At 38.6% G+C, this 72,089-nt stretch overlaps 4 protein-coding genes across 5 annotated transcripts; 2 read left to right on the forward strand and 2 right to left on the reverse strand.

Annotated features, from left to right (window-relative positions):
• Positions 1–4,505: 4,505 nt before the first annotated feature.
• On the forward strand, positions 4,506–16,243 carry LOC128469452 (lysosomal acid lipase/cholesteryl ester hydrolase-like). The gene is made up of 10 exons (XM_053451273.1): positions 4,506–4,591; positions 4,818–4,953; positions 8,016–8,130; positions 10,157–10,355; positions 11,862–11,971; positions 12,278–12,414; positions 13,264–13,410; positions 15,368–15,439; positions 15,599–15,667; positions 15,853–16,243. Exons 2-10 carry the CDS (start codon positions 4,825–4,827, stop codon positions 16,084–16,086), a joined length of 1,212 nt encoding a protein of 403 aa, XP_053307248.1. The 5' UTR covers positions 4,506–4,591; positions 4,818–4,824; the 3' UTR covers positions 16,087–16,243.
• A 2,221-nt stretch (positions 16,244–18,464) lies between these two features.
• Positions 18,465–27,170, reverse strand: ANKRD22 (ankyrin repeat domain 22). Its single transcript, XM_053451277.1, has 6 exons — positions 27,020–27,170; positions 23,974–24,165; positions 22,626–22,733; positions 21,993–22,070; positions 19,639–19,737; positions 18,465–18,940 (listed from the first exon to the last, which is right to left on the reverse strand). The coding sequence occupies exons 1-6, from the start codon at positions 27,038–27,040 to the stop codon at positions 18,863–18,865; spliced, it is 576 nt and encodes a 191-aa protein (XP_053307252.1). The 5' UTR covers positions 27,041–27,170; the 3' UTR covers positions 18,465–18,862.
• Positions 27,171–32,500: 5,330 nt separating this feature from the next.
• Positions 32,501–47,631, forward strand: STAMBPL1 (STAM binding protein like 1). Of its 2 annotated transcripts, none has more exons than XM_053451118.1 (11): positions 32,501–32,749; positions 41,000–41,084; positions 41,347–41,564; positions 41,646–41,721; positions 42,120–42,215; positions 43,257–43,614; positions 44,103–44,227; positions 44,525–44,662; positions 45,355–45,467; positions 45,637–45,736; positions 47,017–47,631. In XM_053451118.1, exons 2-11 carry the CDS (start codon positions 41,055–41,057, stop codon positions 47,071–47,073), a joined length of 1,311 nt encoding a protein of 436 aa, XP_053307093.1. In that variant the 5' UTR covers positions 32,501–32,749; positions 41,000–41,054; the 3' UTR covers positions 47,074–47,631. The 2 variants fall into 2 exon arrangements, with proteins under 2 accessions (XP_053307093.1, XP_053307094.1); XM_053451119.1 differs by lacking the exon at positions 32,501–32,749 and adding an exon at positions 32,760–32,898.
• Positions 47,632–51,806: 4,175 nt separating this feature from the next.
• ACTA2 (actin alpha 2, smooth muscle) lies at positions 51,807–57,921 on the reverse strand. The gene is made up of 9 exons (XM_053450082.1): positions 57,817–57,921; positions 55,495–55,661; positions 54,879–55,007; positions 54,472–54,582; positions 53,583–53,667; positions 53,334–53,495; positions 53,059–53,250; positions 52,523–52,704; positions 51,807–52,125 (listed from the first exon to the last, which is right to left on the reverse strand). Exons 2-9 carry the CDS (start codon positions 55,621–55,623, stop codon positions 51,982–51,984), a joined length of 1,134 nt encoding a protein of 377 aa, XP_053306057.1. The 5' UTR covers positions 55,624–55,661; positions 57,817–57,921; the 3' UTR covers positions 51,807–51,981.
• Positions 57,922–72,089: the final 14,168 nt, after the last annotated feature.

A 72,089-nucleotide genomic window follows, 5' to 3' on the forward strand; every position in this document is an offset into this window, starting at 1 on the left:
TACCTCTCAAGCTCCGCCCTCCCGGGGTCCTGATTCACTTACTGCGCATGTGCACAATCATGTAGGGTCACCTGCATGCGTAGTATACATCCTCAGGTGTCCCCGAAACAGCAGAATGCTATCAGGACCGCTGCCCTGTCGAGCTCTACCTCTGCCCTAAAAAGCAGGAGGAGAAAAATTTGGGCTGACCCGCACAAAGCGGGACAGTTGGGAGGCATGCTACATACACCAATGTGCCTTCATCTTGTGATGGAGCAATCTAGAGGACCATTCCATTGGTTTCTGTAGCGATTGCTCCACATTAATAACTTAATCCAGAATTCATAAATACATGTGATACAACGTGATTATTTTTCCTTTGGTAAAATACCAAGTAGGGCACAGCAGGACAGCTGTCAGAAATTATTAAACTCGCCTACCACACCCTTCTATCAACCATAGAAAACCATAGTCTACCTTTCCTGGACTAGGCCGACTAGGCACAATGGGACGGTTAAAAGGGAGATCTTTGTTCTCCCCAACCGGCCTATTTATGCTATGGAAGATGAAGCGGGTCAGCACAGCCGCCGTAGACTTCATTAAAAGAGAACGTATCCCGGCGCTCCGTTTCTTTAAGGCATGCAGCTCAATCATTGTACCTGGATGCTGACCATGGGGGAGAAGAAGACCGGGGGCCGATGATCCAAACGTGAGCACTTCACTGCTTGTGGGTGCGAGTTAGCATGCTTGCGATGTTTTCTTCCCTAGGGGCAGGTTCACAACAGAAGCCTGTTGGCTGCTATCCGATACTGGGGCACATAGCCATAGCTGTGTTCCCTGCCATAAACCCAAAAAAGTGGGGCAGCACCATCTGGAAAGGACTTCACTGATTTCATAGAAAAGAAATGCCAAGCTGAAAAAACAGTTTAATATTAAAAAAAATGTTAAACCACCAGCGTTTCAGTACTTTATTAATGACAGCATTAGTGTAGGGGTATTTAAAATTCCAGTTTAAACCCATCATAAGCTTAATAAAATCTTAGCAAAGGCAAATTATTTTGAATGATTGGTAAGGAAAAAATGCTGCTCAAGGAGTTTGTCACTTGTGATTTATAATGTAGCAGTTTCCATGGTGATGATAAGGATGTATAATACTACCTTTATATTTTTATTATAATAATATTCATTGTTGCAACATTCCATGGAAACAGTCAGATTACAAACTAACATCTACCCATACGATTATACATGAGCATGATATTAAACATTCAGACTATTAATGGCCATTATAATTCTTCTTGACATTTGGGCATTCAAAGTCATGCCTTTTAGGAACTGATTAATATTTTTAGGCATTAGCTTGGCTCTGCTTTACAACCAAAGATATTACAAGGAATTCAGAGGCAGACCTAGTTTTACAGAGGAATGACTTAATGGGACAGGCGCAGGCACTCTCCTAGACGAAGAATGTACGTTTAATACACATTCTTTAATGTTGTGTAAAATAAATAAAGAACTTGCAGTAAGAAGAAGTTGCAACACGCATTGGCTCCTCTGTGGTCTGATGTTTAGCACCATTGAATGTCGGCATCAAGTGGCACTCACACATAATCAACTGGTGGGGGGTGGTCATGTTAGGTCCCCGAAATGCTCTGACTGGAAGGGAGAAAACAGGCTGAGTATCTCTTATCCGAAATGCTTGGAAGCAGAAGTATTTTGGATGAGGGATAACTTCAGATAATGGATCCGTGTCGGAGTATGGTGGGGATATATTGACCCCTGTACTCTCTGGCCATTCTCGGCGCACAGCGTCTCAGCAGAGAAGTCGAGGAGGCAGGGAATGGCTCTGTGGGACTACAGGAAAGGTCAGGTAACAGCAACAGGAGCTTTCCACCCACCCCTGGCATTAGTAACCCTAATCTGAACTGCACTTATGTGGACAGAAATTCAGATTTTGGATAAGGGATCTTCGTATAAGGGATGCTCAACTTGTGTGTACATGGGGGGAGGCAAAGGCATAAAGTAGGGTTCTATGTTAAAATTTAAAGAGTCCACCCAGCTTCCATAACAGAGGATGACCAGAATATCCCTTTAAATGTGTCCAGGCTGCCACCATTTGGTCCAATTACGCAACAGAGAAATCAAAATGACTCATTGCTTCTAAAAACACTTCAGTCCTATTCTTTGTCTTGTGGTTATCTGATGGCATTAAATACTCGCATTTACAGGTTGCTCATATGCATGGGATAATTATATTAAGCCTTGAACTTTGGGTAGTGGTGTTTTTATCTAATTAAAAACCCACCTTTTAAAATGAAAGTACAGAAAACAACAAAGTCCTAACTAACTTTTTACTAACACAACTTATGGTAACTATGGAATAAAACATTTCGAGTGGTGAGAAAAGATAAAGCGATATAGTTACAGTATACGGCCATCCTTCTGTATCACTAAACTAAATTTAAAAAATGGGAAAATAATAATAAAACCACGAGACACATTAATTTAATTAAATGCAATTATTTTAATATTTTAAATAAAAAAAGAACCAAAGAGCTCCTATGTACTACAACTCCCACCATCATTGGCCAGGATGACGAGGGAGTAGTAGCCCTGCAGGTGTATTTTCTACCAAACTCGTTCCTCTAGCACGGTGTACCCACCCTGCTTATCCATTCCATACTGTCACCTACATGGACTGCATGTGGATGCGATCTTTTATACGCCAGGGAAGGTGGGGTGTCCCGGGCGACTGTTTCCATATCTGCCTTTTTAGCATTAAGAAAAGAGAAGAAAAGGGTTACAAAATAACAAAGAGGAACTAAAAGTTATAAGAAACTAAATATAGAAAACAAAACAAGAAGCAGAACAAATGACTAACTTTATATCGTAAAATATGTGGCTTTGTAACAGTAAAAGGGGACTTTAAATTATTGTAACATTACTCAGTTTGCCCTGACGTTCAATGCTTCACACAAGCAGGATCTGCTTGCCTATCTCTGCCATACTTCAGCCTTAATCAAGGTGATTCATTTATTTACCGCATCATCATATTCCACATCATCAGCTTATTAAACTTTACCTGCAGTTGGATAAATTATTCATTTGTTAATTGGGGCAAAAGGAGACAGCATTCACAAAACATTTCCTGCCATTGCCATTATCAGTGATCAGAAACTGCACCCCAATCATGATGCTGCAGGGCAGGGACTCTGATTAGCACGGCCGGGGAGTGTGTGTTATGTATACACTGAGGCCACTAACAACACGATGAATACTTTTGTTTCTAAAAACCTTTTGGACCAAAATACAAGAGTATCTTCCGGGCTGTCCTGTAACATGTTGAATTTGTAGGTGAAGTCTCCAGTCTCCGGGTAATAACCCCAAATAAGTAAATATGGATGAGGATATTGAGTTTAAAAACCCGGGATTTTGATACTAAAAGGTTATGGATACAGGGAAGATGCAGATCTCATTGAGGTCCATCTGAAACCATCGATACTCAACTGTTAAGATCAGTCCTATTTAAACTATCATTGGTGGAAAGATAATGCCGCTTTACACGCCGCTCTTATTTGTAAGAAGTATCAACTAATCTCTTACAGCAACTTCATCTAAATAAAGGTTTCAGTTTTGGTCATTCATGATGGAGGTTGTCCCCTTGCAAATACATGGAAGAATCCCACTATATGCAATTGCCTCTTCCACCGTTTAATTTCGGGGGGAACGCTGCGGGTGAGGTGTCTGTGTGGATGTGCGTAAAGAATTCCTGTTGCAATTAAGCAGCCAATCAGGGCCCAGAATTGTGATCCCCCAGAGGAGTAGGGTGACTGCGGATTGGGCATCTTTCTTTGCAAGGGCTGTCAGGGGCAGTTTAATGTCCCTTTAAAACTTTAAACTTTCTGCAAAGTCAGCTCACCAATTGAACTACACATCATGCAGAAGCACCTATTGCTTTTTAACATTTAATAATAATAACATATGGACTTGGGCACAAAATAAATACAACTCAACCTTACAATGAAAGGCAATGTATTACCTGCAGAGACTTCCCAAATAGCTAAGTTTACTAAGAACCACACAGCAGGAAACCTTACAGCCGGCATGTATTGTGTTAATAGAGTGTAAGCTCTGTGGGACGTAATAGAAGCCCCTCCCGTGTATATTGCTCCATTGTTCTCATGTTACAGTAAGTTACACAACCATTAACTGCTGTGTAAACGGACTCTGACGAGCATCCTTTACGGAAACAGTCAGCCTCGGTTACAGTGCAGTCACGTGATGAAAGTTTCATTCTCAACCCGAAGTGCCTCTCAAACATGGTCACATATGATTGGATGCTGTGCCTACTAGGTGAGGTAGTTCAGAAGCAAACATACACCTCTCCCATTGGTGAAATCTGCATATTCATCGAGTAAGAGGACAACTGATTGGACGTGTAACCTGTCGCCGTCAGGAGAACGAGCCCGCCCCTTTAGTCATGTGCTGGTGGTGCGACACTTGTCTGAGTGAGCTGATAGGCTAATAGGCTTGTGCGCTTCCTGGTTCTGGACTGTCACAGAGAAGTCTGTGTGCTGCTGCGGGAGAGGGTGTGTACAGCTGTGTGTCTGCGGTATGTGTTTAGTAATCACTTTAATAGAGTATTTTGGTGGGATAAGTCCTAGTGAGTGTAGTTACTAATGACACTGTGTAAGCTGTGTGTGAGTACGTTTACTTATGGCAGGGTGTCGGCGTAGAGTGTTGTCAGTCTAGTAAAGATGTATGAGAAGGCTCTTGCACCGTATGCTCTGTATATGTACATTTATTTATAAAGTTATTCCTGTCTATGTGAATAACAGTTACAAGATGTGGCTGCTGGTAGCTGTTCTGGTTCTGGCCCAAGGCGTTGTGCATTCGGTGGATGTGTCAAGCAAAGTCCGAAGAGGAGCCGGAGACTTTATCTATAGAGCAGATCCTGAAGCATCAATGAATATCGTAAGTCACAGATATATATACGGTAAATATACATATCGGTGTGTGTGTGTATATATATAGATTCATACATATACACTATGTTTGGGGTCACTAGGCTGTTTTCATAGAAAACAAGGAAGTTTCTAGCTGTAACATAATTGCAACGCTGTTTTCCAATGATTGCTATTAAAGGACCACTGAACGTCTATGAAGATATTCCATAAAAAATCAGCCATTTCCAGCTACACTAGTCATTTACAACATTAACGCCGCCTGCTCTGGATTTCTGGTGAATTTCTTGTTGTTTTTAATGGTAAAAATTTGCTTTCCTTAAAAACCAAGGACCGTTAAAAGTGACCCCAAACTTTTGCATCATTGTGTATATGAAGTCCAAAAATAGTTACCGGCACTCCAGGGACTTTCCAAATAACCACACAAACAACTTCGGTTTTCAAGTCAACGTTTCAGTCTTGTTTATTACAGACTTTCATCAGGACATGACATTGTGTATATGAATATATAGATACAGGTATATCGATATACATACAATTTCTAACATAATAAAGCACTGCTTTTAAACAAGGCTGGGGTGTAAGACAGATCTAGCACATGTTTTGCACATCGATACAGATATATTGGTAGATAACACACCCAAGGTAAAATAAATTGACTCTGCATATTGCTATTTTAAAATTGTTGGCTTTCCCTTTTTTTGGGAATGTACAAGACTTAATTAGATTATAATATTTTAATGATATTTAGCTGTTGCCGTTAGCAGTTGTTGGACTCCAACTCCTATTGAATTGCTGGCCAAAGGACAAGGAGCATGAATGAACGAGTCCGGTTGTCCAAACAGACTACATTGTATAACAAGTTATAAACTAAAGCAGCACGGTACTGCAATAAATATTTACCAGTGAGATTTATTTGCCGTTCATCAGATCCTTTATGTGTAAACGCCTTACGGCATGATAAATATTTTTAAAATGAATCTTGAACTGTCTTTTTGCAGTATAAAGCGTAGTTACATCAGAGAGACTTAACTTCGAGTCTCCCTGCATTAGCTGTACATCTTGCATGTCGAGCTCCACACTCCTTGTAAGAGAAGCTCGCTATGGTTGGCCCTTCATAATGCAGAATGAAATTCTTTCGTTAAAATTAGAACCTTTCCTGCCAACTGCCACTTAGTCAATCAGCCCTTTTTATTTACTTTACATACTTTTAACGCGTTGCCGGCTCATATTTTCATGTCTGATTTTAGAAGAGTTTTGATCAGTTGTGAAAATGAAAAACAATTACGACGAACCATTTGCGGTTCCTGTTATTGACATCATGTTCACTGTAGGATTTTTGCAAAATACTCTGAGTTGAAGAGCACACGAATGCCATGTGAGATCTCGTCTTGTGACTAGAAAGATAATTCTCTTTTATTCCTGTAATGAGAATTTCCACTCCCCCCACTACACATTTTTGTGTAAATATATACCTTTTTGCTAGGATCTGTCTCATGAACCTTGAGGATATAAGTTACTGGTAGGTGCCTAGTAGGGAACATGTTATTTTCTTTAATGAAAGACTTCAGTTTAGGAAAACACAATAAAGTGAGGTTTCCAGCGCTAGGTGACTTCTAAAATATGTTGACTTCCTGGGAATTTCTGTTGAGTGTGGTATGACTTTGACCTACACGGTCTAATAGGAAGAGCCCCCAAAGTCCCGGGTCAACCTAGCAGTAAAATGAACACGATGTCCAGAGATCTGACTCCCAAGTGTTCCTCCTGCCAAAGAAGAGCGTGAGCATTCTGTCTAAACTCAAATACAAAAGAATTGCTCTCGTACATATTGGTGTCTGGGAATGATGTAGCAGCCACTGGATATCAAAGCTTGATGATGCCTGCCGTACATGAGTATAAGAGCAAGGCTGTTGGGTAGAACCGGGTAAGTGTACGCTGTTTCCCCAGCTGTTGTTGGACCTCTCAAACTGGGGCATGTTGGCAGAGGATCGTGACTGTTGTGGTTCAGTAGCAGCTGGAGGATAGTAGGTTCTCATGGCTTATATTGTAACAGCTATAGGATTCCAGTGAGTCATAGTGATACGAAGTGCCAGTTGTCTTTAATTCTTGTTTTATTTTAGTGTAAGGCAATTATTGAAGGGGGAGTCCCACCAAGTATATTATTTATTTATACATTTTCTAGTTGTTACCTTGGCCTAATCTATTCGACAAACACCCTGACTCATTTTCATGCTGCCTTGTGATAAACATTAGAAGGGCTCATTCTGAAACTCTAATGAAACTAAGGCGGAAAGGGTTTCATTGGACGAGCAGGTTTATATTAACTTTGCCAAAAACAGGTTCCTTAGTGTGACGTTTGATCAGGGAAAGTCGAAAAATAACTGCATAACTGTGTCATAGCAGCATCCAGGTCTGCCGATAAGTGAAATGAAACCGTTTTCTTCAGTGCTAATCTACGTTACTGGATACATCACAGCAACCAATGCCCAACAAAAAGTATTTTATCTTGATGGGAATTCATATGGGCCTAAATAAATAAATACATATAAAAAAATGTAGATTTAAAGATACGTGATTTATGACATCACTAAGCACTTTAGACTTTTCATGATGTCATCCGGAACTGTTACAATTTTTGCTTCAAAGGTCAAAATCGGCTATATTGTGAAATGTGTTGTGGAATTTGTCCTGCGTGGAGGATTATGATGATACCGAGTATTACAGCCAGGTAAACTTTGCACTTTGTGTCAGCTGTAGTGGGATGATCTCGCTTTGTTCTATGACCTAAGGGAATACGTTGTCAAATTTGTTGTTTATAAGGATTGTCCTAGTTTCTCTTCCAAGCAGGAAGGGGCCGGTGGGCTCCACAGCCTTAACAATGTGTTTCTCTGTACTCTCGGTTATTTTACAGATTGGGGTAACAGAAGTACCCTAGTATGCCACAGATACCTCCAGTGGCGCCACAGATTAATAGCTGTGATGGCTTAGATTGTCTCATTTCTTCGGTGATAAAAATAAACATTTCTTTTGTCCTCCACATGACATTTCCATTTTGAATTTATTGTCCTTTAGAGTGAGTTGATCACATTTTGGGGATATCCGAGTGAAGAATATGAAGTGATTACTGAAGATTCCTATATCCTCAGTATCAACCGAATACCTCATGGGATCAAACGTTCATCTCCAGGTATGTTTTTTTTTTTTTGTTTTTTTTGTTTTTTTTTGTTTTTTAGATGAGCGTATAAAATTGCTACAAACGATTGCTGCTTATAGCCATTAAAGTTTTAAAATGGTTACATTATTTAACACTCAACAAGTGGAGATTAGGGCTTTTTGGGGTTAAAGTACTTTGTATGAAGCACCTGGAAGAAGCTGCAACGAATTGCACCATCCACTTGCCAGTTTGGTGCCAGTTTTGGCTCCTTGAAGCAACCCGTCACTGGCAGGAATGCACTCCCGTTGTTTTAAAGTGCAGATGGAATCCGGAGTGTCCCTTTAACACTAATTACAGAAGATTAAATATAGGGTTGGCGTTGGAACACCCATCACGGCGATCGGCTTTCATCTGTATACTTAGAACAATATGACTGTCAATATTGCAAATAAACTTGAACCAGACGAGGAACCAAGTCAGGAAACAGCTGTCTCTCTTTTTTAAGGAAATCTTGGCTCATTTTCATAAACACAGTAGCCTGCTGAAACAGGTCCGTGGCGGACATCAATGTCTCCCTTTTCATTTGGAATGAGACAATTTCTTCATTACGTACATTCCGCTCTTTGTGGAAATGAAGTGTGAAATGTTCTGCATGGTTTTAATGGAGTGACACCATCTGCTTTCATAGATTTGCTGGGCAGGCTTTGCACAGATGCTTAGGTTGGGTTGTAATTATACAACAACGGAACTTCAGCTGTGCCGTTTCCTTACTGACTTGGCCTGCAATCATCTGCTGGAGAACCGTCTTTGGTCAAAGTGCCAAGACCTAACATGAGGTTTCCTTGTGGCTGGGACAATATGTCCATGTGAGATTGAACATGTTCTTGGAAAAAACGCGGAGTTAAGAAGAAGCATATTTATGTTTATCGTAATTTGTCAATCTGAAATCAAATACACGCCTTATTCAGGAATGATGAGGGAGCGTAAGATTATGTGAAGGCCTCGTGTTGGATGCCAAGTCCTACTTCATGGAAATGTGTAGCCCAGTTAATCCCTTTCTTGTTGGATGCAGCAGTATTGAATAACGGTGATTGCTGGGACTGTTTTTTTCACCACACCTTAACTGTTTATTAAAAACAGAACATTAAACATGTTTTCACTTGGGAAACTTTTATGTCCTCCAAACATGAGCTTGTTTGTACATATTTCTTAAAAAAATTTAAATATCTATAATTCTATGCAACAGGTTTTTGTATGGAACTGCAGTGAATAATCTTTGTTACAAAAAAGTTCTCTGATTTGTTTATTTTATGAATGTATAATATAATCTATAACACTAAGTGTATGGATTGCGACCAATATAAATAATGTTCTCTAGAAATGCCAGGTGCATTTATTACATTACGATACAGTAAATTTACTATGGTTTTGTAAATTATATGCGTTTTCCATTGCGTGGATATGCATCTGTAATTTTATGCCTTGTCCCAAGTTGATGCCAGATTTGTTTTTTTTGTTTTTTTCTTAACTACCCTTATGTTAAGCATGATCATTACATAGTACAGTGGAATAGTACTTTACAAACTATAAGTAAGATTAAAACGCAAACATAACAATTTAGGTGATATTGTACCTGTATATTTCGCGAACCTGGGTAAAAGTACGGTTGATAAACCCCAAAAAAACCACACCTTTCACTTGTCCCTTATAGATTACTGTGCTGCAGGGTAGCGTAATAAAATACATTTGATTTGCGGTCTCTGCAAAATAAATATTAGTGCGTGTTCAGTAAAGTGCCTGACTTTATTTCATTTTCTAAGTAACACTGAGAGGCATTTTTTCTAGGAATTTAGCTAGATTACAAACTTCCTTCCTTTTTGTTTAAAAAACAAAACAAAAAATTCTTCCATGTACTGTTGTTGCCTGAAATGACTTGAGCTCCCCCTAGTGGAATGGATTCAATTGCTTTATTTATATATAATTGTATCACAGTTCGCAATCTGTGCCAAATTGATGGCGATCGGATTTGTTTATATTTTGCTCTTGTTTTCTCTTTTAGTCCCTAAGCCTGTAGTATACTTGCAGCATGGCTTGCTTGCTGATGGAAGTAATTGGGTTACCAACCTTGCAAACAATAGCCTGGGATTCATCCTGGCTGATGCCGGCTATGATGTTTGGATTGGAAACAGTAGAGGAAACACTTGGTCAAGGAAACACAGGACGTTGTCGCCCGAACAGGCTGAATTCTGGGCTTTCAGGTATTCCGCTATCTGTATGATTGTACTCATGGGCAGCATTCGAGTTTAAATGTCGCATATAAAAGTATGTGAAATTATAAAATACCTCAAAGTGTTTGCTGAATTTGCAATACTGTAGACATTGCTTAAATTTTTAAGCAATGATTTAGGAAAATGAAAGCGACAATTGTGTGGTCGTTGGAGTTTAATTAGTCTCACACATTCAATGAAACTTGTCAATTTCAAATGTCTGAAAACAAGGAGGGACCCTCCAATAAAACAAACAAAAAAATGAGGCAAAGAGCTCTAAACTTATGTTTGCATTTGTAGATATTTTCATAGATTCTCTCTATATCCTACCTTCTCCACGGCCGCACCCCTGTTTCGTTTCCCACAGCTCTGCATCTTCTCTTGCCTCTTCTTGATGTTTTTTCTTCTTGGTTGGTGCACTTCTGCAAAAGGCAGAGCCATGGGGACAGCCTCTACCCCGTGTTCCTCTAATCAGGGGACTGGATGTGCCCGGGAGGCTCTGTGCTTTTGCGGAATTTACTAGAAGGTCATGTTCTCTGAGGAGTGTGCGAAGAAAGAGGACACGGGGAGAAGCAGACTAAGAACAAGAACAAGCAGAGCTGTGGGAAAAGAGATGGGTACACAGAAGATGTCGGAGGAGAAGTTAGGGAAAAGGTGAGTGAATGAGGGTGGCAATGAATTTCCCTTCCGACTGGAAAAAGCTCTCCAAGTTACGACAAAAATGAAAGTCATCTGAAAATGAACGGTCCAAAATGGAGCAAAACAAAAAATTTCATTTTATTAACAAAATCAGTTATGGTTCATTTGTGCAAGTCTAATTGTAATAGTCCAAAGGCAGTGTAAAGTAAGAGTACTGAATTGACAGCAGTGCAGGAATGACTTTGAACTTAGTGGTGTCCAAAAAGTTAGTATGGCAATGAGTTGGAGGGGGTATGAAACATTTAAATAATTAAAGGGATTAAAGCAGACACAAGAGGAAAGTATATTTATCTGGAGGAGCAGTCATAAGAGAAGAGCCTGTAGTCTAAAGGTAGAGGGTCAGGTCAGCATAAATATAATATTACTACTTCACTATCTATAGTATAATATAATTAGCAAAAGAGCCCTCCAACAGAAGTGTGCTCGGGTTTAGTACAATGAGGAAAGAAGAAAGGTATTGCCAAGAGGATCCTGACATCTTTTTGTTTTTTTATACTGAGCTTTGCACAGCATTTATCAAAGAAAGAGGATTTAGCCTTTTGGGAGGTCACAGATCTCTTTAAATGGAACAATTTAACAATCAAACTTTGATTTCAACATCTTTTATTCTGTGTTGGCACAGTGATAAACATGCCCCAAAACCTGCTACACTGATACAAAACGCAGAAGATTTAAAGTATGAGTTGATGCAATGATTAAAGGTCAAGTAGTAGTTTGGTAATTGAGGTCTTTGTTTCATAGTATTGAACGGTTCGGGTCAATGTTGATTGCAGCCTTAAACGTTTTTTTATATTACAGTTACGATGAGATGGCTAAGGAAGATCTTCCAGCGGTTATCAACTTTATTCTTAAAAAAACTGGCCAAGAACAAATATATTATGTCGGCCATTCTCAAGGGACAACCATTGGTAAGCGTGTCTTTTGTTGCGTTTTGTAGGACAACTGCGTTTTGCTGCTGCGTTCCCTGCGAAAAACACTAGGTGGAGGCGCAAGCAGTCCTCCAGACCCTAACCGTCCGTAACCACAAACCAGCCGTCTTGTTTATTCAAGCGACATTGTCAAAGAAAACAGTGCGACACAAATCGGATACTATTTTCTGAAACAAGCTGTATGTTTTGATTAGAAGAGCATATCACCCATGCATGAGCGCAGCGTGGTGATGTCACTTGATAGTTATTGTTTCTGGAGTCTTGTCTTTTTACTGTTTTCTTTAGGTTTTATAGCATTCTCAAGCATGCCAGAGCTTGCCAAAAAAATAAAGATGTTTTTCGGTTTGGCTCCTGTGGCTACCATCAAGTTTTCCAACAGTCCTCTTGCAAAACTAGGCTATTTCCCAGAGTTCATTGTCAAGGTAATTTTTTTTTTTTTTTTCATCAGTTTTTAAATGAATGGACTACCGATGACAATATAACTGTCATGCAATACGATGGCGTTACCGCTTATGAAAAAGACCACTCTAGATGAACTTGCACGGTGCAGGCTTTTGTTGCGTAGTGAATACACGTTCCAATGGACAAGCAATATAACAATACAGCGACCTCAGAGTGTTTTAGACAGCCCTGGAAAAACATTTGATTACAGCTGGTACGGAGCATGAAAAAAATAAATCTGGCAAGTTCAAAGCAGGTCATACTGTGTATACTAAGTATACTTTGACAATTTTAAAGGTGAACCTAATTTGGCTAGTAAAGCAATTTTAAATGAAAAGGTTGTTACCTTAAATGTGCTATTCCAGTAAATACGTTTATCTATTGATTCCCGCCCCTGATATAAATTTATATTAAATTCAGGAAGGTTGTTTAATACAGATAAGCAAGAGGTTTATATTGCATTGGCTAAAGTGGGTGGGGGGGTCTACAGTACATTACAAGAGTAATAAAATGGTTTAGTAGTAGATAATTTGATACAGTAGGCCATTGGTATTCATTCCACTGTCATCCTATTCCCAGTTTGCAGCACCAGTTCAAAAATCACTAGGAATATGTAATCCCTCCATGCATTTGCAAGATGCGGCTGCTCAAAGGGTCCCCTCAGCTGTCCTATGAATCAACGTGCATATCATTGTCGAAGTGTCCCTTTGTAATTGTTTATGTTTAGAAGTCTTCATACCATGTATTGAATATTGTACAGCACTACAGAATTTGGTGCTATATAAAACAATAAAAAATAATAATAATAATTTGTATTCATTTTTCTCTAGGACCTGTTTGGGAAAAAGGAATTTCTCCCGCAGACCTACTTCATCAGGTGGCTTGCTACGCACTTGTGTACCCACGAGTTAGTGGACAATCTGTGTGGCAATATCTTCTTTGTTCTCTGCGGATTTAATGAGAAGAACCTTAATATGGTATGTTTCGCGTAACCGGTCTGCTGGAAGTTGTAGTACTCTTAATAGTTGACATTATTGCTTCGCAGTCCCGTTTATTGTGTGAAGGATTGCTAAGTATATAGTTTAGGTATAATTATATGTTTATCTGTAAATACCAATTTGCATTTTGTTGGTGAGAGAGCTGTTTGACTTTATCCAAATATATTAACCATTTTTATCATTGATGTGCCGTATCCAAGTAAATGGTAATTTGATGGCATTAATTAGATTTAATATGTAAAGCATCTTCAACGTATTCCCCAGAATTGGCTCTGCTGGGTGTACTTCTGGTTTATAGTGAAAACCAGGTAAATGTGTATATAAAATACATAACCTGCTTTAACCCCTTCAATCCCAGGGGTTTTTGGTACCTCAAAGCCCAGAGAAATTTTGCCATTTTTGGGGTATGTCGGTTTAGCGATGATTCTCTTTTCCTGTGAATAGTGTACCCATGTAAACTATATATTGTTTTTTCAAGGAGAGATAGAGCTTTCGTTTGATACCATAGTTGGATGATTAGCTGAAAATTTAGAATGAGAAATTTAGTAAATACTAGCGAAGATTAGAAAAATAAACTAATTTTTTTTTACATTTTCCCTCTGAATCCTCACAAAATTAGGTAAAGTGATGGAAAATCCCCTCCAAGTTTATTAATTCAGGTGTCCTGATTTCAGAAATACCTAATTTATATAGATTTTCCAGAATTTGCCAGCTCCAGGGAGCATACTATTAGGTGTACAATTTTGTATAATTTTTATGCCTATGGCTTAACGGGTTTGGGGGTTGTGAACGGGGGCAGGATGGTTATACTGGCTAGATGTTATGCTAGGGCAATGGGAAGTAAGGTTTTTTAATAATTTTTTTATTATCTTTTTTTATATATTTTTTTTTAATTTTTTTTTTAATTTTAATTTTTTTAATTTTTTTATATATTATTTTTACACAGAAATGGTTAGAGGTCCTCCTAGGGACCTCCTGAACATGCCAGTGATGTCACAATGACATCACAGCTCACGTTATAATTTTTTTTTTGTATTATTTATATTAATATTTTAATGATTTATTTAATATTATTTTTAAATCACTAACCGTTTTTTTTTTTTCTGCTTTTCTCTTACAGGACAGGAGGGGGAGTGAGAGAGATGGTCTCTCACTCCCCTCCCCGCGATCCCCCTGCACCGATCACACTGTGATCTCTATGCAGGTCCTCACAGACCTGCATAGAGATCGCAGCGTCTCTGTGCCTCATCGGAGGGCAGGATATCCCCGCAGGGGATATCCTGTCCTCCGATGACCTTCCGGGTTACGTCAGCAGTGACGTAACCCGGAAGGGAATGCCCGATCGCGCGTTTACAACTGCGCGATCGCGCGATCGGGCAGTTTACCGGTAACAGCTTACCGGCTTTCATGCCGGAAGCTGTTACGGGCGATCGGACAGCAGAAAGCCGGCAAAGCCGGCTTCTGCTGTCAGTGGGGAGTCCAGGCTGTCAAACGACAGCCTGGTCTCCCGTGCAGCGGCAGGGATGTGTCCCTGACGCTGCACGAAGGGCTGGACGTACCGGGACGTCCATAGGGGTTTCTTTGTGGGCGTTTTTTGGACGTCCCGGTACGTCTATAGGGGATTGAAGGGGTTAAATGTGCTTTTCCACCGGCTGCTGAATGTAACGCTGTTTTGTAACGTCGTGCAGCATTAGGAACCTCGTTTTTAGTGCTGTTGAATGCCCAAACCAGCTCTTCCCAGAAATATTTCTTTAATCAAGAAATTGACGTTTCCTCTACATGGAAAAGCTTCTAGATTCATTTTCTGATGTACTACTGTTATTTGCACCTCGTGTTGATTGTCTTCTTCTACATGTCCCTTAAGAACAGCTTAATTACCTGCACATTTTGTTACATATTAATCCGTGTTTATTCCATTTCTTCATGAACTCTTTAGACGCGTGTAAATGTATACTCTTCACATTGTCCTGCTGGAACTTCGGTGCAGAACATGATTCATTGGGGACAGGTAACTATGTCTTGATTTGCTCAACCATTAGCAAGTGAGACTTATCACTTGAAATGTATTTCATGTAACGATGTAGCTTAGATCATTTGTGTAACATGCTGCTTCTGAAATAATGTACTCTGTTTATAATCTATATTTTTTACTTTGTGTTTTATTTAGGCTGTTAAATCGGGAGAGCTCAAAGCCTTTGACTGGGGCTATAAGGGGAATATAGCTCATTATAATCAGGTAATAAATGTTTTATTGAGGTCTCATGAGAGGCATTTTCTTTATACTCAGATATTTTAGTGTTAAAGAACCTGCAAACATGCAGAGTTGCTTAACACTGGTTAGGTGCCCCACTACAGATATCTTTTTCAGACCTGTAGTGATTGTAGAGCAGCCTGCTTTATTACTATTTTTTTTTCTTCCAGACTACTCCTCCCTGTTACAGAGTGCGGGACATGAAGATCCCAACTGCTCTGTGGAGTGGCGGCAATGACTGGCTGGCAGATCGCAAAGATATTGCCATGTTACTTACTCAAGTCAGCAACTTGGTCTACCACAAAGAAATCCCAGAATGGGAACATCTGGACTTCATCTGGGGATTGGATGCACCTTATCGCATGTACAACGAAATCCTTGACTTGATGAAAAAATATTTGTAAAACACGCTGCTATCACGAAGGTGCCAAATTGACTCTAAAACACAGTCGAAGCACACTGAACACCTTAAAAACCTCCTGGATCCTGCTCTAGGGTTCACTTTACATATTGTGCCCTCTTTCTAGACAGCGATTCTCAGGACTGCTTAGAAATGAATAAGGCCATCAAATGAACATCTTCTGGTAATGTTCAGGACTTAGACCCAAAATCAATTAAACAACTCATTCAAATACTAACAATTAAGAAAATTGAAACCTGAGTCTTTTGGGTAGAAGAAAGTTCTACATTTAGAATGGGTGCTTTGTTTCACAGAGGAAGAATCCACTAGAAATACTCTTACAATGAGCTTCATGTTCCTTGTGATGGTTAGATCTCTTTTGAACATCATTACCAGTGCCATATCTTATTAGTATAAAAATGTATGTTTTATTGCCGACAATGACTCTTAGAACTAACGTATGCCTCATAGCTAAGATTCATGGAAATTTTAGCTCAACAAAAGCTCTGGTGTTATCTCTACTCTGTAAACTTTGATCAGATTGTATTGATATAATTGAGGCCGGTTCAGTTATCTGACACGACCTAATTTACAAATACATAAATATGTATTGTAATGTCGTATTGCATAAATCAGTTGTTAATCCTCTCTAGGGAAAAGTTTTATTGTATTAATGATTTTTCAGATTGTTAGTAATAGAATATAAACCAAAGATTTTATTGCTTAATGTTTAGATTTCTGCGATTTCATATCTTTTAGTATTTCAGATAAACACTTCCTGGTTTACATGTTTGTATAAAAATATGGCTCTATTAGCATCTCATATGCAATTTTATTTTTTTAAATTCACATCGCGTTTTATAAACGCATATTGGTTTGTTTTTTTTTGTTAATGATCTGTAGGTTTCTAAGCATACTTGCTGTCAACAAAATATATATTTCAGAGTATGAACAGTGATGACAAACTGATAACACAAAACAGGCTCTGGCCATACTGATACTTAAATATAAATATAATATAAATAATAATAAAATACTGATATAATAGCTCAGGGATATTTTATCAGGGTCGACTGATACAAAATAAAAAGTTTAGTAATATTTTGCTACCTACAGTGTGACCAGGATGCTAACCACTTTTAGATGTGCAATTATTAACCTGTAACTTAACTTCATACTTGGGAACCAGTGCGGTTTCGTGTGGAGGATCTGGGAATCACAGCTGATCACTGGAGCTGTGCCTACTTCCTCCCCATCCCTGTCCTAGGGCATCTTTGCCTCAACGCTTCCAATGGGAAGCAGGAGGGAAATACCACCCCAAGCAAGCTTTCCACTTAAAGCTATACTTTTTCTAAGCTTAAAGAGGACCTGCCTGATAGAATTGTAATAACAAAATTCCAAACATGTTTGGTTACCTCTTAAACGGTATTAGCTTCTGTATTTTAGGGCTCTAGATGACAGCAATGTGCAGCCAATGAAGAAATGAGAAAAGCATTCTTTTCCAATGTAACAGTCTAGTTTGCCAAAATCAGAGCTGTGAAATGTTCTAATGCAGTTAAGTCATTGCAGCATACTGTATAGAATGTATAATATAGTATTTGTTTATGCACTTTTGTGTGTGGGTTTTTATATGCTGTATATAAGTGAAACTATGCAGTATTTGTCCATCAATGATCAATTAAAATACAACAATACTATGCCACCATGATATGTAAAATCTATTTTGTAATACAGTTTTCCATTAATGCATATCATTCACTGTCTACAGTCTCGTCTTTATTTCTCATCTTCTTTACTCTGGATTTTATACACACGCCGTTTGATATAAAAAAAAAACACATATACATAGAAATATTTATTCAAAAATTCTACAACCAGATGAAACCAAATAAATCATGTAAAGGTATTTGTAAACATTAGACACATGAGAAAATATACATTTTGTTTACATCATGAAAAATAGCAAAGATATACGTGACTTAAATAAAAATTATCCTTCTGGCCATTCAGTGCCTGGCACTCAAGTGGTTAAAGCCAGATACATAGGCAAGCAACCAATCACCAAATTCAGAGTAAGCTGGGAGTGGGAGATAAGAAAGGGGGCATCATCATAACCCCCATATATTTGGTAGTATGTGCCAACACTTCAATCGCAGACATATAAGCATTTTAACAATACGGCCATCACCCTATTTTGTGTAGAGATGGGCGATGGCTCACGAAAACACGTGCTTCAGTCCAAAAGTAGCATTCCCACACGGGACGAGCATGTCGACTCACACAATTGTGGTTTAAACTGGTAACATTTTAGCATGGCTGGTAGTAAGGGTAAGTAATGTGTCATTGTCATTTTTTGTGTGGATCTGTGACATAGTAACAAATGAAAAGGGGGTGAAACAGATTATATACAGTATTATATTAACCTTAAACTAGCAGTGCTTACTTATATCTCTGTCCATTAAGGTTTTTTGTTCTTGCCTTGATTTGTCCTTCTGGTCTTTGTAGAAGATGTGGATGTTTTGTTTGTTTTGTGTGAAAATTCTATTTAGGTGTTTAAATGTATAAGCTAACCAGAATTATATAATACTTCAAGGAAAGGCATGGGCTCAAACCTTAAAAAAATAAAAATCAGTCTTACAGTTACGGGACGCACTCTAATTTAGAGATGGAAGATCTGGAATGTTACAGCATATACCATGCAGAGCTTATAGTGATCTACCCTTCAACATGTACGATGTTCTGCCTTCATGTTCAATATACATACAGACTTGATTCTTATTTTACGATGACTTCTTTAGCGAGTTTAAGATTTGAGAGAATTTTAATCTTTGTGCGATGTCCATTGGGCTCTCCCCATCCTGTAAATTGAAAAAAGTGAAATTTAAACAATATTGTGCATCTTAATGGATAAAAAACTTGATTGCTTGGTTTTTTACTTTTAATATATGTTGAAGCCGTTCTTACACTTAAATTACTACTTATATATTAAACTGGATTATCTTTAGTCAACATACTTTAAGTTTCTCTTCATGTAAAAGATGAGAATGCAACTTAAAATTAATATCTATCTCAAAATGGAGAACAGTAGAAATGATAGGAGCTGTTCAACCAGGTTTAAGAAGTTTAGAAGACCAGATTTACTCAAGAGCGAGAGAATTGTATGCCAGGCGAATAAAACCTGACTGAGGGGTTTAAGATGTGAGCATGAACCAACTATTCGCTTTTAAGCACAAAATCTGTATTAGTTGAATGATGAGACATCTGTTTTCACTAAATTGTAAGCTGTCTGTATGTTGAGGTGACATGAAAGTTACCTCAGTAACCATGCGTTATGAATGGTCAGACCTTCCAGGTCCAGCCCAAGCATTTAGTGCCTATGGTGCTGAGCTGGTGGGATGGGTGCCCCCGCCAGGTTCGAGCAAACAAGTACATGATGGAGTGGGCTCCAAAATCATCATTATACCCTTCTCTGGAATAAACACCATTAACAACAGATGCCGTAATAATCCTTGGTAGCCTACACTTGCATGAAACTAAATCTCCATTTCGTACTTGCCTTGTTCTTTAGGTAAGGATCTGCGTTAGCTCCAAGAAGAATTGGTATTATAGATTGACTTTTCATCTTGCAGGCATAATGGAGAGCAGTGTTTCCTTTCTGGAACAGAAAGATAATATTTTCAACATCTTATTACAATTAATATTGCCACTAAGGACGGTATAGTTTGCATAAACTATGTAACTAAAGTCAGGTGTTTTGCATGTCCTTCTCCAGTGCCGTAGAAAGGCCTGAATTGACCTTGTATCAGCCATAGAAAAATTGGTGTTTCCTTCAACATGTCATTGACTTATTTGTGCATAATGTATCAGACTGATTTACACACGAGGTTTAGTGAATCAATGATTTATGTAGGACTACTGTATTCTGCAGTGCTGTAGAAGGAATACACTAAGTGTCTTATTAAATCAATTGAACTATGCAATTATAAGCAAATTTCTGTGACCATTGTCAAGCACCGCTACAGGCAAGTTCATATGAATTGCTAATGTCCATAAAATTATTTGCACCCAACATACTTTTTTTTATACTATATCTACACCCAACAGACTAAGTTTGGAAATATGGCTCAAAACGTTTAGTGTTGACACCAGAATGAACAGTGCCAGGTCTGCTATAGCCAAGGCAATTGGAGTTTGTCCATAGTGGTTTTCTTACTACTGCCTCCATCGTACCAGCTGTTTACATGTGTTTATTATTAGGCCTTTTACTGAGATTTATTAATGTGAAAACAAACATATGGGGAGTTATATGTAATTGGGGATTTTGGTGAAAAGTAATAATAGCTGTGCAATCAGCAGAAACACCTCATTGGTTACTATGGTAACCACTTTTGCCACCTCGGCACCAGTATTGCTCATTATAGATCCTCTTTTGTTTCATACCGAATCACTACACGGAACACTAGAATAATGGTTGCAAATGGCAGTTTCGATCATTAGCAAGCACCACGTGATACTAAGTGGATTTACAAAGCCTGCATTTAATGTAGAGCTGAGGCCGCATTGAAAGCTCCTGTCTGTTCCCCAAGGAAACGCACCGTGTTGCTTCAGGGGCATTATGGCCAATTATATCAGATCAACATGCCCTTTGATGCACTTAATGTACAACGAACCTGAAATATATCTGGTTACTTAATGTGTTCATCTCAGCATATGAGATCACCCATCACTATTAGCCAGATGATGCTGCTGCGAGCCGGGAAAATATGAGGTTAGGGCTCATCCGAGGATTTACAGTAAGTGAGACGACAGAAACAATGATCCATATCTAGGATCAATGACTACAGCAAAGATATTCAGCCGGCAGAAGGAAGCATTATAAACCGACTAGGAGGGAGAACTGGCAAACATCTAAACACATTTCAGCCCATGAATAATAATAAAAAATACATATTTTTGGGGGATTATTATGGTAACTAGATGTCCCTTTAAGAAGAGAAAACTATAATACATCAAAAGGAATAAAATGAATGCGGTTCCAATTTAAAGAGAATGATGAAAAGATTATTAATCCGGGGACGAAACCATAGGGTTGTTAACGCTTTTGTGACAACGGATGGGCCTCTTCGTGGCTAAGAAGGATGACCTGTTTATTCACTGTGAGCATATTCTTCTAGATTCTTTTAGGTATGAAAGCCCAGGACTCCAACGGAAAAGCAGAGCTTCTAGTATTTCAGTAACATAAAAAACGGGCCACCCCTACTAGGGACAGAAGTTAGATAATTTTTTTGTGGTATGGCTGTTTTATGTTCTAAATTATTGAATGCCCCACAGACCTACCTCCTGTCCTGAGGGTTCCCCCCCATGAAGCACTCTTAGGATGAAATCCCCATCCCTTTGAATTTAATGAAACATTAGCCTGCTAAAACAATCCTGAGTCCTGCCACTGGGGCAAATGCACTGGGGGTGCATGCTGGCATATGGAAAGGTCACGAGGAAGCCATTGGCATGAAGCAAAGTCTGACGAAAACACTATCGTAATAAGGGATTCTGGCTCCCTGCTACTTCTGTTACCACTTCTGTTACCAATATTATTGTGTTTCAGGACGGCCATATTTTTCACACTAATGCATATTTTAAGCATGGTGGGATCCTCATTACATACTTTAGGCTCTGTGTTGTCGATGACTATGCATAAACGCTCATTTAGAGAACCATTAATGCTAATAAAAGCTTGCAGAACGAACGGGCCGAATGGCTCTGTCGGAACCAATAGAACAAGAGGTGTCTGAGTATATGATCAATCAAACAGGATCAATATATTACTTACTGGCATGTTGTAATCCCACGCTTGTGTAATGACTTATAGTGGGTAGTAAGCAATATATCCATATTATATCTAAACACACTTACATAATCTGAAGCATTGATGTCGACTCCAGATCCTATCAAAAGCTGAATCAACCTTTCATTCTGCTTGGTCTTTGAAATCTGTAGACAAAATGAAGAGTAAACTAGCCATTAATCAAGAGCCTATGTTTATGATAGCCCTTATGGCAATAATAAGATATTTCAAGGTGGGTTTGAGCACTCATCTAAACATCTTCCAGCACTGGTCAAAAAACATCTAACAAAAACCTTAAAAAATGTAAAATAGGCAGCCAGTCAGGAACTTGAGGTCAGCCTCATGCGGAGGTACATCAAGTAATGACATTTCTAATCTTTCATGCACCTATACATCTGTCATATAGATCTGTTAAAATAACATAACAAAGGTAAGAGGAACGGTCATGTCATGTTTTTGACCCAATTACTCCTTTATGTTCACTATAGGAGCTTGACTAGTGTAGCAGGTCCAGAGAGGGAGAATAACAGGAGGCAGGCAGCCTCTACCTCTGTCCTGCTTTCCAGGGCGTTAATATTTTGGCTTTTGAGAACAAGAAGTTCTCAAGGTATCCACCATAGAGACAATGTGAATGTGAATGCATGTGAGGCTGGGTTTTTTTAGTTTTTTTTTTTTTTAAACGGCATGGCGTATTTACTTACCATTATAACGTATCCGATAAGCATAACAGGCATTAAGATAATAATTAACAGGTAATCCAGGAATGTAAATTTCCGTCTTACAGCGTAATGCAAACACGTCCTCTCTTTCTGCAATAAAGGAAGAAGTACACAAATGAAGCAACAGTTCACATTCGCCTGCCATTTAATGTACTATGCAGAATATTTTTTGTCGTTAGTATGTGATGAACTCTACCCTACTGTAAGGTAGTCAGTTAAGGTATCAGGGCTGATAGCAGAGTTTGCTACCTTCACTGCACACTATGATTAGATAAAATAAAAGGGGGGAAATTATGAAAACAGTCTTCAAAAGGTGACCTATATATGCCTAGTGCTAAAAATGATACAATGTTAACACGAGTCAATGAGAAACAAATGCTCTTTAAAACAGCAAAGTAATTTACACCATTAAATAATGCTAATAAAGTATGAACAAGCATGATACCAAAAAAGCTTTACATAAATACAGGGTGGCTTTAAAATATTAGAAACCTCATTCCTAGTGATGCAGAATGCCCATATTTTACCAGAAAAGAATGCCTAATATGTTAAGTTTTCCTCATTCATAATTTTTACAGTCAACACAGTGGTGTATTCTGATCTAGGGTGGCAGGTTTGGGGGAAGGTGGGGCGGCAGCCCCTCTGCTACATAAAAGGGAGCAAGTTGCCCTATTGCGCGATCAGGACCCCTGTAACACCACTGCTCAATGGGCACATTGAAAGGGAGAACACTGAACTCCCCAACCGGCCCATTACTCTACCATATTCAAGTTGCCAAAGTCCTCCACAGTTCCCCTCCATCTAGCACCACTGCGCCAGGATATGACAATGAATATGGTATGGAGGTGATGGCTGTTGGGTTAGGACTAGGACAGAGCTGAAGATAAATACGCCGCTGAGGGAACACATAATTGTCCTATGACAAGAACAGCAATGCAATGATAGCCTGTTCCTACAGAAACTCCAAAAGCTTTGTACAACTATCCCTTTCCCTTTTTATGTGTTTTCATCTGCTTTATTTGACATACTACAACATGCAATTGATGTTTAGTCTATGTTAAACAGCATGTTTAAAGCTCTGGTCATGGTCCCCCATGACATTTTTAATTTTACCAATAGTTAGCCAAATAGGCCAAGAAATAATAACAAGCATTGGAATGTCTGGTGTGAGCACTGGATACATTGAGCAGATAATGTCTGAAAGTTATCGGGCCTTGCATTGCCAATATGGCTCCAATGACCACCTAAATATGAAATTTGTGGCAAATGAATAGATTATGTTATGGAAATTTTGGCTTGTGTATATTGTTGGGATATTTGATCCACTTACGTTATTTCTGATGTTCACATCGGCTTTCATAGACAATAAATAGCTTGACACTTTAATATGACCTCTTCGGCAGGCACATATAAGAGGGGTGTCCCCACCAAAGCTGTCCCGTACGTTCAAGGCTTTGCTGTCTTCTTCCAGAAGAACCTGGACTTCTCCTATATTATTCTCATATGCTGCTTGGCAGATGGGCTGAAGAAAATGAAAAGCAATGATATAGTTTTCTAAATACATCCAGAAGCCATCCACTGCACAGGTTAACCCAGAGCGCCTCCTTGGGTAAATAGCATGGCGGATCTCCATGACAAAATAAACCAGTTTGGGACCTTCACTCAGTACTAAGTTTAGGTATCTGCTTGCTCATTAGTCTCATTCATGTTTATTTATTATGCATTCTGAAAAATATACATAAATCTTTAGATGGGTTTCAGGAAAAGAAAAATGAAACCAGGTTTATTGTAGAAAATCAGCCCTGGGCACCAGAGACCCGTTACCTCTGTTACCCCAGGACACAGGGAATGTTCTGCTGCCCTTGGAGTCATTACAAATTGTTTCCACTCCAAAATAAATAAATAAATAAATAAATTAAAAAAAGGGTATGCGCTCAGACTCTAAAGACTCAAACCTTAATTACTCCGTGCTACTGTTTTAGATTCAGGATAATCATGTGTCTATGCAAGTTTGGATTCCTTTACTGCATTAGCCTCTACCACTTCTGCTGGGAGCCTATTCCACTCTATACATTCCATCTAAGCTTCTGGTTTTAGATTATGACCTTTTGTTCCAGCATCCCTGCTTCTTTGAAAGAAACCCCCTCTTGTACTTTATGTACTTAATTGTTTCTACCACACATGTCACTGCTCCAAGCTATAGATATTGAAATCCCCTACTCTTTCTTGATATTTTCATCCAGCAAACGATTCGCCCTTTTAGCAGCCCTTCTCTGAACTCTCACTAAAAGGCCAATATTTTAGGTTAGTTCTGATCAACAGATGGTTCAAAGCAACCAAGGATACCTTAGAAAGGTCATAGTTAATAAATTGTCATTTTTTTTCAAAATTGCTACGTAGCTATGTTCTCGCTACCTCTGGATCACAAGGAGCTGAAGGGGAAACAGGGGACGGAGGTAACCTACTGTGCAATGTGTGTATAGTCAATCATTACCAAACTGAAAAGGGAATTCAATTCCATTGTGAATGTTAAGTATGTAACTGCATATAAACCTAACAAACAACACTAAAAGTGCTTACAATGTCGTTAATTATATATACAGTTCTGTGAAAAAGTATTTGTAAAGAACGTTAGACCTCACTTGCCTTGGTAAAGGTCACGATCCCACAATGAGAAATGGAAGAGTTGCAAGGCAAAAACCAGTTCTGACCAAAAAGAATACAATGGCTTGTCTCGCATTTGCCAAAAAAAGTGGACCTTTCCAAAAGACATGGGTTCCAATACATCTGGACCTCACCCTTTAGGAAAGCACCCCAAAATTGTTCCCGCATCAACAAATGCTCCTGAACTTTGTCCGTCAAACAAATGTGGCAGAAACGATATGTCTATTTAATATTTCAAGAGTCTCAGCGTCAGCTCATTTAGAAAGGTCGCAGGTATGATCATAGTTAACACAACTTAGTGCTACAACAAAGTATAATGTATAAAATGAAAAATACTTTTTGCATGATGAAGAATAATACTGAAAAAAAATCAAACTATAATAAAATAAAATATAAATTGCATAACATATTGTACAATATCGAGGACCTCACAAAAACAAACATACTGCTTTGGGACATCCGGATGAATCAGTTGTGACTAATCTTTTAGTTTTATGGAGTAATGGAGCTTCCTGTTACGCAGAACAGAACCAACGACACAAATTGACTCATTACTAACATACATGCTCTTTCAATCCTTCTAAATATTGTTTATATTCTCTCTCTGAATGTTGCCCCAGCTTCGCCAGGACCTGTGTGTGTCACATAAGGTGTGCTGGACCTTCTCTAAACATGCAGACTTTTGACCCCCTTTTGTGGGGTCTCTTGGATACCTAAATTGGTCATTATTCCACTTAAAAAATATGGATCATCAAAAACATGATGATGGTTTTGATCCTAGGATGCACGTTCCTCTAGATTGCTTGATAACCATCATGCCTAGGAAAGTTCTAATTGAGCTACGCATAAAAACTTTAAAAAACACAGCATAAAGTTTCTATATTACAACCTGGATAAGCTTTGATCATTACAAAGGCTGAACTACCTTCCAAGAAGATTTTCGTTAGGGACCCCCATTTGCCTACAGGGCCCGCATTACAGGTTGAATCTCGAAACAGCAAATGAACACACACATTATATATATATATCCCTTAGTTTATCTTTAATTAAATCCATCATCTTTGTTAGAGGTGGACTCTTAATCCCTTTAGAACCCAGAACCAACCCTGGATAATTAAACACGCGTTGGCATGCCATAAGCATTGACGGTATGGATTGAGTCATCTTTGTTCAAGTTGGCACTATAACTATGACATATCGGAAAACATGGAAACTATTTTATTTTTTTAAATTAGCATCAAAAAAGCCCAGGACTGCGTGGCATAGACTTTTTTAGTGTCTTGGCATCAGTTGGCATGTCTGCTTCTCTCAATACTAAAAATACATTATACATACTTTATATACTGCACAATATACATTTTTATATAGATATCCATAAACCAGTACATTAGATCTATTCATGTAAATAGTTGCCACATTGAATATATTTAACTAAAAGTTCAAAAGCTTCCTATTGCTTAGAAGCCAGTGAATGGCACACTTTGTCAACTTCACACACCTGGCCTGTTGAGGTTTGTATAGTTTGTTGTTAACCTGACATTTTTCCGTTCTTCTTTACATAGTATTACATACATTATATAGTTATACCACTGAGATGACACGATTATTCTTTCCCATGGTTAAATATATCTTGCATTCTGCGTGTTTTTAACGTGACGTTGGTATGAAAACAATCTAGAAAGTTGGTGGATAAATAATAAAACGTAACCTACCTCAGAGTAAAGGATCCCCATGTCATCAGCTGGTTGTTCTTTGCTTCACTAGAAGTAACTTCAAGGAAAAAATAAAGTGAAAATCTAAAAATTAAACAAGATCCCTATATATGAGGCCGGTGCAAAGGCAGAAGTGTGAAACATCCTGATGTGAAAGAATTGCAGTTTCAGACGCCCAGCCCAGAAGTGTCATGTTACTCAATAGCATGACAGACTAGTACATGTTACAACATAGCCCTTAACATTTATTTTTCACGTATAACCACACACATGACAGATAGCCAGGTAAAAAGGTGAACCCAATCTGGATCCGATATCTGGTATAAATCATGCATTAATCATATCCTGGAAGCAGGAAGAAAAGCGAGATCCTGAGTGTGAGCGTAAATGCTATCAACCAATATAAATGTCTTTGTGAATAACAAAACCTCTTACCTTAAGCATGCAAACTTCTTAAATGTAACATTCTGACATCCATTATTGTCCGTAGCCACTAATACTTTACATTATAAGATTACCATTATTATTGGTTTATTTGGAACATAACATCAATGATCTATTGTTCACATCCCTGCTGTTCTTTTCCTAATTTGTAACTGCCGTACACATCGTAGCTGCTACATTTTATATATTTTCTGCGGAAAAAGTCAACTGCTGGCCGACAGCACAAAACACTCTCCAGCAGCACATCGGATTCTTCAGTGTATGGCTGCCAGCTGGACTCAAAATGCTGCTTTTTATTCTCATTTTGTCCCTACAGAATATACAGTAGAAAACTATTCCCAACAGTCAATAGAAACATGCTTTTTTTTAAAAAAAAAAAAAAAAACTAAATAATATATATATGTGAATTGACCTGTTATTTTTCTAGAAATTACACGTGCTTTCAGGGAGAAAATATACAATAAGATTTATTGAGCTTTCTAATATGATCTGGAGAACTTTTACAATTACAGCAATCACCTCCAATATAGTTATAGGATAAATACGGGCAGAGGTCAAGGAAAACAGCAGACAAGCCAAGACCAACAATCCAGCCAAAGTCAAATCAGTTTAACAAGACCCAGGACAAGAAAGCAGCCTACAAGTGGAGTGGGGTGAAAAAGAAGAAGGTGAATGGGGTACAATTTTAATTAATAGGTAGGGCCTGACAGTCCTTAAATAAAGATTGCAGATATTCAAGAACACTACAGCAAGATGGGGTTATAGAAGCTAAAAGAAGTAGTGGGATCGTGGATATAGGATACATTCAAATAAGAAAAGGAAACATATAAAGGAACTCCATGCTGCGGTTATACACTCACCACGAGGATACCAGTCTCCGAACACAGAAACATATCAGGTCCTACAAATACCCCAGGTTACTCAAGAAAAAGGTTCATCGTAAAGATAAGCGAGTCTAGGGCAGATGAATTTAGGAAGACTGAACTTATCCATGCACAAGCCTCTTCCAGCTCGGTCCTCTCTCTCAGTGAGTTCCTCAATTCATGCGTATCTAATTATCAGCAAAATGTGTCGTAGTATCTTACTGTCCTGCAAACTCTCATGCCAACTTTCCCTTTAGTGAATAAACCCAATTGAGTATACACTTCTTTCTCAGTTGGTACTGTGCATGCATGGAGGCCACATTCGTTGTGCTTTAGTAGTCGTCATGTGCAGTTATGCCAGCATTGGTGCTAAATAAAAATATATTTGGTTTATAAAAGTACAGTAGAGAGTCTGTTAAATATTCTTATATTTGGGACCAATGCAGACTCAACAAACCAGAGTCACCCAGGTTAAACAGGCAACAGTAGCTACTAATGTGTTTTGGTTACCATTACCATGTTATTTTATATCTTTGGTCAGTATTGTATTTGCATAGAACATTTCAACTTGATTTAGTTTGGTTTATGCAGAAAACTATCTCTTATATCTGATCTCATCTGTAACTTGTTTTGTATATACACACACTTGCAAATTAGTTACAGACCTCTAAGGCTTATTCACTTAACGGTGATTTGTAGAGAGATTCAATATTTTGCAGGAGAAACTTATCTGGTTAAATAATTCATGCGTAAACAATCATGAAAATAAAGTAAACCAGTTCATTTTAACTTTTTACGCTTCGTAAGACTTAACACCTTAAAATGAGAGAGTGCTAATGCAATCGGCCTAAGTAGAGGCAGCAGCGTAGCCAACTAAAGAGCAAGCTAGACCTAAGATCTAGTCCACTCATGTGAGCGAACCTGTCCTGCACTCAAATATGCAAACATGGAGTTGTGCATGTGCGGACAACTCTATGGCTGCAGCTTCCACTTTAGTTTACTGCTTTGCCCCCTAAATCTGTGAGATTGGATCATTGGTAAATACAGTTGCACCAAAGTCCGCACATTTTTTTTCTAGAAACCATTATGATTTGATAAAGGGAGAGGCTTAGTTTGTGTTATATGTACATAAATACAATACAACATAATGGCTTTAACATCTAACATCTACAATTGATAGACATATACATTTTTGGTACTATAAGTTACTCTACCTTAGGCAGAAAGTCTACCATATGACATCTGTCTCTCTTTTACTATACAGACACTATTCTTTTTTGTATACACATTCTGCATGTTTGCTAATGTTATTACTACTTTTTTTTCCATTACAGGTACATGTTGATAATTCTTTCCAGCGAATATCTCTCGTATTGCTGCCGTGTGTGGGTTAAGACCAATTCTTAGCGCGTACCTTTTCCATTATTAATGTATGTGAACTTTCACAGAGAGATATTCAGCCTCGCCCTTGGAGGCCTAAGTGTCTAAAGTAGGGAGACCAGTTTTTCCTGTTCCTTAGGCTGTTTCAAGTTGAAATATCAATGCCGACTGCTCAGCATATAAGATAAAAAACAATTCTGGTTTTGTAGAAGAGGTTTCTTAACTCTTGTTACTGAGTTAGGGGTTACACTAAGATATTTGGTTTCTGAAATAAAGGATGTTACACTTGGGCAGAGTCTCAGCGGTTTATATGAGTATGATCTGAAACCAAAGGTTAGGAGCCAACATTAATATTTTATTGCCATGACTATCTGATGTATGGGATCGCACTAAAGGCAAGCCTGGAGGCATTCGGTTAGGAAAATAGCTGAATGTCCTTTATTTTCATACATGGTGACCAACATGCGTTATGAAGAGCCTTCCCTACCCATGTTTTGATTGTAAGAAAGGGCCAGGTTTGCCTTCTGGTTAAAATTATGTAGGACCCTTCACATTGCGTAGCTAAATAAATTGGATTAAATGTGTCAATCATTACCTTCAACTCAATTTTCAGTGAATATACTACATTATATGTTTTCTTACTTCATTGCTACCCCTCCGCCCCTCAGCAAAACTGAGAACAATTTGAATCAACGCAGAGTCATAAAATCAGGGCAATAAAGGTCTTGACCCTGATTGATCATCACACATCAGGGGCAATTAAATGCAGCCTTTGAGATACCTTAGTATGCAGGGAACCCTGCTATAGCAACTCCAAAGATCAGATGTACCTTCACATGCGTTGAACACGGGATGCACATATAATGCAGCGGCAACATAGTAAATGTAGCTGTAAAGATATTTTATCTTTTAAATTATGAGAAAAAAAACACCTGAGATTGCGTGCGGATTAACCACTTAATGCTCATGCGAGTGAGGAACGCAGCCATTTGTTTATGGTTTCTGTCTGCTTGTTTGTCCTTTGAACCACAGTAAGGTAGATCTTGCCGTTCCACTGTGTCATATTTCCAGGCACGAATATCTCTACCTTGGAGCTGTTCAGCGATACTAACAGGGCAGGGTTTCTGCTTTTATTTGCTGCTTCAGGATCTATAGGGTGTAGGAACCTCACATACAAGGTGTGACTTTACAGGGTAACATAGAAGCCCAGAGACAGAGCAGGCTTTCCCATATCCTCATCTCAGATGATAGACACAGCGGTAATCCGTGTTTAGGAGTATCTGGGCCACGGCTGCTACAGAACTTCTATCAAATCATTTGCGAAAGGTTAGAAAAGGTAAGACTCTAATAGTTAACCTCTTGGTTCATGGAAACTTTTTTCCACTTAGATCTTGAATGACGATCATTAAATGTTGTTAGGTTGTGACCACATGGGCATATTTTTGGAGCTATCTTGTACCTGAGGCTTTGGCTAATATCACGCAAGAATATTTCAAAGAATGTAGCGGCACGCAGCCTGTTTTCAGTTCTATGATATGAACCATATAGAGTTAACGAATAACTCAACAACCCCTGCACATGTATATGGCATTTTACAACAGCGGGGTGTAAGGCTGGACAGTGCCGCCAAACCAGGAAGCAACGACTTCTAAACCTTTACTGCTCTCGCCTAACCGCTTGTGTAAGTTTGCATTGATCTCTATGGACGTAACCCTTCCGTGGTCACAAAACTATCTGACCAAACCTTCCAAGCAAACACATAGCCCAACGCAACTTACCTCTACAGAGCTGAGGGACAATGATTCACAAAGGAAACTCCTCAGCTATGGACTGACCACACTAGAAATCTGGTTTCGGTGGATCCAGGCCGTGGTTCTGAAATTACCGCCTTTTAACTCTGTTGGTACCTGGCCGCATAACAACATAACATGTGGCCTCTCATATGCAGCCATTTGCCACACTTACCTCATTGGCGGCCGCTTGCCTTAAAGTGCCGGAGTCGCCTTGTTATCCCCAGTCCGGCCCTAGTTGGTATATTATGGTCTCTGCAGGAAGCATGTACAGCTCCAAGTACTTTGGACCAGTGAGCCGTGGACACGGAAATCTAAATTCATAACTTTTTTAAGACCGTGGGAACTTTGCATAAGTTGTTACATGAAGTACATATGGAATGCAACATCATTATTGCCATTATAAGGCTAATAGATATGTGAGAGTAGTTCATAACAAGAATTTTGGGGTATAAGAGCTTAGGAACACTCTACATGACTTTATAGTACCTCAGCCGCCATTATCTTAACACGTTAAGCTACATGTCTGTAATAGTTGTTGCTTACAGTCAATGTTGATTTTAGAACAAATCTGGAGTTACAATGCAAAACATTTGTTTCACTGAAAGCACGCGCATTAAACGTTCCATATTTACTGGACCATCCTTATAAATGTGGTAAATCTGGTAAAATAATTATTATATTCTGCCGGTTTGTAACAGCGCTTTGGAACCTGCTGGCGCTCTATAAACAAAATGTGACGTAATATTTTATCCTAATGCATTTAGTTCCCCACAAGAACTGGATAGTTAGCACTTCGCCCACACAAACACCATGAACTGCCTGAACTAACAGCAGAGTTGTCCTATACTTAATAATAAAAGGAGAGGCAGCAGTGAGGAAGAATGGAGAGTTGTGACATCTAATTAATGATGACATATGAGGTCATAAATGGGCATGGAGTGCGTGGCAGACATTTTGCTTCCTGGAGGGGCGGATCTTTCTTGGATTGCAGCCTCTGATCATCTACCGGGGTTGTGTGGTGCACTGAAGCTCATTCATATCCCAGGATATTGTGTTTGCAGCCGCCTTAAGGATTATACGTTATCCATAGGTGGGGGCTGTAAGTGCTGATGGGCTCCACTGCCCAGGCCCCTGAATCAGCCATTCATTTCTATTCATTTCTACCCTCTTGCTTTTAAAGGACCCGCAACGTGCCCACTATAACCTGCATCCCATCGGGGCAGGTAAACAAGCATCACAGAGCAGGGCAGGTGAGAGGAGGGTGAGAAGAGGGTGAAACGAGGGTGAGAGGGCAGCTGCAGCAGCGGTCACTTGATGTTTTGCGGAGCTGCAGTTGTTTCCAGTAATTCCCAGTGCGAGCGGCTGCTGATGAGAGGCTGCACCGGGGGCTGGACTGCGAGTAAGTGGACGGTTGGCTCCGCTCAGATTTTCGCCTACTTTAACCCAAAATGTATGTTTTCTACAATTTCTGCATTCAGATAACTTTCTAGTTTTGTAATATCTGAATCCCAGGATGCCGATTCCCCTGACAGTCCTATACTATATACCTATACTATATACCTATACTATATACCTATACTATATACCTATACTATATACCTATACTATATACCTATATATTAAATCATTAGAATGAGATGGGAGATCACTGCTCTTCTTAAACTGAATGCAACTGAATGAACTGCTTCAGTAGCCCACCCTTTCTTACCATGGGCATCAAAGGGTTAAAACTACTATTTATTTATTATTGTTATTACCGGCGTCATTGTTGTTGTTTATTATTTTACTGTAGTAGTTTGTTTTATGACGATCAACACAAGTTAGATACTTTGGTAGTAATCGTAGGTGGAGGCTGTTAACCCTTTGTTTGATAGGTGAGGGCACAGAGTGCTAGAGGACAATTGTGTTTGTAGCCCCCTTCTTACTTCTTTAATTATGATCTGTTGGAGAGTTTATTCACAAAGAAAAAAAGAATTAAGTTCGTCTGGATATTGTAAAAATGCAGAATGAGACAAAACAAAAGTTATAGATTTAGGTAGTATTTGTATGGGGTCAGTGTTAACCCTTTGTACGCCAGGCGAGGACACAATGTTAGAGGGCATTTGTGTTTCGCCTCTTCTTATTTCTTTGCTCTAGGAGTTCATTCGATGTAAGTGGACCCTTCCACAAAGTTAATCTGTAGATTGGGTGCAAAAATGCAAAATGAGACAAAAGCTTTAAGATTTATCCTATACTCCAACACATAGTAGCTATTATAGATAGCTACTATCATTGTTGTGGATATAAAGTGCCAAGATGTCACTACAGTATTTGCTTCACATTCCTACCTCTTTCAAGGTGCACAGTACTACTCTACAAAGTCACCAGACAATAAAAACATGTCGTGACCTTGAGGACAGAAAGAGGATCTGCAATTCTGCATGCACATCCTGAGGCTAATGTTAGATTTTGATTTATTATTATTGGATTATGATCACATCATGAAACCTCATCACAAATGATGTGTTACTGTACTTTCTACTGTTCTGTAGAATGTTTGGAAACAAACAAAACAATACAAAACATTTCGTCAGGCTCCTGGCTTGTTAGGAAATGAAGAATGAATATTTGTGTTTAAAGGTCCTCGTGTCCTAGATCTTGAGGTTATGTCGTCACATACATATGATATTTCCTATTGGTATACAGAGAAAAGATTGATGGGGATTTCTTTGCAGTATTAGAAGTGGTATATGGTTGGGGGATGGTGTTGTATTGATACAGTCAACAAAAACTGACCTTGAGTAAAAAATTCTCAGATCTGATAGGAGATCAGTTTGTAAATATAGGCAGATTCCTTGTGTTTGGCAGCCTATTGCTAAATCACTTTCTTTCTACTAAATATCACCAATATTTTAATATTGGCATATTGTTACTGGAGTTAAGTCTATCCTTAGAGTGGACTTTAGGTTTCTAAATGGCAGATCTCATCCTGTACAGACCAACAGAGCTGATATTCTTACAATACAGAATCTCATTTTCGTATTCTATAAAATTCCTCCTAAAACAAATGCAGACGCCCTCTTGTCTTCTGCACGGTATGGGGAAAAAAAATGCTGTTATACGTATTATTTTCTTGATTTAATACAGATACTTTTGCCTTTTACATTTTTTTAAGGAGCTTACTATTGACTCTTACACTTGCTTTTATTTGCTACATAATATTAGGCTTAATTTAGATGCAGAACATACATAAACAATGGAATGGACCCCTAAACACAGCATGAAGGGGGTCCCAACTTTTAAATAGTTACACTGATGAACATAAATCTCAAGTTTTTGTTAGTTTTAATAAACATATTTAGTTATGGTACCATCTGTTAATACATGAGTAGAGTTTACATTAAGTGGACATTTGCTATATCACTGGGGTTTGTTTAGCTCAGACTTATCTTCTGCCCCTTCAACTCATCACTTTGTTGGTACCAGCTGAATATTAAAAAAAGATAATGATCACCAACGTGAATTTGCTTTTTTGCTGCCACCCATAAGAAAAATTCTATATTTATAATGAAAACAGAAGGTTAAGAAGTAGGTTAATCACATGTGGCGTCATTTTCCTTCCAAGCTTTTTCCATTGCCCTCTTGACCTTCTCCTTGTTCATAGCTATGGAATTAGTGCTCTTTTTTGTTCTCTGATTACGAGGGTCATGTCTTTTATTTGAGTTTCGCTGTTTATTTTTCGACATTCCCTCTTGAACAAACCTTAAAAAAAATGTAGGTGCCGTTTTATAATATAATCTTTTTAAGTTTACTTTGTATAATCCTAGCGCCAGACATCATACTGGCCTTCCTAGGGTTAGGCAGCAACGCATTTGATTAAATGCCCCATAAGCAACAATGACTTCCACAAGCCTTGTCACAGACGCCGGCATCCGATGTACAGACCCTTGTCTTACCTACACCGGGTTGTGATAAGTGCTAACACCAATCCTGAACATGAGCGATGACTTGCAGGCCACGCCAATAGCCTTCAACAAAGAATAATAATTGGACTATTATGTAGGTGCTATAATAAGACCACTTCTCAAGCCCAGAACTGTTCTTTATTAATAACTCCCACGTGAACACTGGTCTGCCGGCCCACCCGGTGGTGTGCATGCTGGCTGCTTTAATTTTACTACGCAGGCCGCACCTTGAAGTCCTTGAAGCACCTTGGCCCGCGGGCCGCACGTTGAACTCCCCCCGCCATATAATATACAATAATAATAGATCTTCACTTCACTCTGTGTCTCCCAAAATAAAGGTAACCGTGAAGACAAAAAGGCTTAAAATTTCTGTTATGTTCTTTTTAGTTTCACTGGTTTGAACTCGGGGACCACTGCTCTCTGTGGCATTCTTAGTGGAAATAATACTAAAATATAGGAAATCTCTCATTTTTCCATATTAAAAATGTTTGTATTCAAAAATGTAATAATATGATCTATTAAAATAATCTTTAGTATTTTTTTGTCTTAATTCGGTTAGTACCCAATTTTAGGTAATAAAATACACAAATATCCAGTAGGACTTCAAAAGAAATCTAACTTTTGGCCGACACGCTTGTGATCATCTATGTAATTAGCTGTTCCAGGAAAATGTTGTTGAGTTTACACAAGGGTAAAATCTGTCATGGGCGTTAATTTTGTGTCTTCTTGCAAACAATAGCCGTTGTCACATATAATCAGTTTTCACTGTTCCAGAACAGGTGAAAGCGGGAGGCCGTCCGCCGATGTAATTCTACTAAACAATTCCTACTGGAAATTCTGGATGCTTGAAATTAAGACGAGAAGCTGTTTTTAACACTTCCTCCCACAGACAAGCCATGCACAAAATTACTTTTTAATGTGTTTCATTTTCATGCCACATTCCATCAATGAATATGATTCCACGGAATTGTATGTGTTTTACAAGGATATATAGTTTGTTATAATATATCATGGATGTGCACATGATTAGTTAGACAGTCAAATACCAAAATACCCTTATAGAGCCCTATTGTGGCCATGCTCCCCAAAAATAGAACTCCTTAAATTGGGGGTGCAGCCTATCATTGTACCCGGGAAATTTCTAAATGAGCTGACCCTGAGACTCTTGAAAAATTAACTCTTTAATAGCTCATCGAGAAGATTCTATGTAGTGACCCAAATGTGTTACCCAAATGGCTCTAATACCAGTCTTCAAGAAAACCTTGACTTAACACAACATGCTGGTAGCAAAAGCACTAATTGGGAGTCTTATATATGATCACAGCAATGTAGAATAGGAGGGAGTCCTGCATGACCCGGAAACTGAGACAAAATCAGGACTTTCAGGATGTTGTGAGATAGCAGCTACCACCTTGTTTCACGCAGTTGTGTATTTGCCTGGATGGATTTGTTCAATAAGTCAGAGTTTGCAGGAAAGTTCCAACTCACTAAATTCACTGCATGCTGTTCAGGACCATCCCAAGTTAAAAAGAGCTTATGGACCCTCCATAATGCATAGTTCAGTCAATGATGTGCACTCGTCACTTATACAACACTTCACAGGGCAAGCCAGAAATTTAATGGGGTTGGACTTTATAATGTGTAGTTAAGTTGCAGAGCTGAAACTCCAACCCCCATGTTAATCAATAAAACACATTTTTCTTATTTTAAGCCACTTTTATATATAGTCTGCTTTCTAAATAGTAGGGAAAAACAGACATTTAATAAGGGAAATAAGAGAACAGAAGAGTGTTCCCCTACTCTAGATTGAAGCCTTCTTCGTGTGCTCTGGGAGATCTCCTGGTTTTCTTTCATCCTCTCCATCCCCGCAGCTAAAGTACACATGCTTCATGCTCACATTATCTGCTTCAGAGGATGAGACAGAACTAGCGAGTATTGCTTTGGCACGGATAGGCCTTTCTTGCAGACGCACTTTATTGAACAAACCCAATACCAAGGTAATTATTCCGCCTTCCTTTCTGGTGGATCTACCTCTTCTTCATGATAGCCTCGTGCTAGTAAAGCTGTATGTTTTGTAAAACGTATGGAGTGTTTGCTTTGAGCCCTTCTACATTGTAAAAATGTTTTTAGTTTATTGATTTTATACCCGCAGGGCAGTAAAAGAATAATATGAATCTAAATAATTAAGGGTAACAGGTGGCTTAAAGAGATGAAGGAAACAATATTTGCATGCTTGTCTGGTTCCCTTTTCTGTTCTATTTTTATGTCGGAGAACCATCAGCTGCTGTGTGATCTGCTGACCATGAAATTAAAGTACTTCCAAAAAGAAAAAAAAGAATTCTGGAGCCTTATGAGACGCGACACCCGCAGGGATGTTTAGGCAACATGTTTGTTTGTGATCTTGGCTGTGGATACAGAAGAACATTTGGTATGCCAGAAGGAACAAAGCGCACTCTCTGATCTTCTTGACTCTTTACATGTGGATTGTGGAGTCTATTGATTAATTGGGAGATACGCAGATAGTTTAGATGTAATGTTTGGAAGTTTTTACTTTATTGAGAAGATGGTGGATAAGTGGAACAGACTCCTAGATGAAGTGGTAGATAGGGATTTGAAACGTGCTTGGGATAGACATAATGCTCTCCTGAATTTAAGATGGGACCAAGTACTGATTAAGGTTTGACTCTTTACATCAGGAAAAATGGGCAAACTAGATGGGCTGAATGGTATACGTACTGATGGCACAGGCACCTGCTAGGGTTCTAGTAAGGGCAAAGGAGGGGGCTAAAATTCAAATGGTTGCAGACGATTGCACACAAAAATAATAAATTCAACTTCCAGGCCATAAATCTAAAAAAAAAAAACAACAAAGCAACCCACAACCGCTCATATGCCCATACGCCTTCCCGCTTACAATGCAATGCTGTATGATCCATCTTTCATATGCTGCCTTGCTCCCGAAAGATGTTCCTTCCTAGAACTGATGAGTCAGACTATATTAATAAACGTATCTGGTGCTCCGCAAATGGCATTTTTTTCCAGTAAAGACAGTGACGCAACCTTCATTAGGAGAGAGGCGATCTAAGGACAACGGCCTGGTTATTAAATTACATTTGGCTGATTGAAACAGGTTATGTGCTTTATCTTGTTTGTAATGTTATCATATATGCTTCATTTACGTGCCTCCATGATAAGGCTTCATCTTCACGGGAGGGTTGGCAAGGGGAGCAACTGCCCCCTTTAAAAGATTTTGGGCTACTATCCAAAGCCGGGGCTTTAGGAAGCATTTGCATGACAGAGGGATTTGTTCTATGCTGCTATTATGCAATTTCCTGCCTGTTGGGCTGCTTTATTATTGCTTATTGTTATTATTATTATTTATTACTCTTCACTTTTACGACAGTAGGGAAGATCCAGCCAGTTAATGGTGGGAAGTTGGTCGGGCACAATATCTTTTTGTCCCCCACCTAGGATTACTATAAGAGAAATCCTTAAAGACAGACAGCTTCAGGGATTCACAAAATAACCTAAATTGAGGATAATAATTACATAAATTGATCAAACGTGTTACTTTTTACACTTACTGCTCTACAACCCGTCCTGGTTAGAAGACCAATAGTACGTCTCATTGTCTCATTTGTATACATATGGGGGAGGAACTGGAGTGCACATCACAAAAATAATAAATAAATTAATAATAACTTTTTTTTAAAAAATTCTATTTGTGAGGTTTTTTTGTATCATCTGTGTATCACAGTGTTTTTTATTGTTGTTGTGTGTGTTTTTTTTTTTTTTGCAGCCTGTAGTACAGAATTCAAAATAAAATATTTGGCGTTCACTGAAACTAGGAAATTAGAAACACATGCTCTGTATGAATTTAAACTTCCTCCTAAAATCAGATCCATGTGATTCTTACAGCACATGTTTAGTGTCTCAGCCCAGATGTTGTCAGACCTAAGAGAGTCTGTTTTAACCTTCAAAGAGGTCTTCAGCATAGTCCATAGACATGTTTCCTGTGAGAGGAAGCCACGTGGGTTATTAATATTAAACGAGGCTCATTTCAGCATTTCAGAAGCTTCTCCGTGTATTGATTTTTACATTGAGTATCAGGTTGCCAAGTTTCAGAGGTTAACGTTTATACTGAATTGAGAGAATGGGGGCATCACGATAGTCTACATCCCAGGAAATTATTAAGAATAAAATAGTGAAAAAGTACTATATTAAGGACATTGCATTTAAACGGGCATGTTAAAGATACGGGCATGTTAAAGATATGGGCATGTTAAAGATACGGGCATGTTAAAGATATGCATGCAATCATGAGATGATTTTTAAGGCAATCTGTTTATACAGCCTTATGTTTATTCTATTACAAAGAATAACTTCCACAATGACTGTGGACTGTTTACCAATTTGCACGCAAAATTTACTCAGTATTTATCATCAAAATAGGCCTGGAGACTACTTTTAAGTATTGGGGGAATGCACATTTATCTAAACTGTAAGCACTTTTTGATGTTAACCTACACTGAATTGCTATAATTATGTGAATTAATATATCGATGGAATTTAAACATACATGGGGTAGGCACATGGCTATCCTGAATCTCATACAAGACCAAGCACAGATTAGGGTCTTTGAGAAATACAGGCAGACTTGACGGACCAAACAATTCTTATTTACTGTCAAATTCTGTGTTTCTATGTTTCTGATTTGCATACGATCCAAAATGTGCCATCCAGTATTCCATAGAAATGAAAGATCCTGTAACTTGCCATTCTAATTCACACCAATGCAGCTTTTTGAGCTGGAAAGCAAGTTGGGTAACATGGCGGCATGTAATGCATCCAATGTAAATCTAGCTCCAGTGGCTTGATATTCTTAGATGGTGTTTCCTGAGATGCTTGTTAAATATACCCAAACGACATAGTGACATCATTAAGAATACAGTATATAGTGTTGCTAAAAGGTAATGATCATAGTAGCCCAAGGACTAATCCAAAGGTTGTTGACATTGAAATAAAAATATAACAGATTAACGTTAATGGACTGACATCCTAAGGTGCGGGCAAGGTGCAGCATATAACCATAGCTGGGAATTCCCTAGGGTGGGCTACCTCTTCTGAGAGATTGGCTTTTCGAGGAAGCAGGGCTAGCCATGTACATGGGTGGGGATAGAGAGGCACGTGAGTTGGGAGGGACCTAATGGCCATTATGTTTGTGGCAAAAAAAAATATTGTTTATAGTCATTAGGCTGGTTTGGAACCAATATATAACTAAATACTTGTCAGTTTATCTCTCCTAGCAATTCATAAAACATCATCCTTTCAAAAATCTCATCATTCCCTAGAAGCTGCTAAAATTTTGAGTAGGACTATAATAAGCCTCAAAGTAATTAGCAATTATGGTTTCATTAATGGGCGCTTACATGAGTCCTGATTTTTATAAATCTTTTAGGTCTTTCAGAACATAGTGCTCGTCTACTGAATGATAAGTTACTGAATTTTCCCAATATGTTGCAAAGAGCATTTACATTTTTTTTGCTTGCATTGCAGATGGAAGGATTGTGAAGCTATCACTAGCCGTTTCCCCTGGTATCTGAAAAGCACCATGGAGCAACCATTTAATATCTCCACTTTGGTAATTTATTGCATATTGTGGGGGGGGGGAGTGTCCATGCATGTTCTATATTCTGTGATTTTTCAAGATAAAAATTTCTGGGAAGGGGTGTTAAAATGGACAATTTCCTTAAAAACAGTTTTTTTTCCTGTTAATTGGTTATTTAGTGTCTAAAACAATTTACCAAAAGTATACATATGAATGTACGGGCAGAATTTCCTTTTGTAACCACAGTTAATGATCATAATCCCATAAATAATAATGCTGTTTTTTGTGTGTGTAGAAGCGGCTAGTGGTGATGCCAGACCACACTGATGTATCACTGAGCCCGGAGGAACGTGTCCGCGCACTAAGCAAGCTGGGCTGTAATATAACCATCACTGAGGACATTACCCCTAGGCGCTATTTCCGCTCCGGAGTGGAGATGGAGCGCATGGCTTCGGTGTATTTGGAAGAAGGAAACCTTGAAAATGCCTTTGTCCTCTATAATAAATTCATCACGTACGTAAGGAAACATTTAGTGTTCCGTTCAAGCGTTTGATGGTTAATTTACAGAGTCATTGAAATCTTGGATTTTTGTAGGTTGTTTGTTGAAAAACTGCCGCAACATCGGGACTACCATCAATGTGAAATCCCTGAAAAGCAGGATATTTTGAAGGTAATACACAAAAAACCCCATCTTATATCAAGGGGAAAGGGTATCTTAATTTACCTTACTCAAGACCTGCATTCTAATTCTTTCCATTATCTTCTCTTTGCCCTGTGGTTAATTTGCTGATTGTTGGTGATTGAAGAGAAAGCATGGTAGTTGAGAACAAGGCTTGATTAGATAAGGCAGGCTCTGCCACGCCGAGCCACTGACCTCATTTTCCATCAGGGGAACAGGGAGTTGGCAAAGGATGCCTATGATGGTCTACTTGAATAGTCAAAAGGTGAAAAGTCTTATACAAGAGCTAGTTCAACAGACCGTCAGCTGACCGTCTTGTGTGTATTCCCCTAATTATTAACCAAAATATATCATGCTAATTTTTCCTGTTTTCTTTTGTTCTCTGAAAGAAATTAAAGGATGTTGCCTTTCCAAGAACAGATGACATAAAGAGGGATCTTGTAAAGAAGTACAGTTTGGAATACCAAGAATACATAAAAGGCATAGTAAGTGGCACAGCGAATTGGCTGTCCAATAAGCTGTTGGTATATGTATGACTTCTGCACATGTCTTGATAACCCTAATAATTAAACATCTGCACTAAGTGTTTATCCAACGTAAATTGACGTTCTAAGAGGTCGATTAATCCCAGGAATTCACAGCTGTTCTGTTGCTGTAAAGGTCACTGAAAAGGTCACAGTAGAACATCATGAAGAGCGACAGTAGAAAGCCATGCAACATGTCCCATGGAAGAAATACTCTTTTCCTTCACCATAGACCACAGTGCTGTATAGAGCAATGTAGGTTGGCATTAAGAAAACTTGGTGTCCGCTCATTTTATTCCAATAAAGGCCCCGTATCTGCAGAATTGGAGGTGGTCTTTGTTGTCATTCATGTGATATTTTGGGTGACTTTGCCACACCACACTGAGCTGATTCTTAATGGCAATGATAATGAAGTCCATTTTTTTCATACACAAAGACTGAGGCATTCTATAGTTAACAAGAATTGTTTTAAAAAAACAAAGAAAACAGTAAATCATAAAATAATTTTGTGGGAGTCTCCATTTAAAATGTCCTAGAGCCATAGCATTTTCCTGTTTTATATATATATATATATATATATATATATATATATATATATATATATATATATATATATATATATATATATATATATATATATATATATAAATGTGTTGAACAAACCCTGACTTTTTTATTCTGCAGCACTGCACAGTGGTATAGGAGGTGAGCCTTGGATTTGAAAATAAATCTTATTTTTTGTTATTATTATAAGGATGGATGATGGTTTTCTTACAGTAATTGGATTACCCAATACATTCAGCTTTTAACTGGTATCGCTCCAGCCCAAGGAAAAAACCTTGGCTTACATGGTCTAGATGATTGTCGATATCTGTAGTGCATAGAGTGTCTTTTGAAACCTACTTTCCAGAATCTGTTTCCAAAGTTATTTCATGACGTTCTCTCTTTATTTTAGTTCTTGGTTTCCACAAACAAGACCCTCACAATCCTTTTTTTTCTCAGAACAAAAGGAAAGCAGAATCTATGAAAAAGGTAGAACAGCAGCAGCTTATAGAAGCAGAGAAGAAACGTATCGCCCAGCTCCGCCAGCAACAGATAGAAACCGAGCAATTTAACTTCTTTGAGGAGCAACTTCGGAAGCAGGACCTTGTGCGAGGTCAAGTGAAAGATAAAGGCAGCTCGAAGGTGCCTGAACAGATCGATGGCAGCATGATGTCTTGTATTTCTACTCCTAAAAGCAACTCCTTAGGCAATGCGGTCTCCGGACAAGCTGTTATAAATGACGCAGCCAAGTATGCTGGGCAGTCGCCTCCAGTGAGCCGGGCCTTAAAACCCGCTGCTACTTTAAGTGCTGTGCAAAGTAAGTTCTACTAGCACATAAAATGAATACAAAATAAACCTAAAAAGCATACACATTCAGGTTGTCAGGTTGCTTCTAGAATAATACTGACCAAGAAGTACACAAAACAAGAAATCAGTGCATACCCAGCGAATACCATTCTAAAAACACCTAGGGCATAAATATTGGGGCCATATATATGTAGCCACCACTACATCAAAGTACCCCAAGTTTGACGAGTCCTATCTAAATTTTCATGGCTATATTGCTTACCAAGGAGCTGAATCAGTGGGACTGCGCTGCACTTTAACCCAAAAGAGGTTCTAAGGCTATTTAAGCATATACGGTTAACATAGGTGGCGAAGGTCACTGTAGAACAAAATCCTCAATTACTTCACGTAGTTGTAAACTGAAGTTCAACATATTTGCTGAGTGATCCTAGAACAAGAAAGTTTATTTTAAATGATGTAATTACCATGTAAAACATGTTCTCACTCTTTCCTCTTTAGATGAGGTTGTGGAAGGCCTTCGACTTGTTGTTCTGCCCCGAGACCTTTCACAGAAGTTCCTGCAGTTGGCCGAGGCAAATACAACCAGAGGAATTGAGACCTGTGGGATACTATGTGGCAAACTGGTGAGTGAAAGTCATTCAGATTTGTTGTTGTGATTCTTCGTATCGGACTTGCAGAAAACACAGTTTGTGTTTTTGTGGGCATCACCCCAAACCATGAAAAGGGTGAGGAGGACACACCACAAAATATACTTTTCACACACACATTATCAACGTGTGCTTTATTTTTCATTATATACAATTTTAAAGTAAGCCTGCATTAATTATAGGTTTCCTACGAGATAACATTTGACGGATGTCACTCAGCTTGTCTTCTTTCTGAGATATTCTGCTTGACTGATTAATCTTTATATCTTATAGACACACAATGAATTCATGATCACGCATGTTATTGTACCAAAGCAGTCTGCTGGACCAGACTACTGTGACATGGAAAATGTGGAAGAATTATTCAATATACAAGACCAGCATGATCTCCTAACTTTGGGCTGGATTCATGTATGTAAACCAAACGCCTGTACAACGTATTTGACCTGCTGTAAAATAATATGACTTAAGTGATGACAGTTATTATTATTATCTTTTATTCATATAGTGCCAACAATTTACCCAGCACTTAATACAATACATATATTCAAGGGGTATGACAAGACGAGAATTGACAGACTAAGACAAACCGATACATTAGGTGGAGAGAGCCCTGCTCGCAAGCTTACAATCTTGAGAGAATGGGGTGACAAACATAAGGCACAGAGAAAGGGTGAGAGGTAGTGTGGGGTTGTATCAGTGACAGGGAAGTTATGGTGCGGCTTCTCTGAAGAAATGAGTTTTGAGATGTTTCTTGAATGTTGGGAGGGAGGGTGAATTCTGAAGGTTCGGTGGAAGTAGATTCCAGAGATATGGAATCTTGTAGACGGGAAAAGGAAGAGGTGATAAGTGAGAAGGAGATCCTTAGCACCTGGGAAGAACGTAAGGATCTAGTAAGAGAGTATTTGCTTATGAGGGCAGAAAGTTATGGAGACATTTGACATTTGCAGTCTGATATTGTATGTTTGCCATAAGGAAAGTTTTCACCAAAAACACATGGCCCATACAATGACCGAAGCTGAACCCAGTTTTATCTTAAAGTGCTTCTATTTAGTTCTAAAGTGCATGTTCTTTGCTGAAATCTCATCATTTTCCTTCTGCAGACACACCCAACCCAGACAGCCTTCTTATCCAGTGTGGACCTTCACACACATTGCTCTTACCAGCTCATGCTACCAGAAGCCATTGCTATAGTCTGCTCTCCAAAGCATAATGAGTAAGAATTATTTTTTAAATGTAACACATCTAGATTATAAAAGACCCAAAAATCTCTGGTATATGTGACGTTAACTGTAAATGCACACAACACAGACTTTTGGGGGTTCAGTAGAATTGGTGGGAATATGTTTAGTATTATGCACTAATTTGGTTTTTTTGTTTCTTAGTACTGGGATTTTTCGACTTACTAGCGCTGGAATGCTGGAAGTATCTGTTTGTAGGAAGAAGGGCTTTCATCCACATAGCAAAGAACCAAGACAATTTAACGTAAGTGCTCCTGACAAGCCAGTGATAGATAAAATAACAGATTCATTGATAAATCTAATTTGCACAGCTATTGCTATAATATTCTATATAATATGCTATAATCTAATCACCATTTCCGGTTTGGCTACATCTTGGGTTCCTCACCATTGGTAACAATATAATGACGAAGAGTTCCAGATGTGGCTTAACAATATTTAGCTTAAAGGCACACTTCAGCCATCTTATGTGCTTTAATGCATGATTATACCTGGGAACACCAAACGTCACTAAACGTCTGACCACACAAGAGGAGTAAATTATTATTAAGATAAGTCATTAATCTTTCTGGTCATGAATGCACATTAAAGTACTTACAGAGTCCTTTAATAAGCATTTTTAAAGGTTGTCTGGGACACTGGAGTGTCTCTTTAATACTCTGTTCTTCCATCATCTTATAGCATGTCATTTTGCAAATCACGGTGGCTGTCCTGCCTCCTTATTGCATTTTGGTATACCACAGGATTTATTAAACATGTGAAGTTGAGGTTTAATGTCTCCGATATATTGTGAAGGACCAATGTGGGTGATTCACGTGATGTTAACGTGTTAAAATTGACGTTGCATTATACTTAATTAAATCTTCAAAAGAATATTGTATAATGAAAAAGGGGTGCACCAGGAGTTTCCATAGTATAGCTAATTTAATGTTACATACTTGATTTTACAGAAAACCTGCTTTTTCAGTGTAAGTTTGCTGCTCTATAGAAACTCCTGGTGTGCCCTCTTTTGTTGTATTTATTTGATTTTGGTGAAGGTAATTAGATTGTGTGCATGGTTTCTTCCTTTATATATATATATATGTCAATTGCATGTAGGGTGGTGTGTAGTGTTGTAGAGGAACTACTTTAAGCCACTGAGCTGTGAAAATGTTAATCATTAATTATGCAATATAAAGGGTCAACTCACCGAAGAGTGAAACGTGCTTTACCCTCCGCAAACAATGATATGAAATATTAGAACACGTGCCTTTTTAAGCACATTGTAAGCTGTGCCCAAAGTCTTGGACTTACCTACTGTGAAGGGCCAAAGGTACCCATGAAATGGAAGGTCGTCAAGAAATATGTAAGGACACAAACGCATAAGAATAAGCTTTTTTTTTATCCTGTTTGCTTCCAGTTTACAGTTTTTCCCCTTCTGATGTGCCAAGCTAAGCTAAGCGTTCAGCTTGAGCTCACGCTGAGCAGCAGTAGTTAATTTACAGTGGTTCATTAATTGTTTTTTTTTTTACTCCTTTATTTCAGACATGCAGACATGTGATTGTAAAAGACGCAAAAATCACTGTGCTGGACCTAAGGTGATAAAGAGCTTGGATTGCTGTCCTTGCCTACGATGAATGGGAAAAAAAAAGTGGCTCCAAGTTTGCCTAAACCATTTCTTGAAAAACCAACAAGTAGACTTTTTTCTAATTTATAGATTTTAAAGGTGATGATTTCTTATTTATTGCTCCTGCGCATACATTTGTGTTACAAACACAGTCATTTCAAAGAAAAACCTGCATCAATGTGTGTTTGTGTTATTCACAAGGGACGTGGTATTAAAGGAATGCTTCGACTGGATCCATTCTCCTTCCTCATTTTGTTATTTGGATTAAAGCTGCATTAACCATTAAGTTGCCAAACAAGGTGTGATTGTCTACTGCACATACATTGTGTATTACCAGTGCAGAGGAGTTTTTCAAATCGCGATTGTAATATCGCCCGTCGGACAGTTTATTCACCTGACTAATATTTTGTCTTTTCATTAATATAACACAGACTTTTATTTTATTTTTTGGGTTAATTTTACATCCTTGGTGTCCCCACACCAACATATAGTTTCTAGTGCCAGTGAAAGTTGTTTATTAAAATTATAATTTGATGTTAAATATGTCTGTTTTTACTTTTTTGGTGATTTGTCTACATGCATAAATATTTTCAAAGACTAAAATAGTAGCAATTATATAATCGTTTTTTATACTGAAACTTTGATTGCAAATTATTGTACAGAGATCGACAAGCCAAGCTAAGTCATACTGATAAATCTTCTTGCCAAAAGAAGGAGGGAAGAGTATTAAGCATATTGGGACCCAACACACATACTGTACCATTTTTTTTGATTAAAGGGATAAAGCTCATTTTCAAGACGTATATGGAGTTCCTTTTGTTTCAGAAATATGGACAGCAACTCTTAATCTGATGCATTGTCTAGCATATCGCACAGGATTAACGGTAAACACTGATTTCTCTAGACCACCTTGCTTCAAATGTGTACTTCCCCTTGTTATTGATCTCAGATCCACCGCTGTTCCATTTGCCAAAAGAAAACTTTGTTACAATGGCTTTGAATACCCATTAACCTGTGTATGTTTGGATGGCACACTTGGGGGATTCTCGGGGTGAGCTGTAACGCTGAACTCCCCCCATGGTCCTGTAGTACTTTAGCAGTTCCCAGGTGAGATTAGCCCTAAAATACTATATGTTCCTGTATCGGATCTCTGTACCAGCCAAGAGGATCCAGTCTAATAGTGAAAACTGCACTGTACTTTTCATGGAAAAGGTGGTGAATAAGTAGAATATCTTTCCTGTCCAAGTGACGGAGGATAATATACGTTGCGGGAGTTGAACGCATGGAATTGGTATAAGGTTATCCTGAATAAACAGATAGAAGGACCAAGTGTGAGGTCATACAGCAGATAGAAAAAGAAGACCAATTGGTTCGGCCGTCAAATATGTCAGCAAGGGTATTTGATTGCAATTTACAATTTGAATGTACAATAGAACAAAGGGTGATGAGTATATCTTTACATAACAGAAGGCACAACATTAATAACAGAGCCATAACTAGATGGGACAAGGTCAGAGGTATGTGACATCTACTTTTGGAAGCAGAGGCAACTACAAAAAAAGTTCAAGAGCATTTCCACCAGTGTCTCTGACTGCAGTGCAGCTGAGCTGCCCCTCTTGCCTTGTTCCGGGGGGACCAAACCATAGACCATGTGTCTGACCGTGTGCAATGTACAAATAGGAACAGAGAACAGATTAACTGGGATGGATATACAGAGTTTGGTACTCATGAACGCGTTATAAAGTCCAAATTCTTGGACATGATTCTAACTTCTTTTCATGCTTTCATTTGCTACTATATTATTTGTTATATTTTGTTTTACGATATGGAACCACTTTCACGTAGAACATATTTTTGGTAGAATCATTAACTTACCTTACTCCTGTTTTTAGTTATTGATGATGGTAGATCTGTTAGCGTTGCTGTGTCCTAAACCACAGGTAGAGATACTCAGATTTAACCTTTTAACTACCATTGTGGTCTGAAAGTTCATTCTAATTCTACAACCAAGCTTGTCAATCTTTTATTCATAAGTAATGGAACCAACCACAAGAGGTCATCAAATCCCATAAAATGAACTAACATGTTCCTAAGAAACGCGAAACAGTACAGTGCTATTGCGCAGAACGGAGAGAACCATTTTTTTTTTTAAATGCTGTCTTGAATCCAAACTTGTAAAGCTAAAGCCACCTAAATACCATTTTATATATATAGATATATAGATATATTGTAACAAGGTGCGGGGTGTTGTTGTGGAAGGGGTATGCATGACATATGACATATAGGGCAGGCTGGTGCTCCACCCCGCAGTTTACATGCACCTGGACTGACCCAGGATCCAGGCCAGGAGTTTAAGCTGACTCCAATGCACTGGTCAGCTGCAGGTAATTAGCTGCACTGACTGCAAGATAACCTGACCTGTTGGACAGAGGAAAAAGGAGAGAGTTTGTTTGGAAGCAGCAGGGCTGGCTATGCACAAAAGAGACCATCAAAAAGGTTGGTGGGATTATGGTTTGTTTACTTTAGACCCTGAGTAGTGAGTGAGTGAGTTATATGTTAGTAAGCGCTCAGACGAGCTAGGCTTTTGTTTGTAGGGAATTTGTGTTCTATGTAATTCTGTAAATATCTACATACGTGGACTACAAATAAATCGTGGTTGATTACCTAACTGGGATGTGGCGTTAATACCCTAGAGGACCGTGCTGTTTGGTAGCCTGTGTGGGTGCAGGATTATATATATATATATATATATCTATCTCTATCTGACATATTCAAATTTCTTCTTTGAAGTTATAAGCTTTGAGGACTTGTCTTGCTATTCATTCAATTACATACACTTTTATGTGAAATAACATCATAGTCAATACAAATGCCAAAATAAAGGGTAACCTAGATAGATACAACATAAAAGAAATAATATTTGGCCCTTTTTCCCCTTTTTTTTGTTAGAGGAAAGCTGGTACATTTAGACAAAATGGCCCCAATATAAAGTTAGAATAGATACATACCCAACAAGGGGTGAAATTTAAACTAGTGCTATCTCTGCCCTTTTGTTATGTTGCTGATTGATGCGGATTGGTCCTGGCAGCCTTTGTAAGGTAGTGGGGTAGAAGAGAGTGATCATCACTGTAGGACACTGATTAGCTATTGCTGGCCCTGCTGCGGATACACAGATCGTGGCTTTCACAAGGTGAACATTTAAACTAAATATATCCAAAACATTACTGAAAAATTAAAAGTACATGCTACAGATGGTTTAAAAAATGAATTTAGTTATGCCAAATGCTTTGATGGCAACAGTTCGATTAAATATGATACAATTAAGTTCCTTGTGGGAGATTTATTTCTAATTTTCACTTCTACATGTTATCATATGGTGTATAACATGCCCTAGTTGACTAGTAGATTTTACGACCTGGTCTACTTACCAAAATGTGTAATGTTAATTGCTACGGAGTAAATAAAGGTTTGATATGAGTCCCAATGATGTAAATACACCGTATCTATGGCCGTTTAATCATTGTACATTTATATATTTAAGAGTCATCTGTGTTTTATACAATAATGCCAATTAATGCCATTCATTTCTAAATCTGTGGTGGGTTTATTTCTTGGGGCATCTTGGGATTTATTCTTTCAAATGCATTTGAATGTGGTTATTACCTTGATTTAATTCTGAAAATGTAAGACAATTACATTAATGTAGGTCAAATATATATATTTTTTTTTTTTACACCAGACTAGCTAATCTCCTAATTTAGTTATTTTTAACCATTTTCTTGTATTTATGTATATTAACAAAGAAATGTGGATCTGTGCAGTTGCTGTACAAGTATGCCCTTTGACGGTATGCTAACAAAATCATTTTAGACCTGATTATTTTCAGCATGCCACCGTGATATGGGATGTTGGAAAGATCAATTATATGGTGTAGTGGTCTAGCGTATAAACCAGGCCATGATGTAACAAAAGGGGCACAAGGACAAAATAAAACCTAAAATATTAAGTACTGGAACCCAAGCAGGTGCTTCTATGAGCTCCAAAAGGGGGACAATGGTTACATATACGAATGTAACGTGATCTTATCACAATCGCAACCAATTAAATATTCCTGCTGATCGGAGTAGTCCATTCGTTTCTATGGCGATAACCCTGAATATTGCCTTTATTACGTTTTCATTCTAAGTAAAATGTTACAGTGGAATCTTGGCATCATTGATCCTCTTACAGAGTCCCGCAATGGTAAGGAATATTTTTTTTCACATGTAACGTACCATAATAAAACTACAAATAAAACCTTCTGATAAGTGTTAATTTATTCAAAACCATGTACCTGGACAAAATCATATTATAATATAACATGTTCTGGTATACAGCTGTGGTTCTACTGATACAACATACACTCTTATCTAATATTCCATACATTCTCTTTTAACCCCTTAAGGACAATGGGCGGTCCCAAAACCCATTGAAAACAACGCATTTTGAGCCCGTACGTGTATGTCCTTAAGGGGTTAAATTTGTTGTTTCAGTTAGTTTACCTTAGCAATAAATAAACAAGGGTGTTTATATTATGGAGTTGGTAAGCAAGTGTCTTTTGATAATACAATCTTATCCTATACATCCCATTGCTTTAAGGGTAGCTATGGCTACACATTCCCCAAAACCGTCTTTAATGTAAACTAAAATATTGAAAACAAACACGGGATGGTGTAACTGGTAGCATAAGCTTTATTCAAAATAAAACAAAATCAAATAAAAAAAATAATTTGTATCCAATTAGAGAATAGAATATGATTTTGTAATGAAGTGGTGGGCACGTACTTCTCGCTCAAGGTACACATACTGTATTGGAAACAAAAATAATATATAAAAGTAAAGGTTTAAAAGCATTTGCGGTGAACAATGGAGGGTCCGGCTTCATCATATTCTGGTTTGCTGATCCACATCTGCTGGAAGGTAGACAGGGAAGCAAGAATGGAGCCACCGATCCAGACAGAGTATTTACGCTCAGGAGGAGCAATGATCTGGTGAAAAGAAAGGATGGAAACGTTAAGAGAAGCATATGGGGTTCTCTAAATTATTGCATTAATCTAATTAAAATATGGTTTTATAGAGGCAGCAGGCATGTGGACCCCAGAATTCCCCATAAGCATAAACCCTGAGTCAAAATGCAAAGAATTTTTTTTTTTTTTTTTTTTGAGATGTGTCACATACAAGCCTGGTACATGTAAAATAATTTGTTTCTGACATACAATAGGGCTGAACATACTCCTTATGTCAGATAGCTCTGGCAAAGATGTCCCTGCTTACTCCCAGATTGTATTGGTACTTTATGTATATATTTTGTGAATGCCACTATGAATTATGCCCGACCCCTAATTATTTCATGAGCATCCAGTGTGCCAAATACACTTTATTTACCTTAATTTTCATTGTGCTGGGTGCCAAAGCAGTGATTTCCTTTTGCATTCTGTCAGCAATGCCGGGGTACATGGTGGTACCTCCTGACAGTACATTGTTGGCATACAGATCCTTTCTGATATCAATGTCGCATTTCATGATGCTGTTGTAGGTGGTTTCATGGATGCCAGCAGATTCCATTCCTGTGTGATACACATGTGTTTACGTGTTAGACAAGAGCAGTACTGGTCACTTCATATCTCCTGATCTGCCTCTGTTATTCTCAGATAAATGCATGGGTTTCTCGGTTTATTCCACAAGGCAGAGAACCTTCTACACATGCCCCCAATCCAAGGAACACAAATGTAATGGGTAGTTGGAAACCTCATATGTAATTTCATATTGGTTGTGCGGTTCTTAAATGCCTCATGTAGTAGACAATGTCTATCTAATCAACACTTAGGACAATTAACTTGAAAAGGTTCTGGATAGTCATCCTCCTAGATCTCCTATAGACCTCCTATATTTAAGTATAAAATAATGGTGTAATAACTCACCAATGAATGATGGCTGGAAGAGAGTTTCAGGGCAACGGAAACGCTCATTGCCAATTGTGATGACCTGACCGTCGGGAAGTTCATAGCTCTTTTCAAGGGAGGAGGAAGAGGCAGCTGTTGCCATTTCATTTTCAAAGTCCAGGGCCACGTAGCAAAGCTTCTCCTTGATGTCACGGACAATTTCACGCTCAGCTGTTTGCAGGGAATAACAGATATTATTTTTGAGAATGTACATAGTTTTGGTTCAGCTGAGGGAAAAAAGACATGATACATACCAGTAGTTACAAAGGAATAGCCGCGTTCAGTCAAGATCTTCATGAGGTAGTCTGTTAAGTCACGGCCAGCCAGGTCAAGACGCATAATGGCATGGGGAAGGGCATATCCTTCATAGATTGGTACATTGTGGGTGACACCATCACCAGAGTCAAGTACGATACCTTTGAAAGAAAAAAAAAAAATGTGTAAGAAAAACATCTCCTGTATGGTAAAACATATAATTTTAACAGGGTATTGTGAGATCTTACCAGTTGTACGTCCAGAAGCATAAAGGGATAGCACCGCCTGAATAGCAACATACATTGCAGGTACGTTGAATGTCTCGAACATTATCTGGAAGTCAAGATCACAATGTCGGTGAGCGATGCCACTTCCTTTTGAGTTAAACCCCCCCCCCAGTACTTATTATAATACAAGTCTTATTGATTAGAATTATTGCAAAGTGGTGAACATTTTATTTATAGAATCTTACACCTATTGCGGAGGATGATCATCCACCCACACACATACTTTCTGAATCTCGCCTACAAACTCTTGAATGGTTCAGTAGTAGCATTTGAGCTTGGGGGCATTTATAAATCCATATGCACATTTGATCTAGTCCATGTAGTGTAATATACTACATGACTTCTTCTTTATAGTCCATTTATGGATAAAAAGCACTCTACCTTCACTACCTGCTATTCTCAATTAGACTAGTCCAAACTCTTTCTCCACCTCCCTCACTGTTCTTTAGTTGTGTGGACATCTCTCCTAATGCTGGTCTGGGGTCGGCATCAACACTGCTCATGGTGGACATTTATTGGGTCAGTGGTGGACAATTTAATGATGTTCTATGGACCTTCCACGGACACTGGTGCTTATCCATGATCCTCGCCCCCAACATGTTTCTCTCTGTTACCAAATCTATCGGTGGCACTATCTCATCCTTTCTCCATACCTTATGGTTCTCTATCCCCCACTTCTTCTAGATTGTAAGCTTGCGGGCAGGGCCCTCTTAACATAATGTATTGGGTTTTCTTGGACATATGTATTGTAAGAAGCACTGCATAAATTGTTGGCGCTATATAAATAAAATATAACAATAATAATACTAAAAACTTGAACCAGAAGTCTTTCTAAAGCAGAATGGGTTACCTGGGTCATCTTTTCTCTGTTTGCTTTTGGATTCAGTGGAGCTTCAGTAAGAAGTGTTGGGTGTTCCTCTGGGGCCACACGCAGTTCATTGTAGAAACTGTGATGCCAGATCTGAAAAACACCCGCTTATTAGCAAACATATTGCATTCATATTGGCAATCAAGCATTAATAATGTATTATTTGTACTTGTTTAAATTGAGTGACATTATCGTAGAAAATGTTTAATATAATCAGTAACGAAACAGAGAAGCAAAGACGTCTAAGTCTTAATTTGGAAGTGGATCTCACCTCACATTTGATACTGTAACCTTTATAACTCTGATAAATCAGTAATTTAAATATATAAAAATATAAATATTATCCAATTATGTTGTATCCTGTGTGATAACTACAGAGTAAACTATACCTTCTCCATGTCATCCCAGTTAGTGATGATGCCGTGCTCAATGGGATATTTCAGTGTCAGGATACCTCTCTTGCTTTGAGCTTCATCACCAACATAGCTGTCCTTCTGACCCATACCCACCATCACACCCTATTTCAAAGGAGGAAAAAGATCACCATTAAGCCACATCTGTGCGAATGTTCTGTGCCTGTTGGTACATATAGCATTGCAATTAATACTAGTGCAAATACATTTCGCAATCCACGTGGAACACCTTTCACCATTAATAAAATAAAGGCTTAATTTCAATAAAGAGATAATCTATTTTGCTAATGGTTAATACTTATAAAGAAAAGTAACTAATATGTTTTTACATATGGTTCTTCAGCTATTGTGCTACAACTCCCATGACTCCTAGACAGCCTCTGAATCAAGAGTGTTATAACCAGAGAATAACATGTTGCCCAGCCCTCATATACAGAATACACAATTATTTTCTGGTTCTAATAAACAAAGGGCATATAATGTTTTTTTGTTATATTGTTTCTAGAGCTGCTTACTACTTTTTGCTACATATTTGGAAGCAAAAAAGTTGAATACAATTTTTTTATAAAGGTAAAACACCATGCTACATTACCTGATGCCTGGGACGACCCACAATGGAAGGGAAAACTGCTCTCGGAGCATCGTCCCCAGCGAAGCCAGCCTTGCAAAGTCCAGAACCATTGTCGCACACAAGTGCAGTAGTATCTTCCTCGTCACACATCTTTTATTTCTACTTGCTAGAACCTGTCAACCAAAAAACCTAGAAAAATTTAAAAAAATAAATAAAAATAAGATAAGCACTTAATGCTCATTGAAAATTATGATACATATTTCCTAGTATGTCCATACGCAGTCAGAATGCCCCTTCTCCAGTTGTGGTACCTTATTAATACTCTCTAGTACTCCAGTCCCAGAGTCTGCATCATAGGAGAATTAGCCCACAGAAGCCTATACCTGAATCCTTGTTATGGACTGCGGTCATGTCGAAGAGGCTATTCCATATACTTATGTTTATTAATATCTATGATCAGGCAATAGCTTGACTGGTGATTTTGCATTTAGTGGGAAGACCTTCATCAAAACGATTAACATCCATGACTGCTTTTATAACAAATCATCTCAGTGGAGAAATTACAGATTTTGTTTTTATTGCAATGTTTATATTTCTTTAAAATATATATGGTTTTGGTTTTATTAAAAGGACTTTTGGTATGCTATCCACAGCGTCACTTGGAAATCATGGACCTTGCATTGAGGATGTCTATTTTAGCAATCACCAAAAAATGTCCTTATTTGGCATTGGTTACGTTTAAATGGATTTAGGAAACCGATGTAGCGTAAAATGGAAAACACAAATGTCTTATTATTGATAAAATAGAGGGTTTTTTTTTTATAGTAAATCTTGCAATGAAGTAAGCAATTGTTTACATATTTAACTTTTTATCATAGTGATTTTTGGGACTTTAAAGCAGCTGACTGTACGTAATAATCAGACATCAGTTTTTAGTCATGTAATTAATCCCCTGCAGTTGTCCTTTTGTATCAGAAATCTGCCTCAGAAGAAAAAACCTTCAGCCTGGAATATTTAAGTGTTAAAGAAAGTACAACAAACTTAACCTGCTTTGTACATAGGATGTCTGCAAGTGGAACAACTATGATATTCGCATCGGCAGAGAATGATGGGAGTTGTAATCCAGTAGAACATATCTCATGGACTGCTGTAACACATGCCTGCTATATGACAACACCTGCAAGATGGCCACACCCTCTTGCCATATCATCAACACATTTAATGTAATTGTATAAAAAAATCATTAAAAAATACACTTAAGTCTTGTACTTAAGCACAATCCAGCAAGATTGTTTTGCATTTTTCAAAATTAAAAAAACAAACAAATAATGTCTATTTTTATGTCTATTTCATTTTTAAAATTGTAGTTGTTGTTGTTCTAGAAGAAAATCTACAATGCACAATTGCTTGCTTAATTATATAAGGGCTAAAAAAAAATGCAGAGGGCAAAAAAATGAAGATTCGTCTTGAAACAAACAAAAAAAAATGCATGATCAGAAATCCCCTGTTGCTAAAACTGAATTTGTTTTTCCATTGTAGGCAGCGTTAGTGCTTTCGCAAGTATGAATGAACTGGCTTAGAACGAGCCTTTTCCTAATTAGGAAATATTCTGTCTGTTTTTGGAACAGAATTCTCAGGTCAGGGGGTTTCGTTCAAACACCAGTTCTGGCTTTCTCAGAGCCAAAAAAAGAAAAGAGAAAAAAAACCGTCTGGGAGGGGCAGATGGAAAGTTATTATTTACTGAGCCGGCTCCCAGAGCATCCATATTTAGTAATAGACCCCCAAACAGATACCCCTCTGATCTGGAAGCCTGGTCTATGTCCTGTCAAACTGTCCTATTACTTCGCAGGCCTTGCACGAGCAACTGCCAGGCAACCAAAGTAAAGTCACCCTTTTACAGAGAAGTACATGTCAAACATCTGTCTCTCCATCACCGATAACACGGATAGCACACACTCTCAGTTTCATTTTATGGCTGAAAATCCATCCTCACAAGACCTACAAGGAAGTGAAGCCAGATTCTGCTGGCAGCAGCGGGGTTAAGCATCTGCTTTTGGTTTAAAGAAAGCTATTTATCTGAACTATGTGAAATTGTTCCTAAAAGTACACCATAATAAACCTTGTACAGACAGCTCATATTAACTGATTTGTAACAAAGCACACATTTTCGGTTAACCCCGTAAATGCCACCAGCCAAAGTGTTATTAAAATCCCTGAATTTAGCAACAAATTCAACACTGAGTGCCCCTCGAGACTTACAAGTAATTATTACAGGGACCTGTACTAATCCAGTAAAGTGAAGCAAGAGAAAGGTTGCATCCAACAAATGGTAGGGCATCACTTACCCTGACGGTGCCTTGCTGGGGTTAGCCTGCTCCGGGATGGTGCACTGGAAATCTGGAAACTCTTTGACTATATAGTCTGTGGGTCCGTTCCCCTCCCACCAGCTTCCCAAAGAAGGAGCACAGACAGACCTCATCTCCATCTCCCACTCCAACACATCCATATAGGGACCTCAAGACAAAAACCTCTAATCTGTGTGGATAAGGGCCCTGGGTCTCTTCCACCGCATTCCATTATAGTACCCAAGAAAACAGGAGGAGATTTCTGCTGTGGAATATAAACAAATTAAAAATTCAGGACAGCCGCTAAAATATACTGACATACTGTACTCCGTGACAGGCAACCCTTGGCATAGAATAAACATTCTCCCAAACAGGGAAGATGAGTCGTATAGGATGACAAAAAAAAAAGCTGTGCTATGTATGGGAAGTCTATGGGTTAAAAGAGAAATTTCTTTTCCTAAAAGGGAGTAGCACACATTTGCCAGCAAGGGAGCAGTTGCTTGTCTGCAATGGGGGTAAAAGAGACACGGTAACTAATCAGATCTCTATTTCCTAGCCTAGAGGCAGTGCAACTGAGATCCCAATGCCCCTGTTTAAGTGCAATCTCGTACTTAAACTGTGAGCGTGGAGCATAGAAGATAATTTGCAAACAAAAAAGCTACAATTATTTGTGTTGTAATGTGTTTGAAAGTATACGCAAGATTCTCTACTGACATCACCACGAGGCAAATGCACTACTGCAATGGTGGATAATGCCACAAGCGAGGGGCAAATTTCTAATGATTTATTTGGTGCAAAATTTTGGCAAGGAAGCTGGTGCAATCCATGCTGTTTGGGCACCTGCCCCATTTGGTGTGGGTTAAACAGCCTTGAAATGACTATATTTCTGATAATGGCTATTAAAACTCATTTATACTCCATTTTACAATCTATGGGGCCACTAGTAAGATTATAAAAATATCAACACATGGAGGGTAGGCTGTCCTTGACCTGATAGAATATGTTAAATCTTTTTGAACAAAAAAAAAGTGTTTTCACAGATTTGTCAAACCTCTGCATGCCTCAAACTTTGGACACTTGTGTTATATAACATTCCTCATCAGATTTTACCGACTAAAATAATGAAATTCACACATGTTCAGGAGTCTATTTCTCCAGCAAGAAACATCTGTGGTGCACCTGTCTGTATAAATACACACATGTATTTCATATTGTTGTGTTACCAAGCCCATATCGACATAAGTATATTTTATTTTGGCTTAAGTTTATAGAGGAAAAAAGATAGAGGTGCATTACTTTATATTTTATTTGTTTTCATAAAACACACAATAAGCAACCAAACCTGCAACCTCAATCAGTGTATAGCAAAACAGATACTGTATATAAAGATGGAGCTCCTAGGCTGGACTCTGTAACTAGTACTTTCAATGCAAGCCGCCGGCACCAGTGTCAGATTATATTCGCACAGAACCTGCTTGAATGATCTAGCCGGGCCCCTTACTCAGATTACTCAGGATTATTGTTCTTAGAAACACCTCATAAACAGTTATCAATAGGTCACAACGCTTGGACATCAAAACGTTGGGAGGTATGTCAGTATTATGGGACAATTAGTGAATTTATTGAACGGTATCCTGTCTATGTCTTAGTTTTTTCATCGTGGCATCACTGTGTAAGAATGAAGAAAATGCTCAATGTAACTCCTAGTGACAGTGTCTCTGCAGAGTTTTTAATTAGCCATTCCTCACCACATAGTTTTGATTGGTAATTCTTCCTTTCACATCCATTACATTTCTTATGTACACCTTTTTACAGGCATATAACTGAGGACTGACAGAAAATGTCAGTATTGGTGCGGCCCACCAATAGTTGGTGGGCCGCAGACCCCAGTTCAAGACCAACTGTTATAAGGGATTAATGGGAAGTATCGAGAAGCATATTAGGAATATGGAATGTCTGATTCAGGAAGCATGACCGATCCCATGAAAAGGGCTCTAATGGAACATTACTTGTACTCAGATTAGATACTTCATTAAGAATGTTAGTGAATGTTAGGACAGGAGATGCTTTTAATTTATAGTCTGTATTCAAAGTGTGTTGCCTTGTAGCCTTGTGATCGAGGATAAGCAGGAGTGGACTCCTCGTGTTGAGAGATGGATTTATACTAACTGTGAGAGTTTTGTGTCTAAAATTATCTAAAATAAAATCAGAGTAGTTGAATGTGAATAATTTAGTTTGGGCTAGAAACATGTAAATGCACTAAGGAGGGTAGGACTAACATAACATTAATCAGGAACAAGCTACAATGAGTAGTGAGAAAGTATTATTGTGTGTTAATAACCTGATGAGTAGGTTTGTACAAAGCGAGCAAAATCCATTCTGGCTAATTTTTTGTTTTGCTTTTATCGCAGATTAAATTTGGTACAATATTTTGAAGGGGGAATGTGTCTGCCACCTTCTGGACTCAAACAAGACTTCAAGCACCAGCATCTGTCAATTACCACTTATTACATTTTATGAATGCAAGGCAAGCTTCCTCTGCACAAGGGATCTGATAACCCCAGACACACATTTCTACCTTCATGGGCCACATCAAACAGAATACAGGGCCCTACAGTGCAAATGATTCTCAAATTCTAGCTCACTCCTGCTATTTATGAGGAAACATGTCAGCCTAATGCTGCTGCTTGGACAGTTTAGAAACAAAAAGCAAGCCACAAGAGAACCAACAACCCCAGTTTTGCATCTTTGCCTTCATGTGCCTCATCAGTGAAGTATGGTTGGCACCCCCTCTAGGCACAAGTGAGCAGGGAGGTCCATGTCTGGACTGGGCTGATGCCAATAAGACTAAGACTACATACACCTTTGGTATCCCTAACCGTATGAGTGAGCCCAGGCATGGACCTTTTTGCTCACTTGTGCTTTGAAGCTGGAACTGCACCACACTGATGAGGACCATGAAGGCTGAAAAATGCACACCTGGGGTTGTTAGTTCCCCTTATGCAGAGAAAACATGCCTTGCATCTTGGTTCTGGACTGCGCCTGTGTGTTCAGGGTGCTTTTCAGGGTGATTTTCAGAGGGGACATAATGTAGGACAGGGTATTAAAGTATTGTATGTTTTATATTTTATTAAGCAGACAGCGCTGATCTACTTGATAGGACGAAAACAATCCCCATGCAGTTTAAAACCTGCCCCCTCTGTTTTCATTGGTTACTTACATGGAAAATGCAGTTTCTGAAAAAATGAACATTTCTTATGCCTAATTGTTCAATGTATATACTTAATTTTAAGAGTTGGAGTTTCAGTTGAACACAGTAGGAAATGTGGACACAGAAGCCTAGAGGTTCACCTAAAGACCGCATCATCTCCTTTATCTCAAAAGGATAAACCCAACTGTCTTTATCTAGCTTCAGCAGAACCTAGTGTGTTCTGAATGGCAACAACTGAAGGAAGTGTTTTACAATTAAAGATTTGACCACAATTGTTCAGTATACTGGGAAACTGAAGAAGAAACTGATTGGATTAAGTAACAAAGACAATGGACCAATGCCTTAATTTGCTATCATTTAACAACGTAAAAGAAAAACAATTTTACAAAAACATAGTGACAGACCAAGCATTCCAAGGCACTTTAACTATCACCACCATCAACCCCTTTGCACTCTTCTGGCCTTCTTCAGCCCTATTACCCATGAACTAAGATGGGGGGACTATATACCTATGTATTTATGGAAAGAGTGTAGCACAAGTGAGCAGTTATTTAAAAAACCCAGAAACTTTCTGGGTATTTTACTAACTCTACCACAAGCTATTATAAGAGTGAGCTAATTTATTAAGATTGTCCTTTAATCATATCAGGACATTTCTTAATACGGAATTAACATACAATCATACAGTACATGAGACAGATACAATTAAATCCATATGTTTTTCAGACATGGCTATATGAATTCAATGAACGTTTTGGTGCAGTGAACACAGCTGTGAAGATTTCTCTTCCTGTCAAGGTCTACAGGTTGACCTGTATTGGAGAAGACATTTCCAACCCTTACTTCATTCAATTTCCATTTTCTTTGTTATGTGTAACACATCAGGTTCGCTGGTGTTGTAAGGCCTTCTATTCTAATGGACTTCAAGCAAATCCTGGATGTCCAATTGAAAAAAAAAAAAAGAATAGTAGTTTTTGTATACTCTGATGGTTTTACTCCCTTTGCTTAGCCTAAGCTTAGCTTACAAATGGTTAAAAAAAATCACACGTTGTTAAATTAGCAGAGGAAACACACAATTATCTACCCATACAGTGTTCCAGTTAACTGTTTTTTCCTTTCAACACTGCTTATCCAAACACATGTTATTTAAGCTACAAGGAAGCTAAATGGAAGGTTAAGGATTCTAGGAATATAAAGCACAAGAAAATTGTCTGTAGCACAGAACAAGCCCTGTTGGGCAAATGATAGTATCCTCTAAGTTACAGACCAAAGTTTGAAAGGGTGTCTACATCTGCATCTCACCATCAATGTACATAAAAGGAAATGATCTGATATGGTACCGAGACCTTTCTCTGTCTGGCCCCTTAGTGCTCGCTGCTAGAAGCTGCAGTGTTACTGGGTGTTAGCTGCTGTAAATGGAGATTTGCTTGATGAAGAATATTTAAAAAAAGAGCATGTGTAACACATGCCCGTGATTTACGGCTTTATTCCATACAGAGAGTGCTTGCATGGATTTCTGGGATTGCTAGCTCAAAAAGTTTTTTTTTAAAACAGTAAACTCTGCATAGATTTTATGTCCTATAGAAACATTATTTGAAAAGCAGCATTCATGCCTGTGGCATTTTGATTTTCTAGAAAACAGAGTAACTATTTAAATTCTGCTTTTTTGTGTTATGAATATGTCAATAGCCACATAGAAAATCTAAAGTCATTGTTAGAACTGCTTAAAGCAGGGAAACCCTTTAACACTAGGTAATACCACTCAATTCTGACAGCACCATGATGCTATTGGGACGCCAGATTTTGAGTCTGTGGCTAAGGTAAGCAGGTTAACCACTGGCCCTTAAGACATATACAGTACAGGTAGATATTTCTAGATTGCTCACTTGACAATTCAGAGATTGAGATCTATTCACAAAGTTTTGAGTTTAGGTGAGCTGGCAGTCCAGTAGAGGTACAGTAAGTTCCTTTGGTCAACTCAACAGAATTGGTTGAGAAGAAAGAAGTCATCTCTTTGGCTCAGTTGCAGTTGACTAAAAACTCGACTCAAGTTTCAGTGGAAAGCAGAGAAACTAATTCAAAGAACAATGACTGACAGAATTTCATGATTATTTCACAGCAGTTGACTTGAAGTAGATGGAAACATAATCCAATTAAATGAAAGACTAACTTTGACTAAATTAAAAGCGCTTGTTAAAAAAATACTAAAAGTGAAGCAAATCCTATCAACCATATATATATGAAGATTTTGGGGGTGCTCCTGAAATGACAAAAGGGTCATATGATCATTGTGATAGGGAGAATCCTCTCGCTGACAGTTTCTATAATTTTCCTGCCTTTCCCTTTCTGAACAAACCAACGAGGGTAAAGCTACCTTCTACCCTGGTAAAGTTACTGGTATTTCATTACAGGTGTGGTCATCAAGGCCCCATAAAGCTCAGCCTCAGACAGAGAGAATAAAGGTCACAAGGAAATCTTTCCCTTCAGGCTGTAGGCTCGGTATATACATCATGCCATGTAGTGTGGGGTGTATGATCTAAATCAATAGACCTGTGGACCTTAGAGATTGCTTCTCTGCTGCAATATAAAAGCCAGAAGACTGAGCATGTCTCACCCAAGAACCTTGCATACATTATTTGTTTTATTTGGACTTTATTTGAAAAGGCCTTATTGATTAACTACTACATAAGTTTTTATTGAATGACACTCCCTCATTTGTTTAAATGTTGAGGGAAAGCATATTTCGTTTGTGTTATAGTCCTGGAGAAATAAAACAGAGGTAATTGTACAGCATTGTGTATCTTGTCCAGTGCCACATTCTCATACAGTCAGGTTGACCAAAGGGCCACCACGTGTCTCATTGAGCCACTGGCCTTACAGAGACCCTAAAGCATGCCATTTCTGGGCTGAAAATATTTGGTAATGATATGGTTCTAGGATATCTCAGTCCACACGTTCCAGATAACAAACAGATATACATTTAGTTTCTCTCCATTTGGCAGGAGTCGGCTAGTGTCCAGAATGCCAGCATGATGATGTTTTATCTCAGTATCTCAAAAAGATGCTACAGTGGCCTGGGCAGACTGCCTTAGTATAAAGGTACCAGTTTCAAGGGAGGTCTTTGATCTCCGTAATCTGTCTATTTAGGGCTGTTGCACACTAGGAAGGTCAATTGGTCTCTATTAAAACTGCTCAGAGGATGTTGTCCTAGTTCTTGTTGGTTGGTGAAACCACTGGTTTGCACCCATGTTTGGACTGTCCATCCCCAGTAGAAGGAAAATATATTAGCAGAAATAATTTTTATTATGTTAAAACATGTTTGTGATACAAACATAAAGATTACACGTGTTTTGCTACCTTTCCTGGGAGTACACGACTGTTACATTCTGGCTCTGTCCTCAGCGAGTTAAGTATTAGTATGCTGTTAGGTATGTGATATTCTTAGCATTTAGTAGCAATCTCTAATTTGCTAGATTGAGGTATCTGGTGCTTTTCAGTATATCTACTTACAGTACAGAGTACTTTTATAGGCATCCACTTGTAAGTGGCAATGAGAAGGGGCATGGGTCAGTGCAGAAAGTATTAAAGCTCAGAAAAGGAGGGCTCTCTCCTTCTTCAGTACCAGTATATTGTTTCAATTCCATGGACTGTAATGTTTCTAGTCAGTGTTACATATTTTTACTGTGCAGTATTGTAAAAGCACAGCGGGATCTGCAGGCACTATATAAATAAATGAAATAATCCGAGAATGAAGAAGAAAGCCAGGATCCACACACGGCTCGCTTCTAAGGGATCAGCATGTGTAGGTGCAGCGGTATGTTCTAGATTAAGCAGGTCACTGGATCTTAAAATCATGAATAGAGAACTAGAAGCATACATATAGGAGAATTTAAAGAACACCTAATTAAGATCTGTATATTGGAAAATGTCAGGCATCCGAAGGTGTGTGTGTGTGTGTGTTTTTTTTTTTTTAAGGCATTTCAGGGAGTATTGTGGAAAACATGAAATAATGTGTGCAATCCCTTAAACTCATAACAGACAAAATACCAGTTATGTGTCTTGACTTTATAAGGGAAAGCAACGTCTTTGTGTAGTTCTTCCTGCTTTTCTGTGATTGGTGATCGCTGCACGGGGCTGCGGCTGCTGCTAAATATGTGTCTGTTTCATTTTGATTTAGGAATTTCTTTCATAAAGCAGCATAGAGTGAGCTGGGAAGTCTGGCTATCATGTTTAAAGTTTTTGGTTTTTTTGCCCCAGGGTTTAAATGTCTATTAAAGGACCTGATATACTTGAAATATATGACCCGCAGTTTTACTCATATTTTCTAAGCATCTAATAGTGAGAAGTTTAATTAATGACTCCAAATTTTAGTTTGTGTAAAGGTACCATTATCTCAGGGATCCAGAGACGACTAAACATCCCAAATCACACTGCATGGTGAATTCTCTCTTGTGCCAGGGCGCTCCATGGGCCTCTTGACTTTAGGGTTTATACACTAAAGCAATAGTTAGCAGGGCAGGATCTGATATTTGGCAGCCTCCCTCCCCCTTTAAAATGTAAAAGCATCCACAAAAATTTGCTCACAGTGTTGCCAAGGGAGCTTTCTGCTCCACAGTGCCAGCATAGGCTTGCCAGATAGATGGAGTTCAACGCTCTGCAGCAGACACACACAGACTTGTAAGTCTACGACACAATGGCAGGACGGGAGGCCACCGTCTCAAGGCTGGAGGCAGGGGCGTAACATGAAAACACAGGGCCCCAGAGCAAAAATTGCCCTTGAGCCCAGATGACTCACCAAGCAACATGTCCCACAGCACCACATTTCCCCCCAGAAGGCTTATTAGTGCCACAGTTTTCCCAAAACATCTTGTCTGTGCCATCTTTGCCCCTAACAGCTTGTAAGTGCCATCCCAGTCCTCAAACAGCTTGTCAGTGCCTCCATACAGATTGTCTGTGCCATATTTGCCACAAAACAGCTTGCCAGTACCCCCAAACAACCTGTCTGTGCTTTATTTGCCAAAAAAAGAGAAAACATCCTGGTCTGTGAGGGAGTAATCTGGGGAGGGGGCTCAAATTTTCTAAACAGGGGAGAGGCTGTCCCTGTCGCTCCGTCCATTTGCGGTAGTGCACCAAGGGGCAAGAATAATTCAGATGCATTTGCAGAGAGGTGCAGAAAAACATCTTTCTCCACAAATCTATCACAAAATAACATGCCTCAGGGCTGTCAAAGTGCTGCCTGGGTCTCATGGACCTACAAGGATTTATGTAAGGGCTGGCTCTGGGTAGGGAACATATGGTATTGGAAGAGTCTGTCTGACAAACAGTGCCATTTTCTGATTTCTTCTATTTTTGCTTATTGGTCACATTTAATGTCTCAGATCGTACATCTTATTTAAAGATAAGACACAGACAATGTCAGTAAACACAAAGTGCAGCTTTTAAACGATTATTTCATAAATAAAACTAGTTAATCAAATCACAGTACTGTGCAAAACCTTTAGATACAGCATGCTTACTTTGCTTCGGAAAATGTCCAGCAGCGCCATCATCTTAACATTGGCAGAAAACAGGGAGACCCTGGTATAGAGCCCTGCGCAGGACTGTTTTTTTAATCCTGCTCCCAACGATTTTGTGACCATTACCGCCCTCTCCCGCAATGTGCCCCCTTACCCGAACTGCACATTTCCTGCGCACTCCTGCAAGGCTGGATTACGCAGGATTACCGGGACCCGCAGGTACATTGTCTGACTGCCCGCTCCCGTCCGCAACTCCCCAAAAACCGGACCCGCATCCCAATACAGTCCTCTACCCTAGTACCTAGTACTACCCATCTACTGTTATGAGAAGTCTGGTCAGAACTGGTCCTCATGGAAGACTTGCGGCCAAGAAGTCATACCTCCGACGAGGAAACAAGGTCAAGTGACTCAACCCTTTACAAAAACACAGGAACTGGGGTGCTCAAAAATAGCAGCAGGTGCTCTAAAAATATGACTGTTGGTAAGATGTTCTTCTTGTGGAATGCTGAATTAGCTTTACATCAGATGTAACGGGACCCATAGCTAAAAAAAAGTTCCACTTTTGACTTATCCGTCCACAGAATAGTATCACAAAAGTATTAGAGGTCATCAAGATGTTTTTTGGCAAACGTGAGACAAGCCTTTGTGTTCTCATTTTCCTTGGAACTCTACTATGGATGTCATTTTTGCACAGTCTTTCTCCTAGTGTGGAATAGTGAACACGGACCTTAACTGAGACAAATGAGGCCTGCAGTTCTTTACAAGTTAGTCTGGGTTCCTTTGTGACCTCCTGAATGAGTCATCAATGAGCTATTGGAGGAATTTTGGTAGGTCACTCCTGGAAGTGTCAGTTCATTTCTAGACAATGGCTCTCACAGTGGTTTGCTGGAGTCCCAGAGTCTTAACAATGGCTTTATAACTCTTTCCAGACTGATAGATGCAAATTTATATGACTGTTCCTAAAATTCTTTAGATTGCGGCATCATGTGCTGTTTTTTTAAACCTTTTAGCCTACTTCACTTTGCAAGATAGGTTGTATTTAATTGATGTTTAAATTCAACAGGACTGGCGGTAATCATGCCTGGGTGTCTCTAGTGAAATTAAACCCAATTATCAATTCAATTTGGTTAATTGGTCGATTTAGTAACTAAAGGGGCAATTACTTTTTAACATAGGACTAGGTAGGGTTGGATAGCTTTTTGCCTTCTATACATAAAATCATAATTTAAAAGCTGCATTTTGTGCTTACCCGGGTAATCTTTGTTTCATATTAAAATTAGTCAAACGACGATAAACATTCAAGTATGACAAATATGCAAAAACAGAAGAAATCAGGAAGGGGCGTTATAACAAGGTCACTACACCCTATGTTGTTGTCATACGTTGGAACAGAATGGACTCGTAAATACACACATTTTTAATATTTATTGGAATTAGCATTTTTGTCTGTACAATAAAGCAAAGAAAGTATAAAAAACATCCCTTACACAAAATGCATTGTACTTGGCAGCAAGCGGTGCCTATTAGCTCATGCTGATTTACTTATCTCCTGTAATATGTTTGGGTTTACTCTCTAAAGTTTAAATGTTCCACGAGTATAATGTTATTATTTCCCTATTGTGGCTTACTGTCTCCTTTCTTGTTGTCTCAACTCCGTGACATTTCAGCTATAAGGCTCCCAGTTGAGGAATAAATATTGTATAAGCTGAGGAATTCCATTTTGTTACATGTATATGATAGTAGCACATGTATTGTATATGGATATGCCACTCCTTAGATGAATAGCATTTTCTGTCTCGAGCACATCTCTGCAGCTCCCAAGTTAAAATAAAGAAGCCTGAAGCAAATGCTGTTCTAAGATCTACATTTATGGTAACATTGACATGATTGGCTGGAAGGTAATGGTGGCACGAAGCCAGATTCCTCTTCCAATTCAGAGCTACAGAGAAAGAATTAAAAAAGTTTACAACTGCAGAACTGCTTCTACATAGAAAAAAAATGGTTTTATGTGCATTTTAAAGAAGCTTATGGTTTGTGACTTTATCACACTAGATTTCTATTTTTAATTATGTCAAATGTATTGGGAAACCCTCTACTGGTTCCCCATCTCCTGAATAATTAAAATATTAAACCATACAAAGCCCTCCATGGTACTGCTCCCCTACTCGATATCTCTACACTCTTCTCGTGGGCTTAAGGCTCTCATCGCTTGTCCCTTAGCCCCCCTTATCTTTTACTTTGCACACTTTCAAGACTTAACTTGTGCTGCTCTATACCTCTGGAACTCACTTCTAACCTCCAGCTTCTGTCATCCCTCTTAACTTTGGAGAAGGACAGTCTTTTCAGCTACAGCCTTCTTATCTTAAAAATATATATTTAAAAGGACACTCAAGCCATCATATACACTTTTAATGGGAGCACCTTCCTGTCACAGATTGGCTGCTTAAGCTATCAATTCACAACAGTAATCCACTCAAGTGGATTTTTCATGGAAGTATTTCACTGCCATTGATTGACAGCTTAGACAGCCAATGAGTGGAAAGAAAATTCAGATCAAGAATTTGCAGAATGTCCGCAAAATCTCTGTCAGGTTCTTAATTTTATTTTTCATTTTGTAAGAATGCATATTAAGATAAAATGAGAATGATACATTTAAAGAAGTGACCTCCAAGGTTTCTGAATGCTTACATGACTTTATATTATTTTCTATGGTGGCTCAATAAAATATGTTAACTTAGACTAAAGACTGAATATAGGTAAGGGGTGGTGGAGGGTGTATGAATGAGTATGTGTGATTGAGGGGGGCAGCTAGCCAGGTTTCAGCATGTACTGGCTGACTTGGCATAATAGGGGTGTGATTGCTAACAGCAAACACAGTCCGATCATGCCCAGGTTCCAGCATTTACTGGTTGCCTGGGCATGATAGGAGTGTGATTGCTGGTAACAATTATATATATATATATATTTTGGTGTGTTAACCACACTTTTATTAAAAGTAAGTAACACACCAAAATTGGGCAAAATACAATAACAATATTAATTTATATATGATTGTTGATAGCAATCACACTCCTATCATGCCCAGACAACCAGTACATGCTGGAATCTGGGTATGCCTGAGATTTCTGTTAACAATTATATATGTATATAACATTGTTATTAAATTTTTTTACAATTTTGGTGTATAACTTACTTTTATTAAAAGTGTGGGTTTTTTTTAATTATTTTTAAAGGTGGGGGGTCATTTTCATTTTTTGCTAAATGAACCCTGAATCCTGAATTTGTAGTCACTTCAGAGGATAAAACTTTCTAGGCCCAGAAATCAGTGAGAGGAAAAGGTTTTGTGTCATTTTCTTTATTTTAATCTGCATATTTTATTAAAGGCCATATTTTCTCACAGTGAAAAATGAGTGCGGCCCACGCACATATACATTTCTGATGAAGTGGCCCACTGCAGAAAAAACTTGGACACCCCTAATATATATTTTTTATTTTTTTTTAAATACCTTTGTAGGATGTGTTTGAAAAGTTATCATCACTGAAGGCTAAACTAAGGGCTCACCACTGTGACTGTGCTGCTGCTACTAGTGACTTCGCAGTTTACTTATCTTTACTACATTTAGCAAGAGAACCGGATTACGATCGCAACACTAAGACTTCAGGTTACAGAAATAAAAAACCTAATGCCTAAAATATCTCTTAAGACAGTTGGCAAGATATCCTACATGTTAATAAAGAAAATTATGACTCATAAGCTGTATTAAATGTATTACTGTGCCGAAAATCTTTAGGGGAAATTTATAGGGGAACTCCTATGTTTTTTTTAACTGCTTAAAGGGACACTTTAATGCATTTGATAGCTGAGTGGTTCCTTTAAATGTTTGTGCAGGGAGGGATTTGGCAGATTCTCCCCAAATGCATTTGCCTACTTCCTTGCCACCCGTACTGTTTGCACCGCAGAAGATATGTTTGGTTGAGCACATCTCCTGACATGCAGTCACTCCATACAATGGTGAACTACAGAGCTACAGATAATTAAAGTTTATTGGAACAATATGAACTAAAACTAAAACCCAATTTTCTTCAGTTCTTCCCTACAATATTGTATTCAACACTGTATCACTGTATTGTAGTATTCAAAAATGCAGCTTGCAGTGCTGTAATAGCACTCAGGGTTTGGTAGTAGAGCTAAACTCTAAGCCACTTTTTTTATTAGGCATGAGTTTGTGTGGATGGATACTCCTATTCTGCTGACTGACTTTACTTATGTTTAGGTGGCATCTAGTGGTATGATGAAGTATTACACAATTATGTTGGCACGAACATTGAAAGTCTTCAAATTACACAGTCATATACAGGGCAGGTCCAAGACATAATGCCGCCTGGGGCGAAGTTTAAAATGCCACCCCCCCCATTATCTACCCTTCCTCTCCCTCCCTCCCTATTATCTACCCTTCCTCTCCCTCCCTATTATGTACCCTTACTTTCCCTCCCTATTATCTACCCTACCCCCCCCCCCCCTTTGTACTTACCTTTCAGCAGCCCTGCGGCGAGTCTCCCTGCTCGGTCTCGGTGTCAGCTTGTAATGCTGAGCGCCAGAAATTACATCATCTTCCGGCGCTCAGCATTACAAGCCGGCACCGAGACCGAGCTAGAGGGCTCGCAGAGGAGAGAGAGGGGCACCGGGTGGGTACTGACAACTTCGTAAGCGAAAACCACTCGGTGCCCCTCTCCACCCAAAAAGAGCTTGGGGTGGCAAAGTGGCGCCCCTTCAAAAGTGCCGCCTGGAGCAATTGCCCCACTCGGCTCCATGGTAGGGCCGGCCCTGGTCATATATTGCTTAAGCCAACACATTGCTTAGCTTTGCGTACATTTCGCACGTATAGTTTACGGACTAAGGCAAGGTAGTATCTAAACATATTAAGCAATATATACAACATACATAGGGATGATTATTCTTCCCTATTACATAACCTTTACCTTGAAGTTCTTGTCCCTTTAGTGGTAGAAGTTGCAAGAATGAAGACACAAAAAGGGAAGGTAAGATTAAAACAGGAAACACTATGCCAGGGGCTAAATATTAAAATAACACAAAATGTACAATTGCATTTTTTCTTAAAGTAGGTCTGTCATCAGTAGAATATACTGGCCTAGACCCTGTTAGCCTATTCGGAGATCAGACTTCTTGGTACGCGTGCTCGGAATAGGGAGGAGGGCAAAAGGGCAATTGTCCTTACCCAGAAATATGGTATAATCAGTAATTAGGTATAAATAGATAAATCCTAATTCCTGGATTTACCTCTTTATCTTCCTAATTTCAAGAAGGAGGCAGGGGTTAAGCACGGTCACGTAATGTCATGTTCCATGACCCCCCCCCGGAATCTTTGTTGTCCCTTAATAAAGAATATTGTTTGTTGGCCATTTGTAATATGTAAATGTAATATCAATACATTTTTGGAAATTTGTGTATTCCTATAAATTTTCAAAAATTAGTTTACTGAATGAAAAAAACAAAACCTAAAAAGAACGTTCCAAAGTTTAATT

The sequence above is a fragment of the Spea bombifrons genome, chromosome 11, assembly GCF_027358695.1.
Source record: "Spea bombifrons isolate aSpeBom1 chromosome 11, aSpeBom1.2.pri, whole genome shotgun sequence".
Lineage (NCBI taxonomy): Eukaryota > Metazoa > Chordata > Amphibia > Anura > Pelobatidae > Spea > Spea bombifrons.

What these genes read in the sequence shown, in the direction of transcription:
- LOC128469452 (XM_053451273.1), top strand. Translation starts at nt 4,825, where the DNA reads ATGTGGCTGCTGGTAGCTGTTCTGGTTCTGGCCCAAGGCGTTGTGCAT. An exon ending in TCCCAGAGTTCATTGTCAAG is followed by an intron (nt 12,415 to 13,263) that starts GTAATTTTTTTT and finishes ATTTTTCTCTAG; the next exon opens with GACCTGTTTGGGAAAAAGGA. An exon ending in ATGAGAAGAACCTTAATATG is followed by an intron (nt 13,411 to 15,367) that starts GTATGTTTCGCG and finishes TGAACTCTTTAG; the next exon opens with ACGCGTGTAAATGTATACTC.
- ACTA2 (XM_053450082.1), bottom strand. Translation starts at nt 55,623, where the DNA reads ATGTGTGACGAGGAAGATACTACTGCACTTGTGTGCGACAATGGTTCT. An exon ending in TGGGTCGTCCCAGGCATCAG is followed by an intron (nt 55,008 to 55,494) that starts GTAATGTAGCAT and finishes CCTTTGAAATAG; the next exon opens with GGTGTGATGGTGGGTATGGG. An exon ending in TGCTTCTGGACGTACAACTG is followed by an intron (nt 53,496 to 53,582) that starts GTAAGATCTCAC and finishes TTTCTTTCAAAG; the next exon opens with GTATCGTACTTGACTCTGGT.
- STAMBPL1 (XM_053451118.1), top strand. Translation starts at nt 41,055, where the DNA reads ATGGAGCAACCATTTAATATCTCCACTTTG. An exon ending in AAAAGCAGGATATTTTGAAG is followed by an intron (nt 41,722 to 42,119) that starts GTAATACACAAA and finishes GTTCTCTGAAAG; the next exon opens with AAATTAAAGGATGTTGCCTT. An exon ending in TGCTCTCCAAAGCATAATGA is followed by an intron (nt 45,468 to 45,636) that starts GTAAGAATTATT and finishes TTTGTTTCTTAG; the next exon opens with TACTGGGATTTTTCGACTTA.
- ANKRD22 (XM_053451277.1), bottom strand. Translation starts at nt 27,040, where the DNA reads ATGGGGATCCTTTACTCTGAG. An exon ending in TGGGGATCCTTTACTCTGAG is followed by an intron (nt 24,166 to 27,019) that starts GTAGGTTACGTT and finishes CATTTTCTTCAG; the next exon opens with CCCATCTGCCAAGCAGCATA. An exon ending in ATGTGAACATCAGAAATAAC is followed by an intron (nt 22,734 to 23,973) that starts GTAAGTGGATCA and finishes CCTTTATTGCAG; the next exon opens with AAAGAGAGGACGTGTTTGCA.